We start from the raw sequence: 70,941 nt of genomic DNA on the forward strand, positions 1-70,941 counted from the left end.
AACTTGAATATAAATATTTATAGAAGCACTATTTATAATAGCCAAAAGGTAGAAACAATCCAATCATTAACTGGTGAATGAATAAATAAAATGTGGTCTATCCATACAATGGAATATTATTCAGCCATAAAAAGGAATGAAGTACTGATACATGTTACAACACAAATGAACCTCGAAAACATTTGTGCCAAGTGAAAGAAAGCAGGTCATACATAATATAGCTCCATTTATATCAAATATCCAAATAGGCAAGTCTAGGGGGACAGCAGATTAGTGGTTGCTTAGGTCTAGGGGGAGTAGGAGTAATAAGAGAAGTGATAGATAAATCCTATGGGGTTTCTTTAGGGGTTGTGAAAATGTTTAAATCAACTGTATTGATGATTGCATGTATCTGTGAATACTTTAAAAACATTGAATTTTATACTTCGAATGGGTGAACTGTGTGATAGGTGAATTATATCTCAACTGAACTACTGTTAAAAATAAGAGGGACCAGGGGCGCCTCGGTGGCTCAGTTGGTTAAGCGGCTGCCTTCAGCTCAGGTCATGATCCCAGGGTCCTGGGATAGAACCCTGCATCAGGCTCCCTGCTCCGTGGGGAATCTGCTTCTTCCTCCCCCTGCTCTTGTGCTCTTGCTTGCTCTTTCTCTCTCTGTCTCTCAAATAAATAAGTAAAATCTTAAAAAAATAAGTAAGAGTGAACCAGAAATAGACCATCCCTCATAGGGACTGATGCTTGGTTTTGAATCATCTCCATGGTTGGTTGGATTAAGGTGATCTGGGATTGGAAGTGTTCCTAGCTGTTCTCCAGCAGCAAATGCAAATTCTTTCTGAAGAAGAATAATGTCACCCAGAACGTTATATTATCTATGATTTTTCACATACAATGTCTGGCACTCAATTAAAAATTGCCAGGCATATGAGAATACAGGTGACTGAAAACCCAAGAGAAAAAACAGACAGTAGAAACATCTCATTATCCTTCAGGGTTCGGCTTAAACATCACTTTCTCAGGAAAGCTTTTCTTAACCCCCTGGGCTTCTTAAATCCCTGGAAAAATTCAGTCCCATCTCAGCCTATGCATCTCCGAATAACTTGTCCAACATCTGTAAGCAAATTATTTCACTGTGTTCAATTTGCAAGTTCTGCACTAATTAGGATTTAACTTGTGACAAAGCTTCAGTCCTATCTTGCTTTTCTAAGCAAAACATATATCCCTTTTTCACTTATTTTTAAAGTAACATTTTAAGTTGTAGTATAACATACATACAGAAAAATGGATAACTTACAAGTGTACTTTTTTTTATTTTAGAAAGAGAGAGAGAAAGCACACGTGCACAGGGAGAAGGGGCAGAAAGAGTCTTAAGCAGACTCGGAGCAGATCACCGAGCCCATTACAGGGCTGGATCTCACGACCCTCAGATCATGACCTGAGCTGAAACCAAGAGTCAGATGCTTAACCGACTGAGCCATCCAGCTGCCCCATAAATGTACATCTTGCTGAATTTTCACAAACTGAACAGTTCCACGTGTGCAACTAGCACCTAGATCAAGGAACAGAACACTGCCAGCACCCTGGAAACTCTTGTTGTATCCCTTTCTAGACACTGGCCTTTGCCAAGGGTAACCAGTTTCCTGTCTTCTAACACCTGTCTTCAAACACATCTAAGATTAATTTTGCTTATTCTAGTTCAATGTATTTTCAGAGCACACAAACATGTGTGTACTAGGGTATTCACTACAGCTTCATTTATGATAGCAAATGACTGAAAACAACCAAAACGTCCATCAATTGGGGACTGAGTAAATTTATTATGATGCCTCTTACAATAAGATTCTATGCACCAATTAAAAGTAAAGATCCAGATATGTATATGCTGACATGGAAAGATGTCCAAGATATGTCAGTTAAGTGGAAAATCAAGTTTTACATCTATCTGTTTATCTCTATCTCATTCATATAAAAAGAAAAAAGTCTGTGTTTGTGTGCTGTTTGTGTGTTTGTAAATGCAAAGCAAATGATGTGAAGTATACATACCAGAATTGAGAGAAGGGATGGGATAGGAAGGGAAGGGAATTGCAGTTAAAAAAACCACACACCTGGGTATTTATTTTCTACAAGAAGCATGCATTCCTTTTCTATGCAACTTTTAACCGCAATTTAAACATTTAAGAAAAATCACAATGCCTGAAATTTGCCTCTGGGTTTAAAGTAACCGAATTGAAAATTGTGTTCATTTATTAATGAATTTCACCAGTCTACATATATTAAAACTACAAATGCACATTCTCTCTGACATTGAGGTTCCACTTCTTTGGAAATGGAACCTTTGTTTATATGCCCTAGAAGGCATCAGTGAAGATGATTATTGTTTGTAAGGGTGAAAAATAGAAGTAACCTCAGTGTCCATTCACAGAGGAAGAGCTAAATAAACCAAGATGTAATCATTCCCTAAATAAGGCAGTTAAGGAGAATGGGGTAGATCAATGTTCAGTAGCATGAAGATGACTCCAAGATATATTGTTGAGTGAAAAAAAAAACAAGGTGCAGAATAATATGCAAAGCATACAACTTCTCTCACACAGCCCCTCCTTAGTGAGTATACATACATATGTACACAGGACATATGAAGATGTCTAGAAGGATACATTCCAACCTGATGTCAATTTTTGCCATCCTTGAAGGTGGTGATTCTTAAGAACATGGTTTCAGTTTGAGGATTTAAGGCAGCCAGGTAGTGAGATTGAAATAAAACTGACTTTCCTTTTCTTGAACACTAACTGTATGCGTGCCAGGGGCCCTCCTGTCCTTCATCCCAAGTAATTATCTGAGGAACAACTGCAGGCTCAAGAAGGTAAATGACTTTCCTGGTCACACAGAGGGTAAATAACGGAGCTGAAATTCAGATTCAGGTGGGTTAGACTTCAAAGCCCATTCTCAGTCTGTTTCTCCATGGTGGAGGGAGATGGGGGGGCCCAGGGGAGCAGGAGGGGCTTTGGGGGGTCTATTCCTCACCTGATTCTCTGCTTGATTTGCAAAATTCCTTCCATTACTCTACTTCTTAGGAATGGCCAATGATGGCCCTGTGCAGGGGAGTGGCACCTCCAAGACGGGGCAGAGATGCTATTTGCTTACTCTTGTCACATCTGGCAGGTGATTCTCTAGTTCCTTCCATGATGATGAGCCCACACCCTTTTGTCATTCCATCCCATCCATGGAGAGTTCTGAACAGGAGGAAGTTCTTTCTGACAGGGAATATGGCTCTGTCTCCCTGTAACTTCCTCACAGGGCCTAGCTTTGTCATCTATGCCCCTGAATGCCACCTGCTTCCCCCCTTGGGACAGCCCTGCAGAGCCTTAGAGTCACTGGCTCGATCTCCTTCTCCGCAACAAGCCACTTCAACTGCTTACAGGATGGGATCTCCATTCTCCTCCACATTCCCTCCAAAAACATCCCCTCCAGACTCTCTCCCAAGGTTGGCCTTGTCCCTTTGTAAGGTGGGACCTCCTGTGGAGGACCTGGGAGTCTGAGGGGCAGCTGATAACCAAATTAGACTGTTTTCTGGAGTTTGTAGAGTGTGAAGGAGAGAGTGGACTGGAGCCCCTCAGAGGAGAAGATGCCAGCGATGCTGGGTCTTGTGGCTCACATGCTCCCAGGAGGCTTCAGGGAAGATCTGTCACAGCTCTTGACACCTCACAGGCTGGGCCTCTCCGGACCCCCAGTGAGGAACCCCAGCCTGTGGCCAGGGTGGCAAAGCCAGGCGCCTCTCCTCCCAGAAAGCATCTCACGGTGGTTTCCGTAAGTTGGTGGTGATTGCATAACTCTTTCACCAACTGCCATGCCGGATATATTTTGCAACCCAGCCCGCTATGCCACACGTGTTGGCTGGCATGGCCAAGGCTCCCACACAGGCCGGAGGAAGTCTGAGAGTGAAACACAACTGACAGTGCCTCCCAGGAATCTGCCAGCCACAGGACATGCTCCTCACTCCCCGCCGTGCACACAATCCCCTGCTGGGCATAGCAGGAGGCTCTCAGGGCCCCACTATCCTCCAACGCAAAGGGGAGCCATGAATTCCACAGAGCAGCCAGATGAAGGTGTGCACTTTCGAGAAGCCATCATCATATACCAACAGCTCTTCTTGGTGTTCATGTGAAGATAAGCCCCAAAAGTTCCATTGGAAGGAGACACCCACCCATCACTTCATGGGCAGAATCCTACCGGGGCATGTGCCAGGAGAGGATCCACAGGTGTATCATTCAGAGAAGGCATGGCAGAGGGGGGGTTCCAGAGTGAGTTCTGAGGATAGAGGAGGAAAGAATGAGGGGTCCACTGGGTGACAAAAGAAGGGGAAATCCCACGAGCCTAAGTACCAAGGACACCTGTGAAGGGCTGCCTGAGGGGGCTTGAGGCTTGGCCATTTGCCTACAGTTCTTTGGGCACTGGTGTTTCAGGGATTGGGGGATGATCCAGACGACTTTATGGTGCTCCCAAAGTAAAAGCCAGGGATCTCTGAGAAAATGGGCCAAGTATGGAGAGGACTAGGGAACTCCCACTTCCTGATAAGGTTTCTGGCTGAGTCAGGAGTGTAGTGGACACTGTAATGTGTCAGGGAGATCCTTAAATCACCCCCCAGCTTCCTGGAGAGCTGGCTGCTTGTGGCTCTCTGCTGAGTTCCTCTCCAGTAACCACTCACAGTTAAAGAGAGCTACCTCTACCAATGCCAGACCCCCTTCTTGGGGACAGCCAGCATCTGATGACTGGTCAGGGTTGGAGTCTAAAGGCTCAGCCCCCTTGCTCCAACTCGGGACAACTCTGAAGGCCATTTCAGCCCCAGAGCTTCCCATGAGTTTGGTTGAGTCTTTGCAGTGAGCCCATCTTCTCTCTGCCCCATCCTGCTTCCTTTGTTCTCTCACAAGATGCTGATTTTTAGAGCTCACCAATAAACCTCTTGGAACGTTAGGACCCAACCTGGGAGAGTATGCGGAACCACAGGGGAGTCCTGCTGTACTCAAGGGTGGAGACCAAACTAATTCAGATATTTGCCACTCAAACTAGTGGTTTCTTCGCTCTTTGGTGCTACTCTATTCCAGAGCTCTGTTCTCCTGGCCACCTTTGTTCAGGCAGTCTTGGGACTGCCTTAAACCAAAAAAGGCACACCCTGGTTGGCAAAAGAAAGCAATTGGCCATTAAAGAAAAGATTTGAATACGTATCTGTGCCCAGTTGACTTCCTGGGAGGGGGGTTACTCAGAAGAGTAGAATGAACATTGAACATTCTTGAGTTGGGTATAGTCACTTTATTTTGTAGAATCTCTAGAACATTTTTGAAACAAGGAAACCATCTGATTGCCTTTTTAAAAAAGATTTTATTTATTTATTTGAAAGAGAGAGAGGCAGTGAGAGAGGGAACACAAGCAGGGGGAGTGGAAGAGGGAGAAGCAGGCTTCCCGCTGAGCAGGGAGCCCGATGCGGGGCTCAATCCCAGAATGCTGGGATCATGACCTGAGCTGAAGGAAGACACTAAACGGCTGAGCCACCCAGGCACCTCTGAATGCCTTTATTTTTAAAAAACAAAAACAAAAACAAAAAAACAAGGCTCCATACTGCGCATGGAACCCAACGTGGGGCTTAAAGTCATGACCCTGAGATCAAGACCTGAGCTGAGATCAAGTCTTGAGCTGAGGTCAAGACTTGAGCTCAGATCAAGAGTTAGATGCTTAACTGACTGAGCCTCCCAGGTGCCCCTATCTGATTGCCTTTAATTTCCACAGTGAAAGTGACCATTTACTGCACCATACCCAGGCAGAGCAAAGCCAGTACTAGCCATCAGCAGTTTTACTAAACCATCCAGCAGGAGTGATTTCATACACATATATGGGCTCACCTATTTACCAAGTTGTATTCTGTTATTCATCACAGCAGTTGGGAATTCCAGACCTTCTTAAGAAAAAAGGAAGGAGGAGGAGATGCTTCACGTAACTGGAAAAACCCAAGAGTGGTCTTCAGGTATGGTTTGATTCAGGGCCTTAAATTATGTCATCAAAGCCCTGTTTGTTTTCTCTCTCAGATTCCACACTCAGGCAGTCTTTCCTCTTGTGTGGCAAGTTAGCTGCCACAGTTCTGGACTAACACCCTCCATAGCTGAGGAGTTGAGTGGGAAGTGAATCTGATTTCCAGCTGCATAAGCAAAAGTCTTGGGATTCACTTTGCTTGGCCCAGTGGGCTCGGCTTCAGCCAACTCTTAACCAATTACTGCGCCTTGAGAGAACTGTTGTGGCCTGACTGGTCATATCTAAAGTTCATCTGTAAATATTTACTGAGTATCTGCTTGGCGTTAGACCCTGTCATAAGTTCTGGGTATTATGCAGATATTGTCATTCATTTGTGCTCAAGAACTCACTTTCTAGTAGGATAAACTGACTTATGACAAACTTTAAAAATAATCCGCTATCTAATTTAATTCACATGAAGATCTTGTAAGAGGGATGGTTATATATATATATCAATTTATTCTGCAGATAAGGGAAGAGAGACTCAGGGAATTTAATAGCTCACATACAGCTTAATAGACTGATAGATACCTAATAAATCCTGACGTTGGAAGGAGTGGACCCTTCACAGCCCCCGGCAGGCCTGGCCAGAGAGGGATATGATGAAGACTGGAGATCCTAGAAGAGCCACAGCACTTTGCACCAAGGCAGGAAGAATGCAAAATCCTGAGGCTTCCTCCAGCATGGAGCCCAGGATGGTTTGGTTGAGCCCATGAGCTACTGATCAAGCTCTCCAAATACCTAGAATTTCTTCAGCTGGAAGCAACAGAAAAACTGGCTAGAGGTGGTTTTAGCACCAGACAGTCATTATCTCATGTAACAGAGAGTCTGGAAGTAGGCATTCTTGGGTTGGTTTATACAGTGACTCAGGGACTGAGTACCCCTGGACTGCCCCCTCTTTCCCCTTTGCCAGCCTTGGCAGGATAGCTTTCATCCCTAGGACTGGCTCTTCAAGGTCAGAAGATGGCTGCATCAGTTGCAGGATTCATAGCTTTACACAGCAATGTCCAAAAGCCAGATGGAGACGGTGCATTCCTTATGCACCTTTGGAAAGAGGAAAACATTTTCCAAAAGCAAAGACCACTTCCCATGTCCAGCTGGCCACAATTATAGCACATGTTCATGCCTAGTCAATATAGGATTCAGGTTTAGTGTAACAAACATCCAAAAGTAACAATGGCTTAAAGAAGAGAGATATTTATTTTTCTCTCAAGGTAGAGTCCAAGTAGGTAGTCCTAGGCTGATGTCCACAATGAACAAAGACCCAGGTCCTTTCCATCTTTTGTCCCTGCCATCTTTGACTTGTGGCTTTCATCTTGTGATCTGAGATGGCTGTGTGCACTTCTCCCAGCATGTTTTTGTTTCAGCCAACTGGAAAGGGAGGAGGTACTGGAGGCATTCCACTTTCCCTTAAAGGCATGACTCAGAAGTTCAGATGTGACTTTTGCTCATTTCCCATTGGTTCAACTGAATCATATGTCCACCCCCAGGTGCAAAGCAGGCTGAGTAATGTAGACTTTATTTGGGACAGCTCTGTTACTACAGGAAGAAGAAGGAAATGGAAATTAAGGAACAATGAACAGTCTCTGCCACAGAACGGAATTATTGGAGGATTAATCTAGGCTTGACTAAGATTCACGCCCCTGGGGCTGGAGGGAGAACCAGCCCCTCAGAAGTACATGGTTTCCCAATACATAGGAAAATTTGGGATTTGATTAGAAGAATAGATGGGGGAGAATGATGGTTCATAGGTATGGTAGCAGAATAATGGCCTCCTAAATATCCATGTCCTAATCCCCAGGAACCAGGAAAGTTAACTTAGAAGATGAGGTTTAGAACTTTAGAACTGATGAGACTTAGGTGAGATTTGGGGTTTAATAGTGGATTTGGATTTAATGGGTTTAGGGACCTTGGGATAGTATGAATATATCTTATGTGTGGGATGCATGTGAACGTTTGAGGGCCAAGAGACTGTGATAGGCTGAATAATGTCCTCTAATTATGTCCATATCCTCATGTCCAGAACTGTGAATGTTGGTTTCTATAGCAAAAGGGACTTTGCAGATGTGATGAAGTTAGGGAGATTATTCTGGATTATCCAGGTGGACCTGAGGTAATCACAACAGCACTTGTAAGAGAGATATGGGAGGAGTCAGACTCAGAGGAGGGGTAACATAGCAAGGAAGCAGAGATTGGAGTGACCTCCTTTGAAGATGGGACAAGGGAGAACACAGGAACACAATACAAGGAACACAGGCACCACTAAGAAGCCGCTTAGAGAGCTTCAAGGAGACAGATTTGCTCCTCATAGCCTTCAGAAGGAACTGCACTGCTAATGCCTTGACTTTAGCCCAGAGAAACTCGTTTCAGACTTCTGACCTCCACAATTGTAGGAGAATGAACTTTGTGTTGTTTTAAGCCACTAAGTTTATGGTAATTTGTTACAGCAGCAAGAGGAAACAAATACAGTAGGCAACTAATGGTGTCCACCACAGCACACCCGAGGAGCTGCAAGTCATCTGATGGCTCCAAGCTGAAGGGCTGGGAAGGAAGTGACGGGTGATGGTGGGGAGCGTGAACAGGAACCAGTCCTTGGTGACCCAATTCCATCATGTAGTGAGGGCTTACTGTGGTCCAGGCATTGTGAAAGGCAAGGTTTCCACTTCAATCTTTACAACTCAGCAAGAAGTAAATATTTGAATGACATGCCTGAAATCACATAGTTACTAAATGATGGAAACAAGATCTGAATCAAGATCTGACACCAATGTCCTACAGTATACCCTTGCATCACATGGCTTCCCACATTTACAGAGATATCTTCTAGGTGTACAAGCTGGAGGAGGAGTCAATGGACTAAACAATCTATTCATAATAGCAACTATTGTTTATTGAGAACCTTCTATGTATAAGACACTTAGTATTACTATTTGCATTACACATAGTTTTTCTGCAAATTCTTATTATCTGTTCCGTATTATAGAGGTGGAAACCAAAGCTCAGAGCAATTAATTGTCTCATCAAAAATCACACAGCTACTAAATGATAATATTAGATTTTGAACCCAGGCTTGCCTGACTACAAGTCATTGTTCTTCCTGTGACACCAGGGAAATTCATGACATGGCTGAGAGTCACCAAATTTTTAGTTCCTTGAGGTCATAATCATTGTCTTATCCAGCTCCACACTCCTAGTATCCAGTGCTAGGTGTGGCAGGTCAATTTGTTGATTTAATTTGTATGAAAACTTCCCCCCCCCCGTTTTAGTTTGTAAAAGTTTTTAAAATACAGAAAAAATATAAAGAGCAATCTAATAACCCCCACAAGAACATTTTACTGTATTTTCTCCAGACCCCCCCTTTTTTAATAAAAGAAACAAAATATTACAGATAAAGTAGAAGAATATTTTGTCCTACTTTTTTCCTCATCCTTGTGCTTTTTGCCTCTTATAAATAATACTACAATGAACATCTTCATATGTAGGGGAGTGTTTCCCTGGGGTCTGTGCCTAAAGTTATACTATGGAAATATTACTGCTGGGTGGAGAAGCATTTCAATTTCAACTCTACTAGATGCTTCCAAATAACTATCAAAAATGTTCCATTCATTTTCCCTTTTTTTCTTTCTTTAATATTAAAAATTTAACCAGGCTTTATATGTATTGATTTAAAGAGTCAAATAGTTCTGTAAGACTTTTTAGGAGAAATAGCATTCTCTTTCCAGGTTATCTCTTTCAAATGTCCTGACTTATTCTTTTGTTTAAAAAAGATGTATTTATTTATTTGAGAAAGAGAACATGCAAACGGGGGGGGGGGGGGAGCAAAGGGAGAGGCAGGGAAGCAGACTCCTCACTGGGTGGGGCACCCACCTCCCGGCTGGATCTCACAAACCTGAGATCATGACCTGAGCCAAAACCAAGAGTCAGATGTCTAACGGACTGAGCCAACCAGGTGCCCCTGACTTACTCTTGTAATATTTACCTCTGCATCTCTTTTTGTTTTTTTGTTTTTTTGTTAAAGATTTTATTTATTTATTTATTTGACAGAGAGAGACAGCAAGAGAGAGAACACAAGCAAGGGGAGTGTGAGAGGGAGAAGCAGGCGTCCCCCCTCCCCCGAGCAGGGAGCCCGATGCGGGGCTCGATCCCAGGACCCTGCGATCATGCCCCGAGCCAAAGGCAGACGCTTAACGGCTGAGCCACCCAGGCGCCCCTACCTCTGTATCTCTAACTCACATACTTGCCATGCTACTTGAATATCAGTTTTAAATTATTGTCATGTAAGATGAGGATTTAACTCCCTCTGTCCCCAACACTCCGCCCACCCCATTTTCTCCCAATCTTAGATCTCCCAAAGTTAGAGCATAACTTTCGTTAGATCATTATGATGAGTAAATACTTCTTGAAATAAATTATGCTTATATTTTCTTTCTTATACAACTTTCTTTTTTTCCCAGAGTTGGTTTGTCTTGGGTTTCTCTTCTCTTTGTTTGGTTTTCAATGTACGTTTACTACTAGGTTGACTTCAAACTCTCAGCAGATTGTCTAGCTACCCCATCAAGATGTTTAGATGCATCACACGTTCTCTCAGTTTCAACTTCTTGGTAACACATCCCCTGAAGCTCTTAGACTTGCTCCAATCTGGACAGCTCCTCCTCCCCTGACATGGCGCCTAGCTGGGGCCTGGGAATTTTCTTCATTTCTCTCATCCTTGTTGAATCTTCTGTTTCCTCTGTGCCAGGCCCTCATCTATCTTGGTTTCCTTCTTCATTATGGTGACACCCATCCTCCAATAATTTCTGAAAAGGGTTAACTAGAAGACTATTTTAAAAAATAATTTGCAGTTCTGGGGCGCCTGGGTGGCTCCGTCATTAAGCGTCTGCCTTCGGCTCAGGGCGTGATCCCGGCATTATGGGATCGAGCCCCACATCAGGCTCCTCTGCTATGAGCCTGCTTCTTCCTCTCCCACTCCCCCTGCTTGTGTTCCCTCTCTTACTGGCTGTCTCTCTCTCTGTCAAATAAATAAATAAAAAATAATAATAAAAATAAAAATAAATAATTTGCAGTTCTGAAAATATCTTTATTTACCTCATACTTGTTGATAGTTTGGCTGGGTATAGACTTTTAGGTAGAAAATAACTTTCTCTATGTTTTTCATCCTTTTATCCCCAATTGCAGATACAGCCAATGCTGCTCCTTCATGTGCCCTGAGGATTCTGTGGTTCAGTTGGGTGAGTTTTCAGCTTTCCCCACTTCTGGTATAAGATTCAGCTTTTTGGACCTGCCACATCCTTGCTGCCAAGACTCTGTAGGGTTGTCTTGCTGGGGCTGTTGTCTCAGAAGTCAGTGGCAGAAGCTGTAGGAAGAATTTCAGGAAGCTAGTTCAATTTCAGGATTCAACTTTATGTAAGGAAGACGCTTCTCAGTCAGAGCTCTGAAGGGTCTTCTCAGAAGGAGGGAACCTCTCATCAAGGGAGGCATGTAAGCAGAGTCTAGAAGACCATCTGGTAGAGGTGTCAGTGAAGGGCTCCTTGACTTTCTGAAGGGTTGTTCTTAAGAACTGGTTCTAGGCCCCTTCCAGCCAGAGTCTGTGAGTTCCTGAATTAATAACTTTTACATTCCCAATCAGGATCCTTTCCAGGGGAGGAATGCTCCCCAGAACCCAAGAATTGAGTTCCAGGAGTTAGAGTTGAAGGCCCCAACAATCTACCTACAGAGATGGGCTTATCCAGGTTGGGAACAGGGTCCATCCTTTGGAGGCAGCACTGGCCTTCAGCCTTCCTGAGAGCACTGAACAGAACAGCTCTGGGTCACTTCCCCCTAATCCATCCATTAAGACTGGCTCATTAAGACTGAGTAGCCAATTTGCCTAAGGATCAACTCACTAAAGTCACATGTCCATTAGCATATGTAAAGTATAGTTGCAAAGGAACACACTCCTTGACAGTGTTCCTTAGAGCAAGAAGATGAATTGCTAAGTTTGATAAAACTGGTGAGATAATTGATGTTCAGAAAATCACTTCTTTTTTTTTCTTGCTGGCAGATTGGCTTGCTTCTGAGGGACATCATCCTGGGGAAGAAAGCAGGGCATTTCCCTTCTCTACCCTTTCAGAGGTCTCCCTGAGTCCTTGGCTTCCTCACCCATAAAGGGAGAGAAATGCCAGTTCCATAATTTCATAACTACTTCCACAGTTAGAAATGTCCTCTCTTGACACGTCATGGAGGAATGAAGTATGAAGATGCAGGTTGCTCCTAATCACTTGTCCCAGCATGGACTTCTCTCCTGAGCTCCTGTGTGTCCAACAGCCTCAGGAACCCACCCTTCAAGTCTATTACACAGACCCTGGACCTCTGTCTCAGATCAGGTTTCCTAGAGGCAGAGCTTGAGACAGGGATTTGGGTGTCTGTGGCTGATCGAGGGAGTGCTTTCTGAAGAACTCTGGAAGGGAAGAGGGGAGCAGGGCCAAGTGGGGGAAAGAGGTGAGTGAAAAGGAGCTCCCAGGTGGAATAGGACTTCAGTCTGATCCCACGAGGAGCCTGGGGCATAAATAGCACCCCAGAGTTACTCCCCCATGAGTCAAGTCACTGGCCTTTGGTACCTGTGTCAGGTACGCATTTGTACTGGGCTGCCTCACAGGGAGGGATGTAGTCAGATAAGAGCTATTCTGTGATGCGGCAGAGAGGGGAGAGCAGTGAGTCTTAGCAGTCAGGGCTCACAGCAGCTGGATGCCGTGACTCAGGAAAGGGGGTCTGAGGCAGAGCCCTAAAAGCATCCACGGCAACATCCAAAACTGAATTCACCTCCTCTGTGGACTGACTTTGCGTTCCTGGCAGTGCTGGCACCCTCCTCTCAGGCTCCACCTTCCCCTCTGCACAACCCACCACCCCGCAGACCCCAGCTCCTCTCCCATCACCCCAGACAGCCTTAGTCAAGGAACTCCCTTCAGCAGAGGGAACCTCCTAGAAGGATACTCCCGGCTGCTGTGGAAGAAGTTCCTTGGTCCTGAAGGGGATCTAGGTAGCACAGCACAACATCTATTCCACGAAGAGATCACTTGCATTTTATAGAGGAAGAAACGGAGTCCAGAGACGTTAAAGGACATGTCCGCGGTCACATAGTTACTAAACACAGAGCCATGACAGGTACCAAAAGCGACATTTCTGAGTCCTATGAAGTGGTGTGGTAGAAAATGTGTAATAAAATAAAAGCCCTCATTTGTAGTGCTTGCCAATTTCCACAGCTGATTTTAAGTGATGTGATGTTGCCGCGTGCAGAGTTGGGAAGACCTGTGCATCGCTGTATGGCATCTCCGCCACATGGACATAACAAACACAAATGATCTCAAGAACACACGTAACAGTGAAAGGTAATAAAACAGGACTTGGGGGCGCCTGGGTGGCTCAGTCTTTAAGCGTCTGCCTTCAGCTCAGGGCGAGATCCCGGCGTTCTGGGATCGAGCCCCACATCAGGCTCCTCCCCTGGGAGCCTGCTGCTTCCTCTCCCACTCCCCCTGCTTGTGTTCCCTCTCTCGCTGTCTGTCTCTATCTCTGTCAAATAAATAAATAAAATCTTTAAAAAAAAATAAAACAATAAAACAGGACTTGGTAAATCTTGAGTATTTTTTACCTCTGTTTTAATATAAATTATTTAATTATAAGTTTATGTAATTTAATTTAATAGTGGTGTGTTTAACAACTGGTCCACAGATTTCCAATACATTTAACTATCAGTCTTGTGAGTTGGTATGAGCCAGCTCCAGCATGCCACTGGATAGTTTCAATTTTCTGGGGAAGCAGTCCTTCCAAAGCTCAAATCTGATCATGCAGCTCTCTCACTCAATTACTGTCCTTGGCTCCCCAGTGCCCCAGGAGAAAGTCCAGAATCAACTTAGTTTTCCAACCTCACCTTCCAACCCTTGTCTCCCTGATTCTCTTACTGCCAGTCTGTGACCCGAACCTGCTCCTTTGTTCCTGCCCTGCTCTCAGCATTTTCTCTCCTCTGACTCATCCTTTGAGGTCCAGTGTGGGCCCACTTTCCTGAGCATGCCTCTGAACTCAGGGAGCACTTCCTTCTCTGAACACACACTTCCCTATCGATCTCTGATTGATGCGGGTCACACTAGCTCCACTTACAGATCTCAGGGACTTAACGTGATAGAAGTTTATGGCTTCCATTCAGTGGCCCAGGGTGTGGAGGCTCAGTTCTGTGTTGCTACTGGGGATCCAGGCTGACAGAAGCTCAGCCCTCTTGGACAGGGAGTTTCCAAGGATGTCCCAGCTGACCGACATCCAGCTGGGCAGAAAGAATAGAGGAACGGGGCCGAGGCCTTTCGAGAGCTGGCCTGGAATCCGCTGACATCACTTCTGCCCACATTCCTTTGCCCAGACTCAAGCGCATGGTTCATCTGGCTACAAGGGAGGCTGGAAGATAGCGTGTAGCCAGTGGGCAGAAGGAAAGGGAAAACGTTTGGGTAAAGAGCTAGCCTGTTTCTGTGGTCCCCTCCACGCCACATGCCTGATTTCATTCACTGACCTTCCTGTGCCTCTGGGACGTGTCTTCCAACAAGGGTGGGAGCCCTTACGCTGTAGAGACCGCACCCAATCCTTTGTACCTAGTACACACTCACTGTGAGTGGCATGGAAATCATTAGCTGATTCTCATAACAGTTCCACGAAGTAGGAACTCTTAGTCTCCTTCTGCAGGTGAGAAAGCTGAGTTTTGGAGAGGCTTGTGTCAGAGCAAGGCTCAGTGCCTGGTTTCTCTGACTGCAGACTTTGGGTCTTCTCCCTTGCACCACAGATGAATAAATGACCAAGTGCATTAGGTAAATTGGTGTGCGGGCGGTGGTTTCTTACCCTCCCTCGCCAGCTCAGTGCCAGAGAGGAACCCAGGGGTTTTGGTGCATCCTCTCCCCTGCCGGGGCTTCCCACAGTGCTCTCCATGCCCCCCTCTCATCTCCCCTCCCCCTCGTGGGCTGGTAGAACTGTGAGTCCCACAATTCAGGAACCCCCCCCCCTTTTTATGCACCAACTATACGGCAGCTTTGTTCTAGGCTCAGAATCAACTTATATCAAACATATATTTAAATCATATGTTCATGGAGCAGCTGGGTGGCTCAGTCTGTTAAGCATCTGCCTTCAGCTCAGGTCATGATCTCAGGGTCCTGAGATCAAGCCCTGCATCAGGCTCCCTGCTCAGTGGGAAACCTGCTTATCCCTCTGCCCCTCTCCCTGCTCATGCTCTCTCTCTCTCAAATAAATAAATAAAATCTTAAAAAAATAAATCATATGTTCATAGTGGTACTTAACAACAACCACCTCACCCCTCACCACTGGAGAACACTAGGGAACCAACTCATTATTTTGAAAACTTTGGAAAAGGTAAAGAAGCAAGCATTTATTCTGTCTTTCCTATATAAACTGCCCCTCAGGGCCTTCAAACGGTTGATGAATCAAAGTGTGTCTTGATGGAAGTATGTCAGCTCATGAATGATGAATCAATGATAGAATTAGAATACCATCCATCAGTGTGTAATCAGTAATGAAGAAAAACATCTGGCAGCTATCATCAGTGGCTGCTAACATCACAAAAGAAGAGACAACCAGAAGTTACACGTCCCTGAAGGAAGTAGATGTCACCATCTATGAAAGAATTTTGCCCCCTAAAATCAAACCTGAATCTCATCAGTATCTAACAGGGAGTAGAGAGATGAACATGGTAAAAGACACCAGCAGGGATGCAAATTAGCAAAATGCAACATGTAAATTACAAGGCAGGAAAGGGGAGCATCAGAGGTTAAAAGAAATCTGAAAAATATATCAATCCACTGCAATACACAGATCTTATCTGGGTCCTTGTTCAAACAAATAAACTGTAAAATAAGATTAATGAGACAATCAGGGACACCTGTGCCTAGATAGTTCATATTATTAAGTAATTACTGTTGATTTTTTAAAGTGTGATAACTTTATTGTGGTAAGGTTTTAAAAGCCCTTATCTTTTTATAAATACATATTGAAATATTTCCAGATAATAAAGACGATGTGATGTCTGCGATTTGCTTCAAAATAACTCAGGGGAGAGAGTGTGCGGGGTGGGGTGTTCAGGCTGGAGGTCGGTTGGTCATCGTCGAGGCTGGGTGAAGGGTACAGAGGGGAAATGACTTTTCTGTTGTTGCTGTAACAGATTGCCACAAATCCAGCGACTTGAAACACCACAGACTTAGTTAGTTCTGTAGGTTAGAAATCTAACCCAAGGCTCATTGACCTAAAACCAGGTGTCAGCGGGGTTGTGCTTTTTCTGGAGGCTCTGGGACAGAATCATTTCTTTGTCTTTTCCAGCTTCTAGAGGCTGCCTGCATTCCAGGGCTCATGGCCTCTTCCTCCGTCTTCAAAGCCAGCAACACTGCATCTCCAATCCTACTGTCACATCCTGGAATAGTAAGCAGTCGATGAATGTCAGCTCTTAAGTTCTGGCTGAAGAGCCCTTTGTACCCCCACACCCAGCTGCTGTGGGCTCAGCCTGATGGCTTCCCCAGAGCTGCCTGCTTCTCAGCCCTGCAAACCTTTGGCCCGTCAGGAGCCTGCTAACTCTGTTTCGTGGGAGGCTGTCCTCCTGGAGGGTAGACAGGTAGAGGCGGCTCCCCTAGCCACAGCGGCTTCTGAGAGATGTGTGGCGTCTGGTGCTGCACTGCACAGAGCTACGTGCCAGCAAGAAGTAACACACAGTAACCTGGCCCAGGCCCATGCCACCCCTGGGATCAGCAGGTGTGCCAGGCACAAGGGAAGCCTGAGGGGCGGGAGAAGGTCTATGGTGGGAGAGGCAGGCTCTCAGGAAGTGGGACTGGTCAGGGAACCACAGGTGTGGTTCAGAGATGGGATGCTGTCCGAGTATGCAGAGGCTGGGGCCTCTGGTAGGATGGACTCTAGCAGCCTTTGCTAAGGGGAGGAGAAGCAGACTGGTCCCCGGGCCCCACCCTGAGCCTCAGTCACTCTCGTTGCCTCTCTGCTCCTGCGATCCTGGGACAAGATCAATGTCAGTGCTGAGCCCCTGAGCTCATCCCAGGCCTCTCCCCAGCCCCCATGGCTGAATCAGCTAGCTGCCGCTGGGTAAGAAACCACCCCAAGACTTAATGGCCTCAGGTGGCAACCATTTATTGTTGCTCACAAGTCAGTAAGGGCAACTGGGTGGCTCTGCTGATCTGGACTGAGGTGTGCTAATCTTGTCTCTGTCCCTGTAGTTTTGCCAGAATGTCATATAAATGGAATCACACAGTATAGGACCTTTGAGTCTAGCTTCTTTATTATTAAGTTTTTGTTTAAATTCCAGTTAGTTAACATACAGAGTAATATTAGTTTCAGGTGTACAATCCAGTGATTGCACACTTACATACAACAGCCAGTGCTCATCACAAGTACTTAATCCCCATCACCTATTTCATCCATCCCCCCACGCGTGTCCACTCTGGTAACCGTCAGATTGTTCTCTATGGTTAAGGATCTATTTCTTGGTGCGCCTCTCTCTCTTATTTTTTCTCTTTTGCTCAATTATTTCTTAAATTCCACTTATGAGTGAAATCATATGGTATTTGTCTTTCTCTGACTGATTTCACATAGCATAATACCCTCTAGCTCCACCCACATTGTTACAAATGGCAAGAGTTAATTATTTTTTAAGGCTGAGTAATATTCCACTGTATATCTACCACATCTTCTTTATCCATTTATTGATCAATGGACGCTTGGGCTGCTTCTGTATCTTGGCTGCTATAAATAATGTTGCTATAAACATAGGAGTGCATTTATCTTTTTGAGTTAGTGTTTTTGTCTTCTTTGGATAAATACCCAGCAGTGGAATTACTAGGTCATTAGGGTGATTCCGTGTTTAATTTTTTGAGAAACCTCCACACTGTTTTTCATAGCGGCTGCACCAATTTGCATTCCCTCCAACAGTGTATGAGGGTTCCTATTTCTTTTTAAAAAAAATATATTTTGGGGCGCCTGGGTGGCACAGTGGTTAAGCGTCTGCCTTCAGTTCAGGGCGTGATCTGGCGTTATGGGATCGAGCCCCACATCAGGCTCTTCTGCTATGAGCCTGCTTCTTCCTCTCCCACTCCCCCTGCCTGTGTTCCCTCTCTCGCTGGCTGTCTCTCTCTCTGTCGAATAAATAAATAAATAAATAAAATCTTAAAAAAATATATTTTCTTTTTAAATGATCTCTATATCCAATGAGGGGCCTGAACTCACAACCACGAGATCGTAAGTTGCATGCTCCACTGACCAAGCCAGCCAGGCACCCCAAGGGCTCCTATTTCTCCACACCCCCACCAAGGGTCTAGCTTCTTTCATCCAGCCTCATTGAGACTCATCCATGTTGTTCTGTGTATCAGTAGTTTATTCCTTTTTATTGTATATTTGTTTCCTATTGCTTCTGTAACAAATTGACACAGTGGCTTAACACAACACAAATTTATTATCTCGGTCCTGGAGTTCATAAGTCCTAAAATCAAGGTTTTGGTAGGCTGGTTACTTCTGGAGGCTCTGAGGGGAGAATCCACTTCTTGGACTTTTCTTCTAGTAGTCACCTATATTCCTTGGCTTATAACCTCTTCCTCTATCTTCATTCCAGTCACTGCTTCCAACATCACGCAGCTTTCTCCTCTGACTGACCCCTCCTGCCTCCCTCTCCTGATTACATTGGGCACATCCAGATAATCCAGGATAATCCTCCCATCTCAAGATCCTTAACTTAATCACATCTGTGAAGCCCATTTTGTCCTGTAAGGTAACACATTCACAGGTTCTGGGGATTAGGATGTGGACATCAGTGTGGGGGCCATTATTCTGCCCACCACAAATGCCCAGTAATAATCCATTGTATGCTTAGATCAGTGTGTTTATCCATTCAACAGTTGAAGGACAAAAGCATATACTTAGATTCTCTGGTTGACCAACTTTTCTCCTAGAAGAAAGTGAGAAAAACATACTTCACCTTAAGGTAAACTAAAAAGATTTTTTAAAAAAGAATAAGAAGAAAAACAAGGAAAACTCCCTTATTAGGTTTAAAAACTTTTCAAGTTTAAAAAATAACTTTATTGAGGTATATTTACATACAATAAATTTCTTTCATTTTAGATATGCTGTTTGATGAATTTTGGCAATTGAATAGTTATGTAGTGTCCACCATAATCCAATCTAGAACAATTCCATCACCCTAAACATTATCCTTGTGTTGCTCCACAGTACATCACTTCCCCAACCCAAGGAACCGCTGATCTGCTTTCTATCACTGCCTACGTAGCATGTTTTTAAAATTCGTTTATGTCAGTTCAACTCAGAGAATTTTCCACTGATAAACACCTTCAATTTAAGGATACTTATTTTATATTATTATTACTTTTTTGAATAGTCATAGAAGTTCAAAATATATCTGAATACTTTTCATCCAAGTATAGGCACAACTCCAGTTCAGCATCTTTATTAAGCCAATTTGGAAAACATTCTAGTTTTTAAAATATAAACGTCCTTGATTAACACTGAGGAAAAATATAAGTAGGTTTTTCAATATTCATGCATTAGTAAAGATGATGGTTTCCCAAATGGCCTACTTTTGAAACGTAAAAAATTTAATGCCATGTAACTTTTGTTTCTTCCTAGCACTGAGTAAATGAGTGTAAGGGTTTCTTCTAAGCACTGAGTAAGTAAGAGTTTAAAAAGAAAATCTAATAGTATTTAATTGTTCACAATTCAGTTCATTAATTTGCTTACAAACAAATGTGCTGAGTTGTCAAAAAAATAAAATTCGGGGCACCTGGGTGGCTCAGCCATTAAGCGTCTGCCTTCGACTCAGGTCATGATCCCAGGGTCCTGGGATTGAGCCCCGCATCGGGCTCCCTGCTCAGCCGGAAGCCTGCTTCTCCCTCTCCCACTCTGCCTGCTTGTGTTCCCTCTCTCGGTGTCTTTCTCTCTCTGTCAAATAAATAAATAAAATCTTTAAAAAATAAAATAAAATTCATTTATGTCATTGTGTGAATTAATATTTCCCTCTTCTTATTGCTAATATTCCATAGTGTGTATATGCCACAATTTGTTTATCTGTTCCCAGATGATGAACATATGGGTTGTTTCCAGTTTGGGACTATTATGGATAATGAACGCTTACATCAAAGTCTTCATGTGGACATACGTTTTTATTTCTCTTGTGTATATACCTAGTAGGATTGCTAAGTAACATGGTTAAGCTTATGGTTAGCTTTATAAAATACTACTGTACTGTTTCCCAAAGTGGCCGAACCATTTTGCATCCCCACCAGCAATGTGAGAAAATTCTAGTTTCTCTGTATCATCTTTAACACTTGGTATTGTCAGTCTCTTTAACTTTAGTCATTTTAATGGGTATATATTTTTAATTTTTTATTTAAATTCAATTCAATTAACATATACTGTATTATTAGTTTCAGAGGGAGAATTTAGTGATTCATCAGTTGCATACAACACCCAGTGCTCATTACTTCAGTGCCCTCCTTAATGCCCATCACCCAGTTATCCTATTCCCCACCCATCTCCCCTTCAGCAATCCTCAGTTTGTTTCCTACAGTTAAGAGTCTCTTATGATTTGCCCCCCTCTCTGTTTTCATCTAATTTTATTTTTCCTTCTAATGGGTATATTTTTATACCCACTAAATATTTTCATATTTTATAAAAATTTTATGTTTATACAAAAATATTTTTATATTTCAAAGTGCCTTTAATTTGCATTTTCCTTGGTGACAAGTGATGTTGAGCATTTGTCATGTTCTTATTGACCATTTTCTGAAGTGGCTGTTCAAATTGTTTGTCCACTTAAAAATAACCAGATAATTTGTTATTATTGAGTTGTAGGAATTTTCTTTTTTTAAAAAAAATTTATTTGAGAAAGAAAGAGAGAGAGATAAAGAGAGAGAGAGAGAGAGAGAGAGAATGAATCAGGGGAGGGGCAGAGGGAGAAGCAGACTCCCCATGGAGCAGGGAGCTCGATGCCGGACTCGATCCCAGGACCCTGGGATTATGACCTGAGCCTAAGGCAGACGCTTAACAGACAGAGCCACTCAGGCGCCCCCATAGGGGTTTTCTTTAAAAAATAAATTCTGAATACAAATCCTTATCATATATATTTTTTTCTGGTCTGGCGCTTGATCTAAATTCCAATCTTGAGAAATTAGAAAAAGAATAAATTAAACCCAAAATGTTGAAAAAAGGAAACAAAAAAGAGCAGAAATTGATGAGGTGAAAAATAGAAACACAATAAATCAGTGAAAACCAAAATCTGGTTCTTTGAAAAGATCAATAAAATTGGTAAGCCTATGACTACCAAATTTCCAATATCAGGAATGAAAGAAGAGACATCACTACAGATACTGACAGACACCTAAAGGAGTATAAAGAATATTATGAACAAGTTTGTGCTAATAAGTTTGACAACCTAGATGAAATGGACAATTTCTTTGAAAGAAACAAATGACAAAACTTAATCCAAGAAGAAACAGAAATTTGGAATAGCTCTACGTAAACTAAAGAAACTGAATTTGTCATTTAAAACCTTCTTACAAAGAAAACATTTAGGGAAAAAAGAATACAAATCCTACACAAACAATTTCAAAAAATAGAAGATGGGAGAACACGTCTTAACTAATTTTATGAGGCTAGTAGTACCCTGATGCCCCAAATATACAAAACATCTCAAGAAAAGAGAAGTATGGACCAAAATCCCTCATGAATATAGATGCAGATGTTTTTAACAAAATTTTAACAAAGTGAATACTGCAACATATAAAAAGGATAATATATCATTACCATGTGGGGCTTATCCCAGGAATGCAAAGGTGATTTTCACATCTAATATCAATTCATGTAATCTTCTATATTAGTAGAATAAGAGGGGGGAAACATATGATTATTTTGAAAGATACAAATAAAGCATTTGACAAAGTTTAACACAAATTGATTCACAACAAAAATTCTCAGCAAACTTGGAACAGAAGGGGACTTCTTCAGCCTGATGAAGGATATCATGAAAAGCCTTAGCGAACATCATACTCACACATGAAACACTGAATGTTGAGATGAGAGCAAGACACAGATGTCTGCTATCACAACTTTCAGTCAACTTTATACTGAAGGTCCTAGCCAGTGTAATAGGTAAGGAGAAAGAATAAACGGCACACAGATAGAAAAGAAAGGTGTGAAACTGTCTTTACGTGCAAAAGCATGATTGTGTACACAGAAAACCCTAAGGAATAATAATTTTTTAAAAAGGTACTAGAACTAACAAGTGAATGAAAGCAAGTTTTCAGGATAAAAATCAATATACAAAAATCCACATATTTCTTTTCTTTTTTTTTTTTAGTGAGCCCCACGCCCAGTGTGGACACCAATGTGGGGCTTGAACTCACAACTCTGAGATCAAGACCTGAGCTGAGATCAAGAGGTGGACGCATAACTAAGTCACCGAGGTACTCCTCCACGTATTTCCATATACTATTAACGAAAAAGTAGGAAATGGAATTTAAAAAATAATTTAATTTACAATATCATTAGAAATAAAATACGTAGGAATAAGTGTAAGATGTGTCCACTCAAAACTACAAAATCTTAGGGGCACCTGGGTGCCTCAATCTTTTAAACGTCTGCCCTTGGCTCAGGTCATGATCCGGGAGTGGAGTCCGGGAATGGAGCCCTGCATTGGGCTCCCTGCTCAGCGGAGAGCCTGCTTCTTCCTCTGCCCCTCACCCCACTCATGCTCTCTCTCAAGTAAATAAAGTCTTAAAACAAAACAAAACAAAAAACTACAAAATCTGTCACAGGGAAGTTAGAGCAGATCTAGCCAAATGGAGGTATATACCTTGTTCATGAGTCAGAAGACCCCATATTATCAAGGTGACAATTATCCTCAAAATGATCTATACTACGATAACAGTTCCAATAAAAATCCAGGCTTTATTACGAGATAAATTGAGGGCGCCTGAGCGGCTCAGTCGGGTAAGCGTCTGACTCTTGATTTCAGCTCAGGTCATGATCTCAGGGTCGTGAGATGTGGTCCAACATCATGCTCCGTGCTCAGCGGGGAGCCTGCTTTTTCCTCTGCCTGCCCCTCCCCCTCTTGCGTTGTCTCTCTCTCTCTCTGACAAATAAATAAATAAAAATCTTTAAAAATTATATGGAAATGCAAAGAACCTAGAAGAACCAAAATAATCTGGAAGAAGAGGCACAGGGTCAGAAGATTTGCACAATCTGATTTCAAGACTTTCTATAAAGTTACAGTAATCAAGACAGTGTGATACTGATGTAGGGATAAACCAATGAAATGGTCAACGAAGGAGTCCCAAAATATATCTACACTTACACGGTCAAATGATTTTTTTTTACAAAGGTACCAAAGTAATTCAGTGGGGAAAATGCTGCTTTTTAAACATATAGTGACATAGTTTTAGTGCTTACACAATTGAGTATCTTTATAGGAAAATTAACTCAAAGTGATCATAGATCTAAGCGTAAGAGCTAAAACTCTTAAAAGTCTAGAAGAAAACCTAGGGGAAAAATCTGTGTGACGTTGGGTTAGGCAAAGATTTCTTAAATAGGACACAAAAGGCACCATCTAATGTACTGTATGGTGACTAACATAATACAATAAAAAATTATTATAAAAAAGGCACCATCTACAAAACAAAAATAATAAAATAAGCGTTACCTTATTATTTTTAAATCACATGCTTATTACACATTCTTTATTAGGTTGTTAAGGGCCCTTATTGTTTTTTGGATTATGAAAGAAATATGTCTGTTATTATAATTCAAACCATGCTGCTCATAGACAACCCGAAGGAATACATGCACACATTATCACATAGGGTTTTAAAAAATAGTAATGGGATTATTTCTATTATTCTATAACTTGCTTTTCTCCACTTGAAATAAACACTGGACAATGTTCCCTATCAGCACATCGTTACTTTTGCTAACGATGTTTGTACGTGTATTTTCGCATGTGCTACTATTTCTGCATAAAATATTACTAAGTGTGTGGGGGCGCCTGGGTGGCACAGCGGTTGGGCGTCTGCCTTCGGCTCAGGGCGTGATCCCGGCATTGTGGGATCGAGCCCCACATCAGGCTCCTCCGCTGTGAGCCTGCTTCTTCCTCTCCCACTCCCCCTGCTTGAGTTCCCTCTCTCGCTGGCTGTTTCTATCTCTGTCAAATAAATAAATAAAATATTTTTAAAAAAATATTACTAAGTGTGTGATTGTGGGTGAGCACACTTTAAATTTAGATAGATCCTAGCTAATTGCTCTTGCTAAAAGTAGCATCAGTTTACATTCCCGCCAATAGTAGAGGAGAGTGCTTGCTTTCTGATAGGCTTTCTATCGATGGATGTTCTCACACTTGTTACTTTTATCATTTTTTGTGTGCGGCCCATCTGCTAAATGAACAACGATACCTCATTGTTGTTTTTAATTGTCATTTATTTGATTATAAATGAGGGCACGCTTTCCTTTCATATGTTTATTGACCGTTATATTTCTTCCTGTGCGAATTGCCTATTTTTCTATGAGGTTGTTTGTCTTTTCCTTATTGATTTTTAGGAACACTTTGCATATTATAGATATTGACTGTTGCTTCATTATAAGCATTACAATACCCTCTCAGTCTATTGTCTGTCCTCTAAGTTTGTGTGTAGTATCTTTCACTACATAGAAGTTGGAAATTTTTATGTAGTGCAATGAATCAATCCTTTTCTTTATATTTCCTGCTTTCTGCGCAATGCTTAGAGAATCTTTCCCTACCACAAAATTACAAAAAAAGCTGTACTTTTTCTTCAAGTATGTAGTGAATTCCTGTATTTCAACTACATTGGTGATGTTTTAATGCTTGATCTGGGTATTGGGTATATTTTTTATATTTTTCTGCTTAATCTTTTGTGTGCTTGACATCCTTTACGATATGTTTTTGTGAAGAAATGAAGAGGGGGAAACCTGATATGTTTTTGATGGGGTTGCGCTACCAGAAAAAACTCCAAGTCTGGCAAAAACAAACAAACAAAAACAAACAACACAAGGCTATGTGATATGATCACGGAGTCTAAGCAATCTCTAACATCTGGAATCTACACCATCAGGAACTGGCTACGAAAGAGATGAGAGCCCCAACGCCCATCTCAGACACGGCCACGGAGAAGGACAGGCAGGAAACACCTCTCAGGGAGCAGAACGGGGGCAACTGAACTGGCTGCCCGGGAAGCTGGCAAAGGGGTCGTGATGCACGCTAAACCTTGCCAACCTCACAAAAGACCACAGAATGTATGATTGCATTTATATGAAATGTTCATAATAGAGACAGAAAGTAGATTCATGGTTGCTAGGGCTGGGGGTAGGGAGAGATGGAGAGTGACCGCTAATGGGTTTCTTTGCGAGAGTTACTAAAATCTTCTCAACTTAGATTGTGATCATGGCTGCATAGCTCTGTAAATATACTAAAAACCCTGGTATACCCATTTATTGGTAATCTGCTTTTCCATGTCGTAGCATGAATCAAGTATTTCATTCCTTTTCACGGCCAAATAATATTCCTTTGTTAGGGATAGACTAGTTTGTTAATCTGTTCACCAGCTGATTGGTATTTGGGTTGTTTCTACCTTTTGGCCACCATGAACAATGCTGCTTTGAACGTTGGTGCACCAGTGTCAGTGTGGAGACGTTTCCAAGTGCCTCTGGACATACCTTGGAGTTGCATTGCTGGGTCATATGGCAACTCTGTGTCTAACAGTTTCCAGGATTCTGAGTTGTGCTACGAGCGAGTGCCCACCGTGGTGGTCATGCACTCTCGCCTTTCCCATGCAGGAGTTCGTATCATACTTCTCCTTTCCTCTCTGCACAAGTCATGTGGGGGTGGTGGGAGAGTTAAGATCTCAACCGGAGGTTACTGGAATCCTCGTCTTGGGGCTGGATGTGTGACCGGAAGAGACAGTGTGTTGCCTCCAGTATACCTTTCCATTGCTGGTATCACAATTTACCACAAACCAAGAGGCTTAAAACAGCCTCCTTTCAGTGTCTCACAGTTTCCGTGAGTCAAAGGTCCAGGCAGAGAGTGCCTCCCCTGGGATCAAGGTGTCAGCAGACTGGACTCTTTCCCGAGGCTCTGGAGGAAGAGACCCTTGCTTGCTGAGGTTGTTAGCAGAATTCAGTTATTCGTTCTAAGACCGGGGTCCCCAGTTCTTTGTAATCATGCTTCAAACCCTCCGCGTGGTTTGCATCTCTCTTCCCCTTGCCTACCCCACTCTAACTTCCTCTTCGGCTTTCTTCTTCAGCCACCTGCTGGGAACGCTCTCTCCTTTAAGGGCTCGTGTGATTACACTGAGCCCACCAGGATAAGCTAGGATCATTTCCCTACTTTGAGATCAATGGATTAGTAACTTTAGCTGCATCTGCAAAGCCCCATTAGCTAGGTGAGGGACAACTTCAGTTTCCAGAGATTAAGGTGGGCATCTTTAGGGGCTGTTATTCTGCCTACTACACTTCTCCCTCAGAAATGAGCATGAAGTGAAGGATATTTATGGATGCTGGATCATCAAGATGTGAGCTGAGTGGGCTTCTGTGTTTTTTCCCACCCAACATCCATTCCTGTTCTGCTGAAGCCATATCTTGATCTTCCTCTAGGGTCACTGCCAGGCCACCAGTCAGTTGCTGAGGGTGGGTTCCTGGCTCAGGCCTGGTCAGTCTGGCCACTGTGTCCTCCTGGCCACAGAGGTCCCTTTCAGGGATGAGCACATGACTGAACTAAAGCTAATGAGAATTTTCAGAAGCTTCTGGAAAGAGATCCCATGTTCTCCCCACTGGGTTTGGACATGAAAAGATGAAGGGGCTGGAGCTGCTGCAGCCATCTTGCAGCCATGAGGATGGAGCCTGTCTGGGAAGGGACCCACTGTGGAAGCAAGAGGAGCTCATGTGGAAGTAAGGATGTCATCTGTGTCCTGATCCAAGCCACCCGAAGCATTCCACCCTGGAATTTTCAGTTCTGCGAATCAATGAATTCCCTTTTTTCTTAAAGATATACAATCAAGTGAACACCTAAAGTGTGTGCTTGAGGATACACATCTGTGGAAATTTATGGTCTTTGAGTGTTGGACGCTAAGTGGACCAGATAAGAATCAGAGGCATGGGCCCAGGATATCCCGTATGTGGGGAGAGGCTATGCTGGAGGGGGGAAGATTGGTGAGCCAGGTCTATAGAAGAGATTTTTTTCATGCTGGATAACTCTTAACTTTCATATAATTTCCCATATCTCTACCCAGATTTACCAATTGTTTACATCTTGCCCCTTTACTTTATCATTCATCATTCTGTATGAACATGTACATAGACATATGTGGATTTTTTCTGAACCATTTGAGAGTATGTTGGACACCTGATGCCCCTGTCCTATTATTTTCAATGTGAGTTTTCTAAGACCAAGGATACTCTCTTAACATAAATGCAATATTCTTATCAAAATCAGGACAATATGATACAGGACAAGACTGTTCTCTAACCCCATAACCATATTCCAATGTCTTCAGTTGTTTCAGGAATATCTTTTTTTTTCTTATGATAATATTTTTTATTATATTATGTTAGTCACCATACAGTACATCCCTGGTTTTTGATGTAAAGTTCGATGATTCATGAGTTGCGTATAACACCCAGTGCACCATGCAATACGTGCCCTCCTTACTACCCATCACCAGCCTATCCCATTCCCCCACCCCCCTCCCCTCTGAAGCCCTCAGTTTGTAAGGAATATCTTTATAGCTATTTCTGTCCTGGTCTAGGATCCAATGGAGGATCCCATGTTGCTGGGTCCCTTTTGTCCAGGAGATGATATTTGAATTCAGCTCGGTGTCCTTGACTTCCCCAGGAGAGTAATCTCCGAGAACAGCGAGAGCCTCAGTGGGAAGGGTTCCATGGCTCTGCACAGGGCACCACGCCAGGAGGGATCTGGGCTGCTCAGGAGGCTTTTAAGGCAACCAGTGGAGGCTCGGGCAACACAGACCTTCAGTGTCCTCCGAGAGCAAGGAGTGTGAGGTGGGAGTTCTGGGCATGGCACAGCAGCTTCGTGATATGTTTGGGGACCCGGGCTCTCCCTGTCTTTCTGCTCAGCATCCTCACCACGTGTCCCCCAGGCAGCTGCCACATGCCCACATGGCCTGTCCTCACAGGAGTTTGTTCAAAGAGCATGTATTTGTTTTCTAGGGCCGCTGTAACAGGTACCACAGACCGGTGGCTTAACCAACAGACATTTACTTTCTCCCTGTTCTGGAGGCCCGAAGTCCGATATCAAGGGGTCGGCAGGACTGGTGTCGTGGAGGCCTCTCACCATGCATATGGCCGCCTTCTCCCCGTGTCCTCACGTTGCTGTCCCTCTGTGCGTGTCTGGGTCCTAATCTCTTCTTGTTATAAGCACACCATCAGAATGGACTAGGGAGCACTTGTATGACCTCAGTTCACCTCAATCAGCTCTTCAAAGGCCCTGTCTCCAAATACAGAACATCTGAGTCCCTGGGAGTTAAGACCCCAATATATGAATTTAGGGGGGACCCAATGCAGCCCATGACAGGGAGAAGGAAACGATCCTCCTCATGTTTCTCTCTTGTCTGAGAGGACAATTATCCCCAGAAGGCCTGGGCCAACTTGAAACGCATACACTATTAAGTTGCAACTTTGAGGGGTGGAAAGAGCCAGAAGGCCTGGATCACTCCCAGCTTTGTTACCCACGAGCGTTGGCCTCTGTGCAGTCTGCTGCCCTCCCCGCAGCTCTGTCCACCTATAAGATGAGGGGCATCTACTAACGGCAGTAATAACAGCTACCATTTACGGAGCCCGGTGTCAGACTGGGTCCTGGGACATCCTCCACGCCTCCCAGAAGCTGACCGCGACATGTGGGCGCGGGACCCGTGCACCTGCTGCGATCTGCCCAGGCATCGAAAACACCACTCTTGGAAGACCCCTTAGGTTATCCGCAAAGCCCGCGTGTCCCAGTTTTAGGTTCACAGTCCTGCGCACAAACATTTGTACAAAAGCCTCGACTGTCCAAAAGTGCTTTCCCTGTTTTCAAACACTGCTTACATGAGTCTACACGTGTGCTCTTCCGTGACTTCTCTCACAGCGACTTTGGTGAGGCTCGTTGATGATGGTGTCGTCCTCCGTGTTCACGGCCGTCAGACTCCACTGTGTGATCATAACACGATTCCCTTCTCCTCTCTCCTCCCTTCCCTGAGGATCGTTGGATCGGGCTGCTTTTAGCTGTGTTGTTTCTCCCGTTGTGGACATTTCAGTACCCTTTGGTGCCACGGAGCACCGTGCCCATGACCAGCATCTCTTTCTTAGTATTGCCACCTGCTGCCAGGACTCTTTCTGCTGGGCGCCCGGGACCCGTCCTGACGCGTGTAAGGATTCCCAAGGAAACGAGCCAGTGCGAAGCGCGTCAGCAGCCTCGCCTCTCTGCCTCCCTTCTCAGCCCAGTAAGTGTATGTGGCCCTTTGCAGATAACTATTGTTCCATTTATCTATTGCTGCATAAAAAACAAAACAAAACAAAACAAAACAAAACAAAACAAAAACCAAAACAAAAACAAAAAAAACTACCCTGAAACTTAGTGGCTTAAAATAGCTCCTTATTACTGTATCCCACAAAACCGTGGGTCAGGAATTCGGACAGGCTGCAGCAGGCAGAGCCCTTATCTGCCCGACGACGTCTGTCCACCTGGCTGGCTCTGGCTTCTTTGTGGCCCGGTGACCTCAGGGTAGCTGGACTTTCTACATGGCAGCTCAGGACTCCCATGGAGAGTGTTTCAAGAGACAGGGGGTAGAAGCTAATAATCAAAGCCCTGGACCCGGAAACGTAGTGTCCCTTCCATCATCTTCTCTTGTCAAGTGGTCACAGAGACCACCCAGACTCAAGGGAAGGGAGCGTCTCTGTCAGTAACAGAGTATCTGTAGTCATCTTTCATCTATCACAACTAGGATTACTAGGACTCTTTAGGTATGAGAGACAAAAAACCCACCTGAGACTGGCTAACGGAAAAAAATGAGAGGGGCTGTATGGTTGGCTCATGTAACTGAAAGGCCAGGGATACATCTGGCTTCAGGCGAAAGAGCTTAGGCGTCTGGGGGAGGCTTGGCCCTAACCCCAGGCTCTGCCCAGATGCTGCCCAGAGTTTGCAGGGCCTCTAGGACAGCTGTGGCTGTCACCCACAGCTGGCATGGCCTTCACCAGAAAGGCCTTTTGGGGAAGGCAGCATGTGGGCAGAGACCCGAAGGAAGGGAAGAAGCCACGTGGATATCTAGGCACAGACAACACGTGCAAATGTCCTGGGGTGCCAGATACGTTTGAGAAACAGCAAGGAAGCCAGTTGGGCTGGAGTTCAGCAAGCAAAGGGAAGGAGATGAGAGAGACGAAGAGGGAACAGATGGCATGGGTTTCTTTGAGTGAGGCAGGAGCCCTGAGAGGGTGTGGGGCGGACCAGGGACAGGGTCTGACTTACGTTTTCATGGGATCCCTCTGGCTGCTGTGTTCTGAATGGACAGGGGAAACTGGGAGACTTCCACTGAGGAAGATAGTCCCGTAATCTAGGTGAAATGATGGCAGGGCAGCAGCTGTGTTGATGCCAGGAGGTGGTCAGATTTGGGAATGACACACTGAAAGTGGGTGTGGGAGCCGGAGGAGGGAGGGCACGGTCGACCCTGGCTTATACCTCACTATCTTCTAGGGACTACTTCCCTGCTCGCTCTTTCCCCATCTTACCCCCTCCAGTCAGTGCCTCCTGCCCACAAGGTGGCAGAGTGATTTCCAAAATGCAAATTTAACCCATCCTACCAGGGTAATTCCAGACCTTTTTTTTTTCATCTTAATAATCAACCTATGTATTTCCACGCGATTCAAAAAATGTATAACTAACCCATCGAACCCATGATTTTGGCAGTAATACAAATTTACTTTTTAGAAACGATTGCTTTATAAAGACAGGAATTGATTTAAAGTAAAAAGATCGGGGTGCCTGGTGGCTCAGTTGGTTAAGTGTCTGCCTTTGGCTCGGGTCATGATCCTGTAGTCTAGGGATCGAGGCCAGCGTTGAGATCCCTGCTCAGTGGGGAGTCTGCTTCTCCTTCTGCCCCTCCCCCCCACTCCCCTCCTGTGCTCTCTTTCTCTCTCAATTAAATAAATACAATCTTAAAAAAAATAAAGTAAAAAGATTAACGAAATAGCACAGGGGGAAAGAGATGTGGCAAACAATTCTGAAGACGGTAACAGATGTGACCAGGATTTGGGGAGGCTTCCCATACATCTGGGCCTCCCCCTTCCACCCCGGGCCATCTTGAGTGGCTGCTTTTTCCAGAACTCTCTGAGCCCTTTCACCCTCTGCTCCCCCAGCTAGATCTCAAGTGTCGCCTCTCGGAGTTTCTTTGCAAGTCATTTATTTTTCACACTAAAATTGGTAATCCATCTGGAATTTATTTGGATACAAGAGGGGTCCAATTTTATTTTCTTCCAGATAGATAGTCACTTGTGCCAGCACAAGTATTTCACAATCTACCCTTCCCCCCACTGACTTGAAATACTACCTTTGTCAAGTATCACATTCTTCCTTATCCTGAAATCTATTTCTGGGTTTTCTCTTCTTCCCCATTGTCTATTCTTATGCCAACACCATGTTGATTTGATTATAGCAGCTTTATGGTATGTTCTTACTTTTTTTAAGGTAAAAACCCCATGTTATTCTTTTTCCAATTTTCCTTGGTTTTATTCTTGGGCATTTATTTTGCCATGCAATCTTTGAGGTCCATTTTATCCAGTTTAAAAAAAAATCACCCTAATCCTATTTTAACTTGAATTACATTGAATCGATACAGAAACTGGCGGAAATGGCATTCTGTGGCGTTACGTTTTCCCACCCAGGAACACGGCATGGCTTGTCCCTTCCAGATCTTATTTTTCAATCTTCCAGAAGATTTAATTCCATTTATGTTTCTATACTTTCACTTCATATGCTTCATTTCCATAAACAATATACAGTACTGTTTGGTGTTTAAAATTCTGCCAGTTCTTTCTTTGACTGAAGCATGACGTGCTTTGCACCTGTCCACACAGTGTGACTGCTCCACGGCATTCCATTCGAAGAACTGCCCACTGTTTATTTATCCAGTACCCTCAAGATGGGCCATTAGCTTGCATCCAAAGTTTCTTTTAAATCTTTTTCTTTCTTTTTCTTTTTTTCTTTTTTAATTTATTTTATTTTATTTTATTTTTTTACAAATAATGCCCCATGAATATCCTTGCCTCACATCTCTTTTGTTCATGTGTGAGATCTCTCATATGCCTAGAAAAGGACTTGCCACGTCCTGCGGCATTTCTATCTTCAACTTTCTAGATGCAACCAAATTACCCGGCAGAATACTTACACCAGTTTACATTTCGGCCAAGAGGGCAGGAGAATTCTTTTTTCTCTACATTCTAGTCAGCAGTGGAACATTCCTGTCCCAACTTTTCTTGGCAAAGCTCTGTTCTTCTCCCTTTTAATTTTTGTAATAAATTTTTTTTTCATTTTGGTTTTTTGAACGGGATATATACGGATATACATGTGAGTCTGTGTAACCGTATCTCTCTCTCTCTCAGTCTCTGTATCTCTATCCATCTGTAGACTTTCAACAGGAGCTGACGCTTGCACAGCGAAAAGTCTTCTCTGATCCCTAGCCCCGGCCGCCCACACCTCCGTCCTTTTGTGCGTGCCAACAATTGTTAATGGTTTCTTTTGTTTTCCATCCCGAGAAAGTCTATAAATATGTACACAAATACCTTCTCTCCTATTCCCGTTTTTAATAAAATGGTAGCACACCACATTTACTCCTGTGTGCACTTTTTTTGGTCCACTAAACCTATTTGGGGATCACTCAATATCCTCACATAAAGAGCTTCTTCCTTCCTTCCTTCCTTCCTTCCTTCCTTCCTTCCTTCCTTCCTCCCTCCCTCCCTCCCTTCTTCCCTCTCTCTTTCTCTTTCTTCTTTTTCTTTCATGATAGCGGCATACCATTCTACTTTTTGGTTACATGACTATACTTTTACCGTCTCTCCTACAAGAGCATCTTTCATTTCCAATCATTTGCCACAAGGTCCAAGGCTACAGTGAAGTTCCTTACAAATTTCACAAGTGTAAGGACATATCTATACCCCATAAATGGAATTATTGGTTCAAAGCATAAATGCATTTATAAATATGATAGTGTCACATTGCCTATCCCACCCCCAAGAGTCTATTTGTTGGCACTCCCACCAGCCTGTCTCCCCGTCCCCGTAGGAACATAGTATATAATCAAATGTTTTGGTGTGGCTAATACTGATAGATATAAAATGGTATCTCAAAGTGTTTTAGGATTTATTTTCAAACAGCGTTACATAGTATAATTTACACACCATGAAGTTTATTCATTTTAAATGTACATTTCATAAATTTTAGGAAATTTATAGAGTTGCAACCATCACCACAATCTAATTTAGAACATCTCCTCTCTTCCCAAATCTTTCAATGTGTCTTAAATTTTCATTTCTCTGAGCGAGACTGAGCATGTTTTCATCACTCTAAGAGCCATTTCTAGTTCCTTTTCTGTAAATTTTCTGTTCACACCCTTTGCCTGTTTTTTTCTTATATTTTTGTCTTATTGATTTGTAGGCACTCTTTATATAGTATGCTCTCAGACTAGGATAAGTGCCTCTCCCCCAAGCACCCTGTGTTTCCAGTTCTCACAGGCCAGAATTAACAGAATCTCTTAGAGTGTTTGCACCTCCCCCACCCCGTGAGTGGTCTGCATGCAGTGACCATATCGGGTTTCCTTCCATGCCCTTCCCTCTCAGCACAGGACCTGGCCCAGAGTAGGTCTCTGCAAACGTGCTTGGATTCAATATCTGTAAATATATGTTCTTTGCCCCTCAGAGTTCCTGTCACAAGCTGGGATGATGTATTAATCTGTGTGGTTATGTCTGACTGTTCCCTGAGGAAAGGTACCATAGCTGTTTTATTCAATACTGTATACCCAGGGTCCAAAACAGTGTGGCTAAACGCATTATTTTAAAGTGTTGATTGGATTTATTAATTTATTTTTAAGTGGTTTACAGTATACCTGGAGGGAGCAAGATATTGGAAATTCCACCAAAGGATACAGAGAAGGAAGGCTGAAACCAACACAGCCACGGCACATGGTATTTCTATGAGGGGACACATCCCTGACCGTGGGCCTGAAGTGGGTGGGTGAAGACCCAATTGCACAGGGGGCTGGTGATATGGAACTCCAGCCTTACATTACTATGCAAGAATGTGGGCCCAGGGTATCCATTCTTCCAAATTTTCAAGAGAAGCTGGAAATGAAGTTCTTTATGTGAAATCTCCCACTTTGGCATGTTGGCGACAACTAACGCATGGGTTCCTGAGACTTGGATTGCCAATTTTCAAAGCCTGGATCAGAAAACTCGTTTTAAATACATGTTTATGAGTAATTCTCATAACCCTGGAGGGAGGTTTGCAGAAGCAGACCTAAGGCTCAGAGTAGGAAAGTGACTTGCCTAAGGCCACCCAGCCAGAAGGGGTATGAGTGTGTCTGTTGGGGGGAGTTCTGGCCCAAGAGCCTGCATTAACCCAAGCTCTTCTCCTGGGAAGAACAGGGAACTAATTCTCCGAGTCCCTGGGCAAAGCCTCTCACAGGGTTTGTCTCAAGCCCACCTGAGCAGGGTGAAGCTTGGCCTGGAGATGGGCTGGCTGGACTCCCACCTGGAAGCCCAGTCGGGCTGTGGCCGTCTCTAGTTCTAATTACTTCACTGTCCACGTCCCACACATAGCAATTAATCATCACCGCCTCATGACAACTTGGGTATAATTATCTTGTATTACGAGTGAAGTCTCGCCCGGCATCCCAGGCCTTCCCAGAGAGGCCAGGGCTGCCTGAGAATACAGGGTGAGAAGTGTTCTCTGCCCCCACGAGCAAGGCAGGCGCGCCTTGCAGATGGGGCCTCCGTGGTGCTCTTTCTTTTAAGTCCCAGGCCCCTCTGGACTTGCCGGAGGGGGCAGGTTGGGAGAGCCAGGCATCCTGCGGCCAGGGTGAGCAAACCGCAGGGGCAGGGTAGGGGGGTGGTCTCACGATAAGGAGAAATGATCATGAAAGCAGGGCACAGACTGGCCCACTTGCTCTGGCCTCCTCTGCTCCCCATTCACTCATTCCCAAAGTTATGCCTCATGGCGACCAGTTGTCAGAGAAGATCCCAGCCCCTGGGCTATTGCTGGGGAACAAGACAGACTCCCTTTCCCCAGGGAGCCTAGCATTCCAGTGAGGCCGGAGAGCCGGCAACGTGCCCAGAGACTAGTTTACGTTGTGTGAAGTACTTACTCTAAAAGAAAAGTGTGAAGGCTCAGTTTTGCTCTCTGAGGGGTGACATCTGAGCAGAGGTAGCACACACTCTGGGTGGAGGGAACAGCAGACACAAAGGCCCTGGGGTGGAATATTCTGGCTTGTTCAAAGAACAGAAGGACGGCCACTGTGACTGGATCAAGAAAAGGGGGAAATAGGTCTGAGTGATCAGCAAAAGCTATTACACAGGTTCCAGAGGAGTTTGGCTTTTACCCTAAATTCGGTGGATACATTCTAAAAAATGATTTCTTGTTGCCAACTAAGCTAGGTCTAGAATTTCCCGCCACCCATCTTTTCAAGAAACACTTATGGAGCATCTCGTGTGTGTCAGCCCAGCCCTGGGGACACGGCCGTGACAAAACAAAGCCCCTGCTTCTGGAGAGTCCACCTCCGGGAGGAAAGGACCCCTACCCCAGCTCTTCTGCCTGGTGACTCGGGTTCAGGCTGCCGGCTCCCGGGGACCCCACGCGGGACACCGGCGGCCGCCAGGTGGCGCTCTGCGCCTGCGCAAGGGCGGCCACACGGGGGTCGCGGGGCCGGGACCGGACCCCCGGCGGGGGAGGGGCGGCCGGGATGGGGGGCGGGGCCCGCGCCGCAGGTTGTGTGACTTTGGGTTTGACCTGCCTGGAGATGAGCTAATCCCGCCGTATAATAGACTCCGGGGAGATAGGGAAAATGGCTGCGGCGCTATCTGCGTCGCCATGGGGACCATCGCGCGCGCGCGGGCGGGGCTCGAGCCTGGAAAAATACAGCCTTTGTCGGCGGCGCGTGTCACTCACGGCGCGGGGACCTCGGGCGGCGGGGCTCGGGTCTCTCTTTCCTCGGGTCCGGCGCGGGGAGGCTCTGGGGCCCCTGGCAGGGCGTGCCTGCTGAGGCGGGTCGGGACCCCTGAGTGCTCCCGAACTCCTCCGAAGACCTCGCTCCCTTGCACACCCGCACACCCCGTTTTGGGTCACTAGCACATCCATTCCTTCTACTGTGGCGTCTATCACACCCGCACACCCCTTTCTCTCCCCGCCGGCTGGCTCTTCCCCGAGCTGGAGAGGGGTCCCAGCTCCCCAGCTCGTGCGTCCTGAGCCTCCACTGGCAGGCGCAGGCACAGGCCCCAACGACTGCCCTTCCCCCTGGACCCTCCGGCACACACCCGGGCACACCCAGGCAGATAGATACACAACGGCCCTCACGCGGATCCGCGCACACGGGGGGAGGGGAGTACTGGCACCTCGCGCACTCTCTCCGTCCTGGCAGTCACAGGTACGTGTGCATGCGCGTGCTGACAGGCCCGTATGAGCCCAGAACGCTGAGTAGGGTGCGACACCCGCAGGCACACAACACTCAGGAGAGTAACACACGCATGTCCGAATAGACACACAGACACGCGTCCTGGTGGCAGATGACACCACCTCCTGTGTGAACTCCTAAACAGCCTCCTCGAGGGCAAATACATCGAGGCACTCACAATACGCTCCGTCACCACTCCTGTACACACGGATTCGCACACCCACTCTTTCACACACGTGTCTACCCACCCTGTGTAACATGCATGCCTACACACTCACGTGCAACACTCCTTTCTCTGCGCACCCTCAAACAATCTCGGCTGGGCCATCCCCAGGCACTCAGGGCACACGCGCCCATCACGCATGTGTGTGGGGCTTGCACATCTGCACTTTCTTGTAGCCCACTTCTTGGACATGCCCGCATGCACACCAATACCCTTTCTTGTTCAGTGCCCATCCACTGGCACACGCGAATGTCCGTCCAAACATGCTGGGCACACCCGGGGGCGCACACGCTGGTGCCCCCGGCAGGCAGGCAGGCAGGCGGCGCGGGCACAGGGCGCCCAGCGTGCCCCCCGCGGACGGCTATCTGCCTGCCCATCAGCGCGCGGATCTGCGGTGGTAAATGACGCGTTCGATGGCGGGCGCATTTGTTGTGCGCGCTCTGAAAGGGCTCCGATAATCTGGAAGGCAGAGATAAGGAACACCATTTATTCCGCGGCACTTTGGAAACAATTCCCAGCCCTGTACAACCCCATTCTCGGGCAGCCTCCGGGAGCCGGGCAGATAACGATTGGCTATTCATTATCTTCGCCGGGAACAAAGATTAGCCGGCCGAGATGAAAAATTACCCCGGACAGCGGCGCAGCCCCGCGCGGACCCCCCTGCCCGCCGCCGCCGCCCGAGCCTCGGTGCCCCGCCCGGCCCGCGGGCTCTGCGCTTACGCCCTCAGGGCCCGCAGCCTGGCGATCGGCCTCCGGCGCTCGCGTCGGGCGCGGGGCTCGACATTGCCGCGGTCCCTCCACCAATCTGTCCATCCCGTCCAGGCTGTCTTCCGCGTCCCCACTTTTCTCGCGTTCTATTTGGGGCCCTTCCTTCTCTCCCTCTTCTCCCACTGCTCTCAGAGCCTGTCCGCGTTCCCTTCTGTCTTCTCATCTCTCTATTTTTGTTTTGTTTTGCTCTCTCTCTCCTCTCTGTATCTCTCCCTTTTCCCTCTCTCCGTGCCTCTCTCTAATGAACACTCACTGCTTTTGTTCCCTTCTGACTCTTGCTGCCACTTTTTAGTTGTTTGTTTTTGTCTGTTCCTGCATGTCCCCAAACCACCCCTCCATCCCCTACTGGTGTCTCTGTCCCTCTATGGCAGTTGGTGTTTAAAATCTGTTCTTGGGTCTCCCTGTCTCATTCCCCGTTCCCCGTCCCTCTGGGTCTTGCCATCCCTGGGCCTCCATGCCTCTCAATCTACCCCCACCCTAGAGGGCCCTGCATCCAGGGGCTTCACACCCCCTCCCCTCTTAAGGCTGTGTTCCTGACTGCAGACCAGAGGCTGGGAGGCTCCAGCCGGCTCTGGCCAGCCCAGCCCAGCCCAGCAAAGAGATGGCAGGTGGGGTGGGGGGTGTAAGATCTGGAATCCCCCCTCTGAAGAAACAAGACAGAACTAGAAAAGGCACAGTAGACATGTAGGCCCTGCCGGGTTCCTGGGGATTTGCTCCTGTGCCCCAGCACTGGCTCCCCCGTGCCCCTCCCCAGTGAGGCTGAGGGCCTTGGGAGCGGGTGGTCCCAGCGAGGCCAGCTCATTAGAGCAGTTCTTCAGCATGGTGCTGGCGTCGGCAGATAAGCTTATCAGCTCATCTCCCCCTCCCACAGACAGACAGAAAGTGCCCTCGCAAATGGCACCCCGGAGCCCCACTGGCCGCCTGCCCTGCCAGTTCGGGATGGTGGGTGATCTGGGAAGACACACATAGTGTGTGTCACCCAGGGACACACTCCTCCCCAGACAACAGACACAGGGTAATACCGGGCAGAGAAACACACAGAGTTCAAAGATACATTCATATACACGGATGCCCATACCCTAGGTAAACAGACACAAACACCCACCCCAGCACATATCAGCTCATACACAGAGCTACACACAGATACGCAGACACACTTGGCTACACTCTACACTGTCCGCCTTCCCAAAATCAGTTCAAAGATACAACGATACACACCTAATACCCCGTGCTGGTAAAGACAGACCCACACACACATGCACACACACCCCAATTCATAGACACAGGATCCCAGACACACGCTGCTACTGACCCACATAGGGACACACACCAATTTATAAATAAACACTTGGAAATACTCACACCCCATCAAATGATTCATGGACACAATGATCGCAGATACACAGCCACAGGGACACACATCCAGTTCCAGAGACACTCTCCCACATGCACTTTGGGGGTCATGCTCTGAAACAGCCATACATAATACACAAACTCTCAGGGACCCACAAAACACAGACTCTCAATATGCAAACTCTTAGGGACCCACAAGAAGAAATGGTTTTGCAGACTTCCCGTGTGCTCACGAATGCACACGCAGGGGCACTCAGGACAGATACCTCCTGCGTGCACATAGCACACACGCATGCAACACAGTCACCATCAGCTTCAAAGATGAACCCACAGATAGAAGATGCCCACAGAGATGGGGGGCTGGACACTCGTCTTGGGGACACACACTAGTTTTCCCAGGACCAGGGGCTTCCCAGTCCTTCCAAAGAAAAGCACTTTCTCTTTGGGCCCAAGATCCCCAGGCCGCTTTCACTCCCCCAGGGCAGCTGGAATGGGACCAGCCCCCCACCCCTGCACTGTGGAGTTGAATTTTGAGGTAAGGACTTTGGAAGTTCAAGGACTCCCCTAGCTCACAAACCCAAAAGCATTCTTGCTGTGAAGACTCCCACACCCCCTTCCACAGACAAGCCCTCTACTCCCTAGCTCCCTCCTGTGAGAGGGTTCCTTGAGGACGGGCCAGGAAGACGCCTCACACCGCACTCCTGAGATGCCCTGATCTGCTCTGGAGTTGGGGAATTCGGGTGGGGGTATAGGTGGTGAAGGAAGAGGCTATGTGTCTACGAATCAGCCTGGAAGTGAGGGAGGTGTGTCTGTGTGTGTGTGTCTGTGTATGTGTGTGAGTGAGCGCGTGCATGCCGCGCGAGCCAGATTCTCAAGCTACATTTGGGTGTGTGCACGTGTGCCAGTGTGACCCACATCTCCCGGCTGAGGATGTCCACGCAGCCACGGCCGTGTGCGCTAAAGCGTGTGCACAGAGTGTGTGTGCGTGAGCACTACTGGAAGAACGTTGGAGAAGGAGGAGCAGGCGGTTGTGTACGTGTGCGAGCGCTTGTGGCCACGATTCGTGAGGGTCCCCGGGGAGAGTCTCCAAAAAGAGCCGTACCAGACTTTCTGAACATACACCCTTGAGAGCAGGGGTGCTCATTTGTGCGCCTCCGCGAGGGCGGGAGTAGTCTGGAGTGTGGGCGAGTAGGGTGTTGCGCCTTGAGGTCCTACCGGCCCTCGGCCTGCCGCCCGGTGGCTGGACCAGGGAAACGGGGCGCAGAGCTCTGGGCGCCCTCCTGCCCCCCTGCGGCGCTCCCGCCCCCTCAAAGTGCTGTCGAAATAAAAAGCAGCGGCCGCGGCGGCCGGGGGAGGGGAGGGAGAGGCAGCGGGAGCGAGAGGGAGGTAACAAGGCCAGCGCCGCCCGGGCTCGCCGCTCAAGCCTCTATCTCCTGGCTGCCTTCGCCCCCACCCCAGCCGGCCCCCGTTGGCCACCCGGCGAACAAAAGCGGCCCGCCGCGCACCATGCGGCCACTCCGCGCGCCGCCAGGGCCGTGCTGGTGAACGCCGCCAGCCCGCGCGGGGCTCCTGTGGGCCCACCTAGCCACGCACCGCGCTGTGCGCCCCGCTCCTCCCCGGCCCCGTCCACCCGGGGGCGCCGCCCGCCGCACCTCGCTCGGTAAGTCCCCCATCTCCGCCTGGCCAGGGCCCTTCAAGCCCCCAGGTTTGGCCCACCCGGCCCCCTAAACGCGGTCCGCCTAGCCCAGTGGCCCCTGACATGTGGCCTTCGGGGTTCGCCCTGGTCCTACCAGCGACTCGAACCCCAGGTCATAGGGGCCTAAACCTGAGGGAGTATTTGCGGAGTTGAGGACAGCAGGCCCGCGTCTGGCCTCCCGCTTTCCCATTTCTCGGATGCAGCTATGCATAGGCCGCGAGCCCCGGTTATTCCCAGTGCCTCGCAAAGCGCCCACCTCCCGGCCCCCGAGCTGGGGTCTTTGTCTCGGCCGCCCCCACCTCTGGGCCACGGCGGTGGAGGCGCCCAAGCCGGGCAGCCGAGCCGGGGCTGCACCTGCCGACTGGTCCCGTGCGCCGGCTTTGCGCGGCTTAACCCGGCTCGCTCCTGCGTGCGCCCCCGCGCGCCGCGCCCCGCGGCCCTTTATCCTGCATGGCTGGGGTGCGGGTGGGGGAGAGCGCCGGGTCTGGAAGTCTCCCCCCAGCCCCAAGCCGAAGTCGGAATCTGTTTAGTGGGATTTCAATAAGAATGGGGCCGCCGCGGGCTTCGGGATCTGCCGCCGGGAGGCGTAGACGGCGGTCTGGGTCTGTCTGGACGCCGGGCATTTAGAATCCTTCGGCGGCGGCCAGGCTTGAACTCCAAGTTGCCCCAACCGCGAGGGGAAAGATCCGGCGTTCAGGGCCCCCGGGAGTGGCGGCCGCTCCTTTCCCGGAAAACACTGAAGGAAATTCGTTGTTTTGGAAAAAGCTACGTCTCCCGGGGATCGGGAACATCTGGCGGTGAGCTCCGGGTCTACACAGGCACCTAGCGATGGGATTCGTTTATGAATAGGCAGGATTCGAGAAGCAGGTAGGGCCAGCGCGGCTGCCCAGGCGTCTGGAGAGCGTTTCCCAGCCGGGTTGACAAATTGCAAACAAATTGCGTCTAACGAAACGAATTTACCAGTTGTCATGCTGCCGGGGCCGCTGGGCCGCCAGGCACTCTATGAGTAAACCGCGGCTGTTCGTGAAGCAGGGTAGAAACGTTGCCCGATTGCTGCAGGTCTCAGCAGGGCCCATGGGGGAGGCAGTCCGGCTTGGAGGTGGGTGGTCAGAACCTGATAAGGAGGCAGAGGGTCTCCCAGGAGCCTCAACCCAGGACACCAAGACTTCTTGGACGATGGGCCCCGGGTTTTACGATTCAAAAGGCCCAAAAAACGTAAGGGGTGGGAAAGCCAACATGGAGGCCAGAGGAGAGGGGCCTTCACATTTGGGGGGCTGCACGTGAACCCCAACGAGCAGAAGGGGCTGTTGGAGCCCTGGTCCCTTCATTGCAGAACCCCTTTGGAGGGATGGCTGCAGGCCTGAGCAGCTCTGAGGCCTTGCCCTATGGGGATTTCTGAACCCCTCTGGCTAAAGCGGCCCCCACTTCCTCCTCAGTACCCCTCAAGGCACAATGCCAGTGGGGGGCTGGGAGGTCGCTGGGTTGACAAATATCCCTATGGAAAGCAGCCCCTAAGCAAACTGGTTTCTTTGAATCTCCCCTCCACTGCCGGCCAATTAGATGCCCGTAGGAAAAAGGTGGGAAGAATTAGGTTACAAAGAGAGGGCAAACTTATGGTCCCAGAGGGGCTACCTTGGATGACGGAAGTTTAAACAAAGGGCACCGGAGGGGAGGGCCATGTAGCATGGGGAACACCGGGCAGCTGAGAGCCACGGCCCAGGCCGGTGAGGCCCTGTAGAACCGGGCCTCTGATCCTTGGGCTGCCAGCTCCCGGGAGAAAGCAGACTGAGCCCGATGGATGACCCATGGTTTCTCAAGGGATCTCAGGCCACTTGAAAAAGGCAGTTAGAAAATTCAGTTTCTCTGCTGCCCTTCCCCAGTCCTTCCTGAAGTCTTATACTTGTGTAAGGAAAGAAGTGACAGCTTCTCAGTGCGATCAAAAGGCAGCACCCGCATAAGCAGCAACCCTTGGAAACGAACAAAAACATGAAAAAGGGAACGCGTCCCTCTGAAGGTGTTCTGGAGACCTCGAATCCCGAGGCTGTAAACCGAAATAAGTCTGCTCTTCTCAGGCACAAAGATGTCCCCCGCAATCCCAGCCGATTTGTGGGGGCCGCCCTGATCCTTCCCCGACGTTTGTTTGGTTACAAGTGATAGGATGGTCTTCGCTGCCTACTGGGCAAGATGCCTGGCTAGGGTCCCTTGGTCTGTCTGGCATACAGGTACACTCATGATTGGAGTGGGGGGTGTTTTACCCGCCAGCTGGGCCTTATCCTGCCTGGAGCCCCTCTTTTCTCTCCCAGGCGGGTTCGCTCCTGCGGGAGAACGCAGCAGTCCCGCGTCCAACGCAGGAGCTCCAATCATAGTGGAGGCCTCGCCGCCGGCTGCCTGCCTGCCTTTTGGAGGAAGGCAACCCCGGGGTGGGGGGCTCAAGAGACCTGGGGGAGCTCCCTCCTCCCCTCTCCCCCTTTTTTCTCCAGGCCGAATTGCGGGAAGAAAGACTGGTGCGGATCTCCCGAGGCCCCTGTTCAAGCAGTGCTTAACTGCCGTGCTAAGCTCCTATGCGCGGCGATTTTCTGAGCCGCCGAGCGGGGTAATTAAATCCCCGCCCGCGCTCGGTTCTGCGCCAGGCCAGCGGGCAGCTCGGGGCGGCTGTTCAGGCAGGGGGCTCGGCCAGGCTGGTCACCTCCACTCCTGCGGTGGCCACGCTGCCCCGGAGGGGCTTCAGCTTGCCCCGGAGGAGCTTTTAGCCGAGTTCGGAATGACGAAACTGCAGACCCACCCAGAATGGGGGCCATTTGAACCACGGGGGAAATAGAGCGAATTACCTGTTTTCCCGAGGGTCCGGAGCGGCCACGTCCCTGCGAGCCAAGGCGCTGATCGCAGCCCCACGGAAAGCTTCCGCTCGGCTCCGGCGTTACGGCCCCGGGGCCGGCTTACGGCTGGCTGCCTCCTGCGCTGGGTCCCGGGGTTCAGGCTGACGGGGCAGCCTTGCCCGACACCTGGGATTGTCCCCGGGGCCGCGGTGTCTTTGATAAGCTCCCGCTAGGCTCCAGGGACGCAAAACAGGCTCAAGGCTCCGACGATCGCATTTTACGCGTTGATGAAGAGTCGTAAGCTAAAGGCAGGGAGGAGAGACAGGCGAACAGAGAGGCAGCGAGTGCGGGCCTGACCGCGCGCGTTGCGGGAAACGCGAACCGGAAGGCACTGAGGCCAGTCACCTGCCCGGCCCGGCCGCGGAGGCCCGGCGTCCGCGGCCTCGCGCTCCCACTCCCCGGCCCCGGCGCTCTTTACCCGGCTGGCGCCGGCCTTCTCTCATGCGGAGCGGAGTTCCGAGAAGCCCGGGGGGGCCCCCCGCACGCCCTGGAGTGGAGCGGAGAGGGAGGCGCAGCGGGCCGCCGGGGCAGGAGGGTCCCTAAGCGCCCGGGACGCGCTGGTTCCCAGCCAGATGGAGCTCCGCGCCTCCGGCCCCGCGTCTTTACCTGCGCCAGGGCCTGGGACAGATGAACGGACAGCCGGACGCAGAGGCAGGAGGAGGCCCCTGGCCCGTGCCCGCACCCCCCGGCGCTGCCCAGAGTTGGCCTGGGAGAGGGCGACTGGGGCGCGCCCGCGGAGCTGGGCCTGGCCGGGAGCCCCCCGAGCCGAGGGGACCGAGGGCTTTCCTCCCTCCTCGGATTATTAAAAAGTTCATTTCCTGGCGAATCGGGTGACGTCAGGGGCCCGGCGTCGCGGTGGCGGGGCCGCCCGGCCGGAGAAGCCGCCTCCAGTTACCCAATTACCGACTGTCAATCCCGCCGCCCCTCCCCCCACTCCCGGGGGTGGCCCGGACCCCCGCCCTCTCTCCTGTCCCGGACCCACCTGGGATCCTTCTGGGCTTCTACTCCGAGAGCCATAGACTCAGCTAAGGGAGAGGGACTGGAGGACGACGATTACTCCCCCTTACCCTCGCACCTGTCTCAATCCCCCCAAAGTTCTTTGTTTCCGAGCCCTCCCACCCCCGCCTCCCTCGTCGGCCTTAGGCTCCCTTCGAGCCTCGGTCTTCTCAGTCTGTATAATGGGAGAGAGCGAGGAGGTTTGCGTACGGGGCCCATTCCCCCCACAGAGCTGGATCTCTGCACTGGAGGTGTGTGGAGAGCAGTTCCAGGTGACTTAGGGGACGGAGTTCTCAGTCTACCGCCTCCCTCTCCCCAGGGGCCGCCTCAGGGACCCCCGGGAGGGAAAAATGCCTGCTCCTGCCCAGAGGCGTCTCCTTCGAGCCGGCGCCGGCGCCAGTCCGGGTCTCCATGGCCTCGCCCCAGGCAGTTCGGCCCGCTGGTCTGCGAAGGCCACGCCCGGGAAGGGGACGCCCCCTCCCCCTCTCTGGAGCCGCCAGCCTGGCCACCTCCACCCGGTCAAGCACAGTCCTAAGAGGCCTGTTGTCCGAGGCCCAGGTGCCCACTCGAGCCGCGTAGTTCCTGCCCCTCACTGCTTCTCCTGTCCCGCAGCTCTCCTCCCAACCCCCTGCCCAGCCAGAGCCCGAGTCGGGGGAGGGAATGGTCTGGGTAGGTAGTTGGGACTTCAACTGGCCACGTTCAGCTGTAAAGGAGGTGGGATCCGAGAGTGGAAGGGCTGGGGTCCCGGGGAGAGGACACTCAGACACCCAGAAGGTGCACGACCCGTGCTCCCGAGGAGGGGTCCCCAGTTGGGGGTTAGCTACTGGGAGGAGGGCCCTGAGGTTAGGGGGATCCAGGAGTGTCCGCAAGAGGGGGCGCAGCAGTCAGCCAGTGGGGTGAGGGTCCTGGCGGGGGGCTTTGGCAGCAGGGGCCGCCAGGAGGGCGCTGGGAGGGGGCCCGCCGGGGGAGGGGGGCAGGCCCGCGGGTCAGTCCGGGAGTCCGGCGGACCGGGAGTTGCGGGCTCAGCCAATGGGGGGCGGAGGCTGGGCGGCGCGCGGCGCTGATTGGCTGGCGCGGGCTTCTTAGGCGTGCACGGCCCCCGCTTCATGTCTGTGCAGGAGTCGCGAGCTGGCGCCAGGGCGGCCGGAGGATGCCGAGGGGCCGGAGCCGGGCGGGCCTGAGGCCGAGGCGCGCGCTGTCCCCCGCTCCTACCCCGTGAGCCCAGCCGGCCGAAGCGCGGTTCCTGAGCCCGCCACTCCCGGCGCTCCCGCCGGTGCTGATCCCCTGTCCCCGAGGCCGCGGCCCCCGCTCCCCGCGGCGCTGCGTGTGTAAGTTTGGGGTGCGAGAACTGGCCGGGGGGCTGGGGCGCGCCAAGCTCTGAGAGGTCTCTTCCGGGGCTCAAGGCCGGGGCCAGGCTGCGGGTGACTGCTTTGGTGTGCCTTGGGGAGAAGAGGTCCTGATTGTGCCGCCTGGGAGTGCGCGCAGGGGGCTGGCTCCCAGCCGCTGGGGCTGCGTGTGCGTGTTTGGGGGGGGGGGTCGTCAAGTCGGTATGTGTATCTGGCGCCAAGTGTAGGTATGTGCGTGTCGCTGGGATCATGCGCCCCAGTGGGTGCCCAGGCGCCTGTCTCCAACTTTTAGTCTGTGTTTATGTGTTTGTGTGCCGGGAAGGAGGGGGGTCGGTGTGAGTGTCTGACTTAAAGTGAGACGCTGTGTTTGTTGGGGTAACTGCTGTCGGGGCTTGTCCCCGTGTGTGACCCGGCGTGCACGAATGTGTGGCCTTGGGACCGGGGGTCACCATGTGAGTGTGCGCGGCCGAACCCTCTCCTCCGCCTTCCTTTCGTTTTGAGCTTTGAGCTTTCCTCCCACCCGGGACTGTAACTCGGCTGAGGCGCAGCGGCGTGCGGGACTCCGCGTGGCGGGACTTTGGGGGTGTCAGGCCGTGGCGGCGTCCCTCACGCCCCCTTCCGTCGCTCAGGGACGCAGCCACCGCCTCGGCCCAGATCCTGAGCCTCCACTGCCGGCCATGGAGGTGGCGCCGGAGCAGCCGCGCTGGATGGCGCACCCCGCCGTGCTGAATGCGCAGCACCCCGACTCGCACCATCCGGGCCTGGCGCACAACTACATGGAGCCCGCACAGCTGCTGCCTCCGGACGAGGTGGACGTCTTCTTCAACCACCTAGACTCGCAAGGCAACCCCTATTACGCCAACCCAGCCCACGCGCGGGCGCGCGTCTCCTACAGCCCCGCGCACGGTGAGCCCCCAGCCAGCGGGTGACCGGGAGCCCAGGCACGGCGCGGTGCGCCGCGCGCCTGGCGCGGGAGGGGAGGAGGGTCCGGCTGCCTGCTTCCCGGATGTGAGATCCGCAGGAATCGGAGCAGCTGAAAAATTGGGGCGGGAAAGGTGGGGGGAGCAGCCTTTTGGGGTGGGTTTGGGCACCCTCGGGTTTCTGCCCATTTCCAGCTGGCATGTGGGGGTTCCCTCCAGGCCCTGGTCCAGTGGGGTTCCCTCTGTGCCACTTGTCCTTCAGCTCCGGACTGACATTCTTGATTATTGCCGGTTGGGGTGTTATGTTTCTGGTTTTCTTTGGGAAGAAGGTTACTGCTGGTTGTTTTGTGAGTTGTGGTCCTGTGTATCGAAGCTCTGGTGAGGCTCAGCCTGTGCCCACCCTGACCCGTCTCCCTCCTCCTGCAGCCCGCCTAACGGGAGGCCAGATGTGCCGCCCACACTTGTTGCACAGCCCCGGGTTGCCCTGGCTCGACGGGGGTAAAGCTGCCCTCTCTGCGGCTGCAGCACACCACCACAATCCCTGGACCGTGAGCCCCTTCTCCAAGACACCGCTGCACCCCTCAGCTGCTGGAGGCCCGGGAGGCCCCCTCTCAGTGTACCCAGGGGCAGGGGGTGGGAGTGGGGGAGGCAGCGGGAGCTCTGTGGCCTCCCTCACTCCCACTGCAGCCCACTCTGGCTCCCACCTCTTCGGATTCCCACCCACTCCGCCCAAGGAAGTGTCTCCCGACCCCAGCACCACCGGGGCTGCCTCTCCAGCCTCCTCATCCGCCGGGGGTAGCGCAGCCCGGGGGGAGGACAAGGATGGCGTCAAGTACCAGGTGTCCCTGACCGATAGCATGAAGATGGAAAGTGGCAGTCCCCTGCGCCCAGGCCTGGCTGCCATGGGCACCCAGCCTGCCACACACCACCCCATCCCCACCTACCCGTCCTATGTGCCGGCCGCTGCCCACGACTACAGCGGCGGACTCTTCCACCCAGGAGGCTTCCTGGGCGGCCCTGCCTCCAGCTTCACCCCTAAGCAGCGCAGCAAGGCACGCTCCTGCTCAGGTAAAGGCCGGTGCCAGGGACCTGGTGGAAGTGGGGTGGTTTGTACGTCTGCGTGTGTGTGTTTGGGGGGAGGAGGGCTGTAATATGGGAGATGGCGGCAATGTCAGCCTTCCAGATCCGGGCATGGGTGAGGTCCCCTTCCAATAGACTCTAACAGATGTTTGAGACTCCAGAACGAGGGAGAGGGAGCCCTAAAAGTTTTGTCCTTTTCTTAACTGTTCCCAGTGGTCCCCAAAGTTCGTTTCCCTCCCCCCCTTCCTTCCAAGTTTGGCCACTGCAGACCAAACACAGAACGGGAATTCCCCCTTCCCTTCCCTTCCCTTAATCTTAAGTGAAAATTTGAGCAGCCTCTTGACTTAGTGTGTGAGAGAACGCAGTACGCAAGCGACAACAGTGAGGCTGTGTGTACGTGTGTTTGTGAGTGTGTATGCATGCTGTGGGTGCACTGTAGGTGCTCCAGACCCTCCAGGAATCTGGTTCTCCAACTCAATCAGTCCGATCTTGGGATTTCGATGTTTCCCAATCTCCTTGGGAGATTTCCCCCAAAGCAACATTCCCAGGACTTGTTCCTGCTCCCTGCCCCCTGGCGTGTCCTTCATTCTCCCTCCCTGAAGGCTGGAGTGAGGGGGATGAAGCTGTAGGTGCCTCTGCCCCTTTGCCAGAGGAGACGGCTGGAGCCAAGCTGGTTTGTCCAAGAATCTGGCCAGAGAGCCGAAACCAGGGCTAGTACGGGGCTTTGGCTGTCAATGCCTCCTTCCCAATCCCTTTAAGCTGAGGAAGAGAAAGATTTTTTAAACTTTTATTCTTGAGTCCAGGAACCTTTTCAGGAATCTTTTCTTGCCCGTATATATCGACAATTTAGTTGAAACTAAATGGGGAGACATTTTCCCAGGCTACGTGATGCCAGGGCATCCGGCTACCCTGCCTGATTGCTGCCGCCACCCAGGCACCCACCTCAGCCCCACCTTGGGGTCCCGTTCTGCTCAGGCCAGCTACCTCGCTTTTAATTAGCCCCTTTTCCCAAGTTTGTTTTATACAATCTATTTGAATTCCAGATGGTCTTTCAGCAACAACAACAACAACAACAAACCAAAACCAAAACCCCAAAAACCCACCATCGACAGAAGACCAAGGTCACTTAGTCTACTTGGCTTAAAAACGAAAGAGCTTATGGTTTATTTTATTTTAAAGAACACTACCTTCGATCTGAGTCCGGGACTGAATTCTAGGGCCTCAGCGGAAGAGGGGGAAGCTGGGGAGAAAGAAGGAAATCCCCCTGCTTGGAGAACAGAAGGAGGGTAGGAGCTGAGGGCAGAGAATCGGGAGGCGGCAGACACAGCTGGGGAAAAGGGGGAGACAGAAGAGAGGAGGCAGAACTCCAAAGCGAGCCAGAGCCCTCCCAGGCCCAGCCAGGTCGAGCGGGGCGACTCCTGCCACCGCCCTGCTGTCGGCAAAGTTTGCTGTAAATACCCTTTCATTGTCGAGCCGAGAATCCCTGGGGCCCTGGCCCCACTCCTCCCTCCTGCCCCGTTTCCCTTCCTTCAAGAGAGGGTTTTGAAGAGGGAGCTTTGGCCTTAAAGCTACTCTCTGAACTCCTCTCCTGCGGGGGAAACCTCCTCCGGGTCCCTCTTCCTGCCCAGGGTTGGAGCTAAAAGTCACCCCCCAAGCAGCCGGGCCGAGGCAGACCGCTGCCTGGTCGGCGCCCGCCCACCCCTGGCTCTCTCCCATGACCTTGTCCGTTAAGCAGGCCTGCTGTCTCTCCCTGTCCCCCTTCAGAAGGCCGGGAGTGTGTCAACTGTGGGGCCACGGCCACCCCTCTTTGGCGGCGAGACGGCACTGGGCACTACCTGTGTAACGCCTGTGGGCTCTACCACAAGATGAACGGGCAGAACCGGCCACTCATCAAGCCCAAGCGGAGACTGGTAGGCGCGGGGCAGCAGGTGGCTGGGGAGGGGGCCACTAACCTGGGCTGGAGCTGCGACTTATTTAAAAAATAATAGTACCACCACCAAACCCTTCCAAGGCAGCTGCTTTGCCTCTTGAAATCCTTTTATCATTAAAATCACTTGGGGTCGCCCTTCTTTTAGGCCAGATTTTTTTCGAGCCAGATTTCCCCCTCTGCGGCCCACCAGGTACCCTCACCCCAGCGAGCTCAGGAATCCCCACCGTTGAGTGTCCAAGGGCCCAACTCCTGTCCCCTGGCCTCTGTTTAACTCTTTTTAAAAATAGGGCCATGAAGTAATTTTCCTTGTAGCCCAGCACACAATCTCCTCACGCTTATTTAAATAAAACACACACTCACACCAACCACCAAAAAAACCTGCCCTTTATTATTTTTCCATGGAGTCACCTATACTGTGTATTTTCATTTGAGTGATTTAAAAAAATGCCCTTTCGGATCTCCTGCCGGAGTTTCCTATCCGGACATCTGCAGCCTGAAGATAAGGAAACTTCGCGTATCTGTTTCCGGACCCCGCGAGTTTTAGAGCCTCTCCTCGGCTCAGTCCTGCCTCTCGCTGGGCTGTTTTGAAATTTCTAATACCCTCCACTCTGCAAATAATGCGTAAAATGCTAAGAATAATAAATATATTTTTTTCAGGGCGAAGTGATTTACGAGGCTTAAATCGCTTGCCGCTTTGGGGGCCCCCTTTCCCCACCCACCCCCCAGCGAGGGCGGGGTGAGGGCCCGGGTGGGGGTAGGGGTGGAGGATACGGTGTTGGCCCCTGAGTCAGAATTCCAGCTCCAGGCCGCTTACTCACCCTCACCCTCCCCGCCCCCCAGTCAGCAGTCCGGCAGGTCCCTCCGACAGACCAAGGGAGCGAGCGAGCTCCCGCCCAGGGCTGTCCCAGCCTCCGCTGGTCTCCTTCCCCCACCCCCTGGCCTGCAGTTCTTTGGGAAGTTTGGGGGGGTGGGCGGAGAGTCCTGTGCTGTCACTGTGGGGCTGGCGCTGGTGGGCCCGCAAGAGGGGATCTGCTTTCTCGGGTCAAGACTCTCTTACTTTCCCTTGTTAGGAGCCTTCAGCTCCCTTCTCCAGAAACCAGACACTCATTTCCAGACCACCTCTGGCCTGGATTCCCTGAGGGGCTGCGGGGCAGTCAGCAGTCTGTGGTTTGGGGTACAGGGTGCCGGACGGACCAGCCTTGTGCTGATGGAAATGTTCTGGCTCTGCTCTGCCCACTGTGGTCGTGACTGTTGATTCCTTGAAATGTAGCTAATGCCATAGAAGGAACTGAAGTTCTAATTTTATTAAATTGTAGTTCAGTTGAATTCGAACAGCCTCCCTGGCTATGATACTGAACGGGTCAGCTTTCCATCTCCCTAAACATTTGACGTCCCTATCCTGGCCTCTGTGTGGCCATCACACCCAGGATGGTGGATTTTGAAAGGAGTCGTGCGGGAATGCAGCTCCAGACCCAGGGGCTCCAGGGGGCCTGAGTCAGCCTCCTCAGGGCCTCAGTTTCCCCGTTCGATGGTTGGTGGTAGTGGCTAAGTTGTCCTTTCAGCTCTTGCAACCCATTGATTCCGCGATCAGGCTTCTGAGAGTTCTTTATTCTAAGTTCAGCAAGGGTTTAGGTCTCCAATTCTAAAATTCCATGGCTTCTGAGATTCCTGGATTCCCCTGTGAGCTTTCCTGCTCCCGGGCTCAGTTGGCAGGCACGGGGGTGGGGTGAGGGTCGGGGAGGGAGGTCGAGGTGGAGCGTGGGAGCCCAGCCTGCTGACGCCGCCCCTCCCCTCCCAGTCGGCCGCCAGGAGAGCCGGCACCTGTTGTGCAAATTGTCAGACGACAACCACCACCTTATGGCGCCGAAACGCCAACGGGGACCCTGTCTGCAACGCCTGTGGCCTCTACTACAAGCTGCACAATGTGAGTCCGCCCCGCCCCTCCCCGGGGACCGCGGCTCTTTGTGCTGCCAGGCGCGGGGCCCCAGCCACAGTCTCCAGCGTCGCTTGGCTTGGGAGGCGGTGGCAGCCCGGCAGGCAAGCCCCGAGTGCCAGAAGGGCTTCCCGTAAGAGGGGGCAGGCCGGCTGGAAGTGTGTCCCACAGCGGGGGGCCCTGCAAGTCTGGGGAAGCGGTGCCTCTTTAAAACAAAAGGTGGGCATGGAGTTTGGTCACACCAATGGGGGGCTGTGTTGGCGCTTAGTGGGCTCAACGCCCTGCCCTGTGGGTCCCACACAGTGAAAAGCACCTTTCCTGACAGGGGAACATGCTGGTGGGAAGACCTCGATGGGCTGGGGAGGTCTGGAAGCAGGGCCCCCCGCCCAGACCTGCCTTTGCCCCGCGCGGAAGCTGGGGTCGGGGTCTTGTTCGGGGAAGGGAACCGGACCTCCTGAAGGTTTTGTGGTTGCCTTCAGGTGAACAGGCCGCTGACCATGAAGAAGGAAGGGATCCAGACCAGGAATCGGAAGATGTCCACCAAGTCCAAGAAGAACAAGAAAGGTGCAGAGTGCTTCGAGGAGCTGTCCAAGTGCATGCAGGAGAAGGCCTCCCCCTTCAGCGCCGCTGCCCTGGCTGGACACATGGCGCCCGTGGGCCATCTCCCACCCTTCAGCCACTCGGGACACATCTTGCCCACCCCAACGCCCATCCACCCCTCCTCCAGCCTCTCCTTTGGCCACCCCCACCCATCCAGCATGGTGACCGCCATGGGCTAGGGAGAGCCCCCCAGAAACGGACAGACAGATGCCAAGGAGGGTGGCTGACAGCACAAGGCTGGGCGCCCCTAAGCAGGGTGGGCCGAACCCTTAGCGGCCTGCCCTTCCCCGAAGACTGATGCCACTCCTGCCAGCCCAGCCAGAGCCCCAGGTTGCCTCTCCTGTGGGCACTCCACTTGGCCGGCAGCGGTCACTGTGAAGATTTTCAACCGGGCTGGGGGGCAGGCTTGGCCCGGCTTACTGCCCAGGTGGGGTTTCCATCACGGATGATTGTTTGGAGAAAAGAACGGACAACTTTATAAAGAGAAGAAGAGGGGGGCAGGGGACAAAAGAAGAAAACCGTTTATAGAAGGAGAAGGGAGTAGGCAAAAATAATTTATTTTGCTCTTGTTTCTAACAAGGACTGGGGAGACGTGGAGGTCTGAGATGCCCTCTAAGTTCTCTTCTGGGTCTTCTGTTGCACCAAGTCCTGCTTGGCCCATCTGCTTGCTAGGGCTCTGGGGGTAGGTGTGCGGGGGGACGCTCGGCCCACACCTTCTCCTCTGGCTTGCTTTCCCGAAACAGCTGAAGCCCAGGTTGGGCTGAGCCCGGGCAGCGGGGCCACCAGCCTAGGGAGGCTGAGCGGTGCGTGCCCTGGCGGCCAGGCCCTGGAGGGCAGAGACAATCATGGGCGGTCCTGCGCAGATTCCCAGGCCAGGGCTGGGTCACAGGAAGGAAACAACATTTTCTTGAGAGGGGAAATGTCTCCCAGATCGCTCCCCTGGCTCCGAGGCTAAAGCTGGTGTGACCCGTGTCCCCTTAACGAGCCTGAGCCACAGCCTGACCCCTCTGCCAGGTGAACCCCTGTACATACATCCTTTTTCTGCGAAACCCCTCAACCTCCCTCCCCTCCCACTCTGAGACAAAAGAAAAGAATATATATATATAAAAGACTGCATAAGCTTAACTCGCTGAGGAGTTAGTTGTTTTATTTTTAAACTCATTCTGGGTCCAGTCAATTGTACGTTGCCACGGAAGCCCTTGCTATGGAAAGGAATAAAACCTACAAACCAAGGCTGTAGCTTCGCAATCATTTTTGGAAAAGTACTTGGACCCCACAGTCTTAGGACGGGGAGCCGGGGGCCTGGGGAGGAGCCTTGGCTGCTCTTGGCTTCCAGGGGCTGGTCTGGCAGGTGCCGAAGGCAGGAGTTGGGGGTGGGTCCAGGGAGAGGCCACGACCCTGCTGGGGTCCCTGGAGATGCCTGGGTTCTGCTGTGCTTTGCTGTGGCTGTCTGGACCCTTCCCAAGGTACAGCTGTACATAACTGTGTCCGAGCTTAGATTCTGTATGCGGAGATGGTGGGGTGCGGCGGCCGGCAAGGGCCCGGCCTGGGAAGAGAAACGTGCCGATGTAGTCGACCAAGTGCAATAGGGGCCGGCGATCGCTGCGGGGGGGGGGGGGAGGGGGGGCACCACAGCCAGAAGTAACTTATTTTGTACTAGTATCCGCATAAGAAAAAGAATCCGCAGTATTTTTTGTTTTTATGTTTTATTTGGCTTGTTTTATTTTGGATTAGTGAACTAAGTTATTGTTAATTATGTACAACATTTATATATTGTCTGTAAAAAATTGTATGCTATCCTCCTATTCCTTTAAAGCGAATACTGTTAAGAATAATAAAATACTTTTTGTGAATGCCTCTAGCCAGTCTTGTGGGCGCCTGGGCTGCTGAGTCCTGGGTGTGGCAATGGAGAGTGAGACCCAGCCGTTCCTCTGGGCCCAGTGATTTGGAGGGAAGGGCTCCTGGAATAGGGGATGGGGCCCCGTCTGCCTGGGGTCAGAGATTCTGACCGCCTCTCCCTTGCATTGCTCCCATCTGAATTTCCGCATTCTCGTCCCACTGCGGGTCCTGGTGGCCGGGTGGCTACTTGCTAAGCCGTGGTTTCCCCAGCCTTTGGTCCCCACACTGAGCTTTTTCCTGGGGCTCTTGCAGAACCCAACAAAGACCGACCCCACCCTCACGCCCCATCCACTTCCTCCCAGACGCTGATCAGCCCTTGTTTCTGAGCTATCTGCTCATCAGTATTCCTGTTCATTGACAAATACAGTCACCAATGTTTTTGATCGCCGATGTCATCAATTGCTAGCAGTCATTTTTAATCAGTGAGGCTGGTCATTGGAGATAGTTACCATGACTGATATTCTCGGTCAGTGACATGTCTGATCACCAGAGCCTGTGACCATAGACATCTGATTACTAACAATTGATCACCAACACTCAATCAACAATATTTTATCAATGCCTCTGATCAGTGACGTGTCTGGTCACTGACAGCCACAAAACGTGATCACCAGTGTCTTCAGTGACTGTCCCGGCATACTTGTAATACACCTGGTCACGAGTATCTCCTACCACCGATATTCGTGATCAGCACCTCTATTTATAATTTTTTTAAAAGATTTTATTTATTTATTTGACAGAGATAGAGACAGCCAGCGAGAGAGAGAACACAAGCAGGGGGAGTGGGAGAGGAAGAAGCAGGCTCATAGCGGAGGAGCCTGATGTGGGACTTGATCCCATAACGCCGGGATCACGCCCTGAGCCGAAGGCAGACGCTTAACCGCTGTGCCACCCAGGCGCCCCTGATCAATGTTTTTCTAAACATTGATAGATCTGATCACTCATATTTCTCTCCAGTGTCTCCAAGCACACTATTTTCATCACCAATGTCTCCTTGATGGTGACTTTGGTCACTTGTCTCCAGGCACCAATATCTCTAACCAACAATATACCTAATGACCAATGTCCCTGATCCTGGGATCCTCTTCCCATCACATTTTCTGTCCATGTGATCACCAGTGGTTCTGGTGACTGACATCCCTGGCTCCCAGTGCTAATCAATCCAGCTTTCTAGTGTCCAGCATAGGGCTTGTGGAGTCTCATCTTCCAAGTCCCCGATGACCAATGTCCCTTATATCCTGATCGCCACTGACTGCCAGCCTCCTGGTCATCGGTGTCATCAGCCACCTGTGTCTCTGGTCAGTAAATTCTCTAACCATCGCTGCCTTTTGTGCCCAGTAGCTCACCCACCACCAGGATCCCTGGATGTCTCCAGCCACTGAATGTGATCACCTATGTCTCCTCTATACTCAGTCATCAAGGATATGGGCACCAGAGGCTTCCTTCACTAACACTCCTGCTGCTCACAACCTCCATCCCCCGTGTCCCTGATCAACGATGAATGCTATAGCCAATCGGTGATCACGCAGATCACTGGGACCTTCTGATCCTCAGTGTACAGCCACTACCTCTCTGATCATGTGTTTGAATGATGTCATCTCCCATGACACCACTGTCTCTAATTACTAGTCATTCTATTCATCTGTCCCTGATGGATGACATCTTTTGGCCCTAATCCCCATCTCTGGTAGCCTGGGTTCACGATTAGGATTTCTGATGGCCAAACTCCTTGTTCCTTGGCAGCCCTGATGTCCATGTGGTCCAGCAGGCCCCTCCTTTCATTATCCCAGACTGCTGGTGCTGGCAGGCTGCTTGCTTGGACCCAGGGAAGCAAGGGTCCTGTGGAGGGCCACATGCCTCTTGTGAGGTTCCAGAGACCCCAGCCCATCAGGGGAGAGCAGGAGGAGCAACCCTGGGACTCTGACTCAGGAGCCCTCCGTGCCGGCTGGGCCATTCTGCCAGGGATGGTCCTGCCCTCCTGCGCCCTGGCTCCCGACTGCAGGCTTGTGTGTATGATCAAGTACGCAGGTGTGCACGTCTGCCCGCCTGTTGAACACTTCCTGCACACCAGGCGCTCTCCTAGGCACGGGGCTGTACCACCGAATGAAACAAACAGGAATGCCTGCCCTTGAGGAGCTTCCCTTCTATGCAGTAAACACAATGATGACTCTGCCTGGCCTCTGGCAAGCTGTCCTATTACCTGGCCCCAAATCCAGAGCCCAGAGTCAGAACCTCGAGTCCAGGGCGTTGAGTGCACAATTGGTCCCCCAGGACTCAGGAACCAGACCCAAAATACAGAGCACAGAGCCTGTCTCCCCCAAAATCCAGAAGTTAGAGTTTGGAGCCCAGAATCTAGAACTTATATCCAACTGGGGCCCAGAACCTAGAACTCAGATTGAAGATCTCACAACAGAGAGCCCAGAACATGGCCCTGAGCATGGACCCCAAATCTACAGCTCAGAGCTTGGAGCTCGGAACCCAGGACTTGGTGCCAAGGGCATGGAGTCCAGGGCCTAGAATCTAGATCCCAGAGCTGCAGTGGCCGGACCCGAAGGCCAGAATCCAGAGCCCTCGCCCCCCCCCCACCCCCGTTTCTCTATTACTACCCTGGTTTTATTTCCTTCCACTACCAACCAATATTTTTGGAGCACCCAGTGACAGGCACTGTCGAAGGTGCCAGAAGCTGCCCTCAAGAGACAAGTAGATGAGTGGATCCCCTCTCCCTGTAATGTCAGGTCCAGGAGTCGGGGGACTGGGTCTGTTGTTCACTCTCGTGTCTCCATCGCCTCTAACAGGCTGAGGTAGGTGCTTCCCAAATGTCTGTTGGCTAGATTCATTCACTTGTCCCAACTTACCCATTAGTTGTTGGCGTTCGGGGGTGCGGATGAAACACACACATCTTGCCCTGATGAATCAGCTCTCTCTGGCTGCCAGGAAACTCCTGGAGGGAAGGGGTTGTTTCTGACAAAGGCAGCAGCCAGAGCTGGGGAAGGCTGTGGTGGTCGTGGTAGGGATGGTGTCGAGTGGGTGACCACCTGGGAGCGGGGAGCCATGTGGCTTTGGAGGCCCTAAGTTCAAGCCCCAGGCACTCTTGCCCCTGCAGCTCCTGTTCCCTCCTCCATAAAATAATCAGCTTCTAACAATGACTCCTGCTGCCCAGAGTCATTGTGTGGGTAAACAGTTTCGATTTTGTGGCCTTAAGCTCCCAGGCAGGGCAGGGCAGGGCAGGGCAGGGCAGGCAGGCCAAGTGTCGCAAGTGGCCACCTTAGCAGGGAGATGGTGCCTTTACGATTCCGCGGGGGGCCTGGCGCCAGGGCGCCTGGGTTGGGTTGGCTTTTGTTCCATCGGTTTGCACCCAGGTGGGGCCGGCCCGGCCCAGGGCCCCTTCCTCCCTTCTTCCCACAGGGATGCTTCAAGCCCAGCTTCTTATTCCCATTTTCTGTAGGAAGAAACCAACCTCCCTTTGTAATTTGTAGAGACCATCTCTGTCTTTCTCCAAAAGTCCCTCCTGCCTCCTGGTGACCACTACTAGAAATAGGGAAGGCAAACAGCCTTCCCAGTCCCCAGGGCCACAGAGTGGACACTGCCCCAGGGAAACAAGATTTGGGAGGAATGTCTGCCATCCACCTGGTGGAAGGGAAGGACAAACTCCCCTGAGAGGCAGGGAAGCAGTCAAACACCCAGGGATCTCCTCCTAAGGTGAGTGGGCTGCCCTATGTGAGTTAATAGCATCAGACAGTAAATCAGAAGTTCACTGTGCGTGCGTGGGGGGAGGGGGATTAGGTGAAATGATAAAACGATTCAAACTTTATTTGTAAAAACTAACAAGACCAGCATAAGTCAGAAAATGAGGGAAATAAAGCGAGGCGTGAGTGTAACACATTCCAGTATTAAGATTCTATGATCACGATCTTTCAAACCTGTGGTTCTACTGTAAGAACAAGGAGATCAATGGCTCAGACTCCAGTAAGCCCGAAACAGACCCTATTATTTACAAGATAATGGATGTTAAAGGAGGTATCCTGGATCAATGCAAGGGTGGAGGGTTGTTCAAGCCAACAGAGTTGGAACAACTACTGGTTAGCATCTCACTGGGTGAACACCTAACCCAGACCTGAAACCAGAGGCATGTGGCCTTACCCAGCCAGCAGACAAATTCTGATTTGGCTGCATGATGTTTTGCAAGAGTATGGATGAGTTGCAAATGATTTTAAAGTAGTTGAGTTACTTAAAAATAGGCAGAAGTTCTGGTCCCAAGGGGCCATTTTTGCCTCTCTCCCCTCAGGAAGTCCCGCCTCCATCTCTACCCCGCCCCTCATGCCCACATCTGCCTGCGTCTTGGGGATGCTGTTTGAGTCCTGACATCATCACACATATCCTATCACACATTCAAGATTGATAAATAGTCAGTCTTGAAATCAACCACTGCAATCCACCTGGATCACTCCGGTTGGTTCCCCCACAGATAACCTGGCAGAGGGACCACGAACTCCAAGGTTAAGTTCAGTCTCTCTAGGAACCAAAGAGGGAAAAGGAAGTTGTTGAACATGCAAGATGTAAAGGCGTCTGTAGCAGGGAGGGAGTGAAACATAATCTGGGATAGTGCTTTTGAAATGAGCTCTGAGATAATTCCAATTCTACAACTTGAATGTTGAGTATTCATCCAAATACCTTTGCAGGAAAGCTCTGACACGAGATGTTTGGGACATTATTGTTTGTAAACCAGGAGACTGGATACAACCTAAATGCTCACCAAAAGGGCATAAGGAGAGTATACACCCCAAAGAATGGGAAGCAGGGACTCGAACAGATATTTGCATACCCATGTTTATTGCAGCAATATTCACGACCGCCAAGAGGTGGGAACAATCCAAGAGTTCATCGACAGGTGAAGGATAAACAGAATGGGGTCTAGACACACAATGGAATATTACTTGGTCTTAAAGAGGAGGAACATTCTGACACATGTTACAGCGTAGATGGACCTTGAGGACATTGTGTTCCGTGAAAGAAGCCAGTCCGACAGACAAATACTGTGGGATTGCACTTACATGAGGCACCAAGAGTCGTCAGATTCGTCCAGACAGAAAGTAGGGTGGTGGCTGCCTGGGGCTGGGGGGAGGGGAATGGGGAGTTCGTGTTTCATGGGGACAGAGTTTCAGCTTGGGAAGATGAAGTTCTGGAGACGGTGGTGGGGACGGTCGCACCGCGGTGTGAAGGCACTCAGCGCTACTGAACTGTACACTAAAAATGGTTAAAATGGTGAATTTTATGTTAGGTGCATTTTACCACCATAACCAAGGGAGGGAGAAGAGGGAACTATAGGATTTCTGCTGGAAAGCCTTTCAAATGCTTCCTGAAGGTTAGGCCCTTAGAGCCAAGTCACGGAAGAGAGGCGTATGTGTAACACGATGACGACAATGATTACAGCATCTAAGGGGAGAGAACTGTCACCAAATACTGACAAATGGTGATGTCCGTGCCGTAGATACTTTCCCCTTTATTCTCCCCATTTTCCAGCATTCTGTAGTAAAGTTTAATAGCTTTAATGATAAAAATATTTAACAATGATGATTGCAGAATGGGGAGATAATTTTGCAAATTCTGCAAAAACTCAAATACAAAAACACAATAAATAATAGAAAGACCAACTGCCACCTCAAAAAAAGAGAAAAACAAGTGAAAAACAATGGCAAGACAACGGCAAGAGGTCCTTCCCATTAGAAATGTAAATAAACATTCCAACATTCCAACAGGTACTCTACCTCGGAAAGGATCAAGCACAGGCAAATTATACATGCAAATTACCGCGGTCCGCTTCTCTCAGCAGAAATAGGAGAGGCTGCAGGCGCGTGGACCCTCGCACGCGCCATTGACAGCAGTGTTGGTCAGAATTCCGCACGCTCTCTGGCCCAGTGACCCTACTCAGGTGCACCTCACAGAAACACTAGGAAAAGAAAAAACTAAGTTGCAGGGGGTTTGGGGGAGGTGGGGAAGTAAATTGCAGAATATAAAAAGCATGACTTCTTCTGGCTTTAAAAATATTTGTGTAGATATAGAAAATAATCAGGGAAGATTATAAGTACCTAATGAATAATAGTTCTTAATTTGGGGAAGTGTGACAGTCTGGGGGCGGGGGAGAGGTACTTTTCACTTTAGAAACTTGTGCTATTATTTTAACATGTTGTGACCATGTGCTGCTTTTGTAACATAAAAAATAATCATTACAAACACCTGTTTTCTCCGCCTAGTTTCTGATTGATCTCTGTCCCTGGGATGTTCTCCCTTCAGATCTGCCTGGAGAACTCCTCTTCATCCTTCAAAACTCCAGTCTCAGAAATCCTAGAGGAAACCTCGTTTGAGTTCTCCTTTCCCTGAGCCCCTCAGGGCCTCCCCAGTCCCCTAACCAATGTCACTCAGGGACCAGGGCTGGCTGTGGTGCCGACACACCTGCCTCTTCCTTGCTGTGCAGCCCCGAGCAAGTGGCTTAGCTTCTCTGAATCCTGACTCCCCACCAATAAAACAAGAGCACACCTTGCAGGGTGTTTTAAGGATAATGTGAGGAAGGCAAAGGGTCCTCAGTGCTTGGAGAGCCCACTTAGCAAGGAGATCTTCTTCTAATGCTATTTCAGCCCTTTGGGCTTCAGACAGAGCCCCCACAAGCTTCTCCACTCCTAGAAGCCCTGGGTGTTTGGGGACCCTGGGCAAGCCGCCTGCCCTTTCTGTTCTTTCCCACGCACCCCCTCAGGCTGTGAGGGCCCCTCAGGAATGCCAGGTGCGTGCCTGGCTATTTAATAGGTGCTTTTGGTATTGTTCCCCATCCTGCTCCCAGCCAGTCAGGGTCCCCACAGATCATGCCTCCTGTACAGCTGGGGAAACTGAGGGCCAGGCAGAGATGGGGGTCTCATTTCCTGGGAGGAGAGAGAACAGGATGGCTCCCACTGGTATACAGGCTAGAATTGGGAGGGTTTCCTCCTGGAAGAGGGGACTTGGAGGACCGAGCAGCTGCTTCCTTCCATGGCCCCATCTGTCCTTCCCCAGCCCACACGGCAGGGCTCCCTGGGGGACTCTGGGAAAACGCTGTCCTTGCTCCTTCTCCCTGCCCCTCCCACCCAGGTTCCTCCGTGCTGATCTGGGGCGCGGGGCTGTGATCCAGGTTTCCCAGGCTTTGAGGAGATGCTGGGATGGGCCCCTCCCTTTGTTCAGAATTTAGGAATGGAAGGGACGTTTTTTACACAAGCCCACACCCCACCACACCACCACCGACACCATCCGGACTTCACCCCTGGGCCCTCTTTTCCACCGCGCACCGCCCAGCTCCATCCCTTCACCTGCTCCATAGCGCCAGCCTCCTCCCCGGCCCCCTCAGCCTCCAGCTGGGGCCCTGCAACCTCTCTCTTCTGCCACAGGGATCTTTTTTAAGCTTTTTATTTCAATTATGAAATATTTCAAATACCCAAAAATACAGCTAATACTGTACCAAACGCCCTGGTACCCCTCAGTCCTGGTTTTCTGTGCTGCATAGGAAATCACCACAAGCTTAGCCACTTAAAACCATACACCGTGATTATCTTACCATCTCTGTGGGTCAGAAGCCCAGGCATGGCTTAGTGGGGTCCTCGGCTTAGGGTCCCACAAGGCTGCCGTCAAGCTGTTGACCAGGACTAGGTTCTCAACAGAGGCTCGACTGGGGAAGGGTCTGCCCTGCTGCTAAGCCCCCTCGGGTTTTAGCACAAGGGGCTGTCGTGCAGCTGTGGGATCCGTGGCAGCTCGCTCCTTCGAAGCCAGCCACAGACAGACACGCTACGGAGAGCGGCCAGCGCCTGCGAGTTTCAGGTAATGTCCTGCACTCCCGGGAATGACATCCTACCACCTCTGCCATAGTCTATTGGTTATACACAAGCCCCAGGTCCCGCCCACCAGGAGGCAGGAGAAAGGAGGCAACTTGCAGTCCCTCTGACACCCCCTCACCTCAAGTTAAGAAAGAAAACGTTATGGTAGATTGAACCCTCGCAGCCCTATTGCCTGCCTGCCTTCCTTCCCAGGAGGACCCTGGGCTTTATTACTCCCCTGTACGTTATGTTTTTACTACGTATGTATGAATCCTTAAGCCACAGATCATATTATTCTGCATGCTTTTACATTTTTGGATAAATGGTATCATAATGGTAGATTTTCTCTATGACTTACTTTTTTTTGTTGCTTACTGTCACATTTATGATATTCTTTCCCATGAATATATGACGTTCTGGTCCATTCATTTTTCACTGCAGTGTATCCTATCCCATCGTATAAATATAATGCAATGTATTTGCCCATCCTCCTGTGTTCTATCATAAACAGGGCTCAGGTAGCTGCCCTCACTCCTCTGCCAGGTGTGGGCGTTTCCCTGGGAGCACAAGCCTAGAGGCGGAATCACGGAGTCAAGGGACTTGTCACCTTCACATCTACAAGATAGGCCAAGGAATTTTCCAAACTGGTTGTTCCAATTTATATTCCCACCAGCAGGGAATTCCGGTTGCTCCGCAGCCTTGCCAACACTTGGTAATGTCAGACTGTTACATTTTTACCCCTTTGTTGGGTATGAAGTGGAATATCATCGTGGTAGAGAGATCTCTCTAGAACATGTAATTGATTACGTTCTTCCTGTGCCTCAAATCCTCTCAAGGGCTTCCCAGGTCAGGACCTGATCTAAGCTCTTGGGTCTGGCATCTGAGCCTTGCATGATCTTTGCAGTCCCTGACCCTCTTGAGCCCCCAAGCCCCTCACTCTCCTCAGTCCCAGGCACAACAGACTACAGACAAGTGCTCTCCCACCACGTGAGTCTTTGCGGCTGCTGTTCCCTCTATGCGAAGCCGCCGCAATGTTTCAAGGCTCCTGCTTTATTAAGAAATAAATAACCAAACAGATCACCTGTGTGTTTTAAACATTCACATTAAAGAAATGAATGCCTTAGGCACACTAAAAATATAAATGCAATATAACTGTGCTCATCAAATGATGGTTTCAGGGTTCAGACAAGAGTTTCCTACCTCGACACCACTGACACTTGGGACTGGCTCATTCTTTGTGGTGGAAGCTTGTCTGGTACATTGTAGAATATTTGGTGGCATCCCTGACCTCACCCCGTGAGATGCCCATAGCAACCCTCCCCCTGCCAAGTCATGACAATTAAAAATGTCTCCCATCATTACCAAATGTCCCCTGGGGAGGGAGGACTGACCCCGTGGACAACACTGATGTAGAGAGATTCATTTATAATGCACCCAGTCTGAAAGCGCAGCACGTTTTCAGTCCCATGACAAACATCTTCCCACCTGGAAATACTTTTTCCACAACGGAGCAATTTACGTCATTTGAAAAGGACATCCAATGTCTAAATCCAAGGACCTTCACGTGTGTGAGGTCATAACCATAGGCCAATGTCACCCCTCCCAGAGACCCTGCCCAGGTGTCACCTCCTCTGCTCAGCCTTCCCAGATGCCCCCAGACAGGTGTCACCTCCCCCTCCAATGCTTACTGCAGCTAATTCATGTGTTTGTGTGTATCTGGTCCCTTTCCCACAGCCTGGGATTAGGAGGGCCCTCTGTGGGTGGAGGGAAGCGGGTCACAGCTGAAATCAGCTCTGTTTCCAGCTTGCACCCAGGCCAGCGCAGGAAAGACTCGTGGATCTGAACGGCAAATTGAGTAGAAGTCACCTAGGCCCTTCTCTAGTTGACCCAGAGACACCCAGATGTGCACTGGGCTCCAGGTGAGCAGGCCTGGGGAGGGGGCTGGGGAGGCCAGGGCAGGGAAGAAGGACAACAGTTCTGCGCAGAGATGTGGGCCAGACCTCCCCAGTTGGGTTGGGCAGGGGCATCTCTGGAGTCACTGTACCCCAATGCCCAGGCATAGTAGAGCTGAGGGCCTCGTGGGACACCCGGTGTGTTCGTGTGTACGTTTGTGTTCATGTGCACAGGCATGCACATACGTGCAGGGGCATGGATGCCTGACACGTGTGGAGGTGTGGGGGGCCCTATTGGCCTACCCTGTCTGAAAGAGAAGACTTGTCACTCTAAGCCCTCCTTCTGCTTTGTTTTTCTTCATGGCATCTATCACTACCTGACGTTGTATTAAATGTTTATTCGTTATCAGTTTCTTGTGTCTCCCCCACTAGCTGACAACTCCATGAGGGCAAGGCCCTGGCATATATATACCTGCAGCACCCAGAAGAGTGCCCGGCTCATAGTACATGTATGCATAGGAGCTCTAGAAACATGTGGACTAAGTGGTTGGATGGATAGATGAAGGGCTGGCTGGCTGGGTGAGTGGGTGAATAAATGGATGGATGGATGGATGGATGGATGGATGGATGGATGGATGGACGGACAGGTGGGTGAGTAGAAGGGCACATGGGTGGGTGGGTAGATGGGTGGTTGGATGGATGGATGGATGGATGGATGGATGGATGGACAGGTGGGTGAGTAGAAGGGTACATGGGTGGGTGGGTAGATGGGTGGTTGGATGGATGGATGGACAGATGGATGGATGGACAGGTGGGTGAGTAGAAGGGTACATGGGTGGGTGGGTAGATGGGTGGTTGGATGGATGGATGGATGGATGGATGGATGGATGGATGGATGGACAGGTGGGTGAGTAGAAGGGTACATGGGTGGGTGGGTAGATGGGTGGTTGGATGGATGGATGGACAGATGGATGGATGGACAGGTGGGTGAGTAGAAGGGTACATGGGTGGGTGGGTAGATGGGTGGTTGGATGGATGGATGGATGGATGGATGGACAGGTGGGTGAGTAGAAGGGTACATGGGTGGGTGGGTAGATAGGTGGTTGGATGGATGGATGGATGGATGGATGGATGGATGGATGGATGGACAGATGAGTGGGTGCTAGATGGATAGCTGGGTGGATGACTGCTGGTACGAATATGTGCATATGCATGTAGGCCGTGACTCTGGAAGATACTTTAGGCTTCTTTGTTCTATACTCTTTCCAGAAGGACCCAGGAAGCCCCACATCCCAGAAGATACAGAGGTCCAGGGGTATGTGAATAGGCTGTGGGGGTTGAATCCTTCTGGAGGCTTAGGAGTAGCTGTTGGAAGTGGGATCAGAGCCCTGCCCAGAGTTGCTCCCTGCAGGGGTGTGCTGAGGACTAGGGCACTGTGGGTGGGGAGAGGAGAGTGGCTACCCTAACAAGCTGATGTACTTTGGAACTCAGGGGTCCCACAAGTGATGCCTTTGCTCAGGCGGTAACCCCCACTGGCGGCTAGATCTGAACCTCCAGATACCACATGGGCCACCACCAGGAAGGGTGTTATCTGGGTGGGGGTTGAGGGGAAAGGACCTAGTGGGCACCCATTTCCACTGGCCGGGAGGGTTGACCAGGAGACCATCCTGGATGTCCTAGGGAGAGAAAGCAGGTCTGTGCCATGTGTGTGTTGGGACCGGAGCTGAGATCATGGAGAAGAGAGGTTGCTCCCCACTTCTCATGCCTCCCTTGTCTGGCACTGGGCACTTACAGTCCCTTCTACCTGTCTAGTAACCCACCACCTGACTAGCTCTCCATCAGCTCACCAATTTATATGTCCATCTATCCTTCTACCCATTCTCCCATGGACCTGTCCATCTACCACTCCTTCCCTTCACTCATCTGTCTGTCTGTCCTTCCATCCGTCTGTCTATCCACCCATTATCAACGTTGCCATCATTAGGCTTGCAAACCCATATACACAGCGTTTCCTCTGTTCTAAGTTGTCCTCGCAGCAACCCTATGAGGAAATGCTATTATTATTCCCATTTTACAGATGAGATGTGGAAAGTGAGACACAGAGAGGTTAAGTGACTTCCCCAAGAACACACAGCTGGTAAGTGGCAGAGGTGTCTGACCTGACAGGCTGAGCAGTGAACCTCCCAGTTTTCTGTTCATCCATCCATCCACCCTTGTAGCTGTCCATCATTCAGTCCCTTCACTCACCTGTCACTGTCCATCCAGCGGCCCATCCATCGCTGTCGCCCATCCATCCTGAAGGTAATGCAGTTAGAGAACCAGGGGCCCTGAGGGGAGAGAAGGCCCGGACTGCCCATCTGGCTGGGCCAGGGTGGACTGCGGGGGTGGGGTGGGCTGCCCCAGGCTGGGTAGGGTTGCATGAGGCTGGAGGGAATTAGCCGAGTGACTGCCAGGATCATCTAATTAGGAACGCTAGTGATAAGCAGATAGGATCGAGGGTGATTAGAATCCTTTTAAAAAGCCACTCCATTAATTACAGAGACAGAGAGGGGCCTCTGGCTGCTCAGAATACCAATTGGCTGCCTAATCGGCCTCTCTCAGCTCGCCCTGGGGAGGGTTCCTGGGACCGCTGTGTGACCTTGGGTGTGCCCGGCCCTCTCTGGGCCTCCCTGTGCCCGGGATCAGGCTGCTGGAGATCACCTGGTCATCCAAGATCCTCTTCTCTAGCCAGGCCATGGCTCAGGGAGAGGCGTTAGGGTGGGCCTGAGATTGGGGACCCAGGACATCAGAGGCTGCAGGCCAGGGAGCCTAGCCCCAAAAAGGAGGAGTTTCCACACCCCACTGGCGAATGAGGACAGAGAGGCTCAGAGAAGGAAAGTGACCAAATAGACAGTGTGAGTAAGGAGCATGGGGGCCTGAACTAACGTCATGCCTGCGCATCCCTGTCTCCCCGTGAGGCCCTGTGGAGGGACCCCAGAGGCCCCTGCTGCTAACACTTTCCATGTTGGATTTCAGAGGACGCTAGTCAGAGCCATTTTCAGAAGGAAAAGTCAACTCTGCATGCTGCCGGTCCCACATCTGCCTTTGTGGGAAGCTCACCCTACCTTGCCCTTGGTAAACTGAAGAGGGCCCCCTATCTTCAGGGCACCTTCTGCAGTGGGGTGCTGGGATCTGCCTCCCCATAGTACACCTATCCCATGAGGCCTATTGAGTGCCCTGCTCTCTGAGCTCTGGGACAGCCGGAAACGTGGGGGGTCTCCAGCCCTGTCTCCATCCCAGTTACCTCTTACAGACCACGCCAGGGTGGGGCCTCAGGCTAAGCACAGGGCCTGGGGTCAGCACAGTGCAGAGATCTGGCTGGGGGGGCTCCAGTGGTGGCCAGGAAAGTTCCTTCCTGGAAAGACTGCGGGCAAGCACAAGTCTCAGGCGAGGCAGGGCGAGGGGAGCCTGGGTTGAGGGGGAGTCTCTGTGGGATTTGAGGGCACCTCATCATCCTGGGTTCCTTGTCTCTTAACTTGATGTAACCACCCACACACTGCCCCAATAACATTGTTATGGGACCCTTGGGCTTCACTTGTAGTGATGCCATTCTTGCCAACCCACCCCCACCCTGGACCAATGTCACATTACCCCATTACCATAAACACACCATCCTCCCTCTCTACACTGTAATCACCACCACCACTCCCCTCATCCCCACCATCACTGTCACCATCAGCACCACCACGACCGTCTCCACCTCAACCAGTATCACCACCAACCACACCACATCGCGATCATCGCGCCCCCGCCACCACCATCACTGCCACCACATCCCGCCTGATATCACCTCCATCATCTAGACCAGGATCACCGTCCTGTGACCTCCACGATGCCCATCACTGCCACTGCCACCACACCACCTCTGACGCCACCTCCACCATCACCATAACTTCCCATCTCCACCACGACCAGCATTCACATTGCCTTGACCACCAGTAGGGCCCTCATCAGCATCAGGACCACCACCAGCATCACCACTGTCACTATTGTCACCACCACCACCTTCACCTCCACCAACGTCACTGTTACCATGACGACCATTCCCATCGTCACCATCACCTGCAACATTACTGTTTCCACCTCGACCGCCTCCTTTCCCATTACTACCATCATCATCTCTTCCTTCACCTCTGCCACCTTCCCTGCTAATGCTGCTTCTGCCATCACACCGTCACCACTGTCTGCACTGTCACCACTATCACGAGCCCACCTGCGCCACCACCACCACCTCCCTCGGAGCCTCCGTCACCATGGCCACATGCGCACAGCTGCTGACTGCAACAGGTACAAAGACACTTAATATAAGTTTTCACAATCATAGGATGACCTGGGGGAGTAAAGGTCAGGGACACAAGTCATCCCTGACGGTCTCCCTGCTGCTCCAAAGTGACTGGATCTCAAGAGCTCGCCTGGAAGCTTCTGGAATCTCATGCTATTCCAGGAAGCTCCCCCGGAATATCTCAGCCTGCAGCTCGGAAGCAGGGGTGTCTCAGAGGATGGCCCAGAAGTTGCTGCAAACCTCCGGGTGTCATCTGCCTTCAGCTTCTTTCTCTTTCGCATTCCAAATCGCATGCGTTGGCAGACTCCACCTGGGAACCACATGGGTAAGGGGATTCTGGAAAATCTTCCCTAACTCTCAAGGCTGCAGAGGAGACCGTCGAGGAGGCAGGTGGGCAGCACACCTGCTACGTCATCACCATCGGCATCACACTGTTGTTAGAGTACATCGTGACTCCCACTGTTGTCAGCATCCCTCCATGGCTGTCATGGCTCCTGTCAGCCAAGTGGCACTGCCATCAGCACCAGCACTGCCGTCGCCAGCAGCACCGGGGCCACCAATCCCACCACCTGTATCACCCCCCCCCCCCCGATCACCGGCCACATACTGCAGTATTGCCCACTTCCTCAGAGGATCGTGCCTCTCCAGCTGTTGCTGGAGACTTGCAGAACCTTCGTGAAGGGAGTACCATTCCCCACCCCACTGATGCTGGCCTGGGCCACATGGCATGAGCACGGGTGACATACATCACATCCCGGGAGAAGTTTTCAGAGGCACTCCACTGGGAGTTTCTCCCAGCTCCCACTCCTGTCCTCTCTGCCCCAAGAATGGTATGTTCCAGACCAGAGCACTCCCTCATCTAGGATCCAGAAGGAGAAGACCTGTGAGTTGGAGCCCCAGCGAAGCAGGCAAGGCCTAAATGTCTGTTGTAAGGCTCCGAGATGTGGGGTCGTTACCAAAGCAAGGCTGTATGGCATGCAACTTGCACTACCGCACTGCCTTCATCCCCATCACCTCCACCAATGTCACCACCTCCAGGACCACCACCACCATGACCAACTTCCCCGATAGTGCCCCCAGTAGCCTTTCCATCACCTCCCGGTCACACCTTCACCATCCCTGTCAATACCTCCTCTACCACCACTGGTCTCCAATTACTACCATCCCCTCCATTGTCACCTCCACGTGTTAACTCTCCACCGCAAGCATGACTACTGTCCCCACCACCAGCACATCCTCTGCCATTATCAACTCCACTATCATCACCATAATTACTTCCACCCTCACCACTGCCTCCACATCGACACCGCTACCCTAATCACCTCTACTGTCGTAATGATGCCTTATTCGCCATGGCACCATCCCCACGATCGTTACAAAAACACAGAAACATTTTCATCTGTAGCTACACACGGCGGACTTACTCCCCACTGTTCATTTCCTCTACCAAGCGATGTGTTAGGTGTTAGCCCACGGGGGTGGATGGACGGGGGGGACGGAGGACAGGTCCTGCTCCTGGCAAGGCGGGCGGGAGTGACCGCGTCTGTCACTCTAAGTCGGGCTGCCAAAGTGTCTCTGGGTTCTGCTTCCATTCTTTCCGGCGTTTGGGACTGGCTGGACCCTGCTGTCCCCTGCTAGGTCCTGGGGACCCACACTGATGAGTACGGAAGGAAGAGACACACAGAGAGAGAATAGAGAGAGGGGTGAGGACTACAGAAAGAAGAGAAGGAAGGGAGGGGGGAGACACTGGGGGGAGAGGAGGAGGAGGAAAGCCCTGCTTCTCACTGGCGGGGTTATTAGGTAGTTCAGCGCGTGCTCCGTCTTAACCAGAGGGGGGAGGGGGAGGGCTGTCCATCAGTATTGCTAATTGCTATTTCTAAATATGATCTAACATTGGAGCAAGAATTAAAGAAATGTCAATGCCTAGGAACTCCTGGTTTCTAACTCACTCACCTTACTAGCTTTCCAGGGCAAATATCACAAGCTGGGTGACTTAGAACAACAGAAATGTAACCTCTCACAGTTCCGGAGGTCAGAAGTCCAAGATCAAGGTGTTGGCGGGGCTGCACTCCCTCCTTCCAGCTTCTGGTGACTGCGGGCTCTCCCTGCGCTGCATTGCCACCCCCCTCTTCTTCTGTGTGACTCCGGAAGGATGCTTTTCATTGGATCGGGGACCCACTGACATAATCCAGCAAGCTCTCGTCTCAACATCCCTAATTTAATTACATCTACAAAGACCCTTTTTCCAAATGAGACCACATTCGCAGGTTCCAGCGATTAGGACAGGGACATAGTTTTTGGGGGGGCCACCATTCACCCCACTACACTCACCAGTCACACTTACTATCAATCCGGATTTTTCTTACCGGAACTGAGTGGAATGCTTCTTTTAATTTGCAGTGCTCAGACAGTGCTGGGCTTGCATCTCTCTCTCTCTCTCTCTCACTCTCTCTCTCTCTCTCTCTCTCTCGGACGTGCTGTGTGACTTTGAGGA

The 70,941-nt window shown here is 50.3% G+C and overlaps 1 protein-coding gene and 1 long non-coding RNA gene across 3 annotated transcripts; one reads left to right on the forward strand and one right to left on the reverse strand.

Annotated features, from left to right (window-relative positions):
- Positions 1 to 33,478: 33,478 nt before the first annotated feature.
- Positions 33,479 to 44,570, reverse strand: LOC130543641 (uncharacterized). 2 transcript variants are annotated; one of them, XR_008959140.1, is made up of 3 exons: positions 44,305 to 44,550; positions 43,651 to 43,940; positions 33,479 to 37,464 (listed from the first exon to the last, which is right to left on the reverse strand). It is a non-coding gene; the product is annotated as an uncharacterized LOC130543641 (long non-coding RNA). The 2 variants fall into 2 exon arrangements; XR_008959139.1 differs by having other exon boundaries at positions 43,651 to 44,570.
- A 1,226-nt stretch (positions 44,571 to 45,796) lies between these two features.
- Positions 45,797 to 54,356, forward strand: GATA2 (GATA binding protein 2). Its single transcript, XM_026501485.4, has 6 exons — positions 45,797 to 46,022; positions 46,670 to 46,946; positions 47,387 to 48,028; positions 49,805 to 49,950; positions 51,769 to 51,894; positions 52,383 to 54,356. Exons 2-6 carry the CDS (start codon positions 46,718 to 46,720, stop codon positions 52,680 to 52,682), a joined length of 1,443 nt encoding a protein of 480 aa, XP_026357270.1. The 5' UTR covers positions 45,797 to 46,022; positions 46,670 to 46,717; the 3' UTR covers positions 52,683 to 54,356.
- Positions 54,357 to 70,941: the final 16,585 nt, after the last annotated feature.

Source organism: Ursus arctos, unplaced genomic scaffold, assembly GCF_023065955.2.
Source record: "Ursus arctos isolate Adak ecotype North America unplaced genomic scaffold, UrsArc2.0 scaffold_14, whole genome shotgun sequence".
NCBI lineage: Eukaryota > Metazoa > Chordata > Mammalia > Carnivora > Ursidae > Ursus > Ursus arctos.

Bases quoted from the DNA above. Each gene is read 5' to 3' on its own strand.
- GATA2 (XM_026501485.4), top strand. From the start codon at position 46,718: ATGGAGGTGGCGCCGGAGCAGCCGCGCTGGATGGCGCACCCCGCCGTG. The intron at 49,951-51,768 runs GTAGGCGCGGGG...CTCCCCTCCCAG, and splicing joins TCAAGCCCAAGCGGAGACTG to TCGGCCGCCAGGAGAGCCGG. The intron at 51,895-52,382 runs GTGAGTCCGCCC...GGTTGCCTTCAG, and splicing joins TCTACTACAAGCTGCACAAT to GTGAACAGGCCGCTGACCAT.